Here is a 72,089-nt window from a genome sequence, read left to right as displayed (position 1 = left end):
GTAGCTCACTCTATGGATTTTTTCCTAGGCTATTCACATTCTGTTGGGAAGGCATTTTGGTCCTTCTGTTGTCTAACAGCAGCCTCTGGGATGCCGTGTGTTTTGTTGGTTCCTAGTGTGTGTTTCCGTGTGTTTCTGCTACATTAGGCTGGCACCGGCCCCTGGGGACCTGGCCCAGAAGCAAGGCAGGCACTGTATTGAATGGCTTAATCCCATGTTTCCTCTTTGTGACAATGTTCAAAACATGTACACAGACCGCTTGAATTCATCTAACCAGTTATGGGGATGCTTTCCAGTGAGTCTTCTGTTTTCAGAGACCTGTTGGGAGCTCTCATCTCCTGGCAGGATGCTCCCTGCCTCCAGAGCCCTCCTTAGTGGTGCATACTCAGTGCTTCTGTGCTCAGTTCCCAGGATGCTTATTTACGTATACTTGCCTGTTACTTTGTGAATGTGCTGAAGGTCTTCTATCATGTCTTGGCTCTGCTTCCCTCTTGTCATGCTGCCTATTTCAGCTCCCCTAAGGCAAGGATGTCTTCTCCTTCTCTTTCAGTCTCTACCCTTTTCTTATCTTCCTGACTTTTCCTTCTTTCTTGTATTTCTTCCATTGTCTCACTCCTTCAGGTTCAGATCCAGAAATAGTCACTATATCTCTCACAGTTTGTTTATAGAAAACAGAATCCTTTCTAGCTAATTTACACAATAGGGACTTACTATTTTTTATAAGGATAGTACAAAACTTACAGAATCACTCAGAGGGCTGAAAAGACAAAATATATGGCAAGTTTCAGCAATAGCCTCCAAGGCCACCATATTGTATCTGCCTACCAAGGAAGTTGCTGATTCTCTATGGTAGCTGATTCTACCATAATCCAGAATGTGACATAACTTGGAAGTGATACAATCAACAAATAGCTGTAATTCAGAAGCCAAACTGTAGTTAGCCTAGGGCCACAACTGAACCTGCTATAATCTGCATCAGCAAAGTGGGACCTGCTTCCTGATGGTAGACACCCATGAAGCAATTGACTAGACCCCGAGTCCTCTGCTAAATGTTGACATAAAAATGCAAATGCCTCCATGGCTCTGCTTCCCACAGAATAGCAAAAGCAGGCAGTATGGCCTCCACTTCAATTCTGCTGTCAGATACCATGAAAATGCATAGAATTGGCAAAATCTATATCATACCCAGAACCCAAGGGCCCCTGGGAAATCTGCCATATCCATTGTGGTCATCTTTTATTTCTTCAGTTTTATCCTTTATGATCAATGGGCCAGCACTATCTCCAAGTTCTATTGGTTCTTTTCAAAATATAGACTGTTCTTTATTTCATTTTTTATTTCTTTAGTTTAGTCTCTTAACTCTTCACATCTTATTATTGTAGCAGCCTCACTGCCGGTCACACTTCTAATACTTTACGTTAAACCCCATTTGTTTCATTCAATATATTGTTCTTTCGTTATTCATTGTGTTCATTAATCACTGATTGAGAGCCTATTACTCATTAATAACTATGTGTTCCAAGTCACACTAGCATGGTTGCCTTCAAGTGGTGGTGATGGTGATGGGGTCCTAGAGAATAAGACAAAGTTCCTTAGTAAGGTTATGTTTTAGTGGAGAGAAGTAGGTCATAAAAAAGCAAGCAAATAAATTATTGCTCTACTGTCACACCAATCTGTGACCAGGGACCTCAGTGTTCTCCTTAAGAATTGAATTTGTTCCCAAAGCTGGCATTGAAAATCCTGTTTCTTGGTCCTTCTTATTTATCTGCCACAGCATTTGTGTGGGAACTCATCACTGTCCAAGTACAACTCAGGTCACTTCAGTCTCCTGCCTGATGTACTACATCTACCTGTAGGAGATCGGTCTACTTCTATTATTTGTCTTTAAAGTCAACTTCCCATATACCAGTAACTGCCAGTGTAATCTTTTAAAAATATTGTTCATTTTATTATTTTCAAAAATCTTTTATTTTTTTCAATTTCAGCTTATATTCAATATTATTTTGTATTAGTTTCAGGTGTACACAGCATAGTGGTTAGACAATTATTTTCATATCACCTTTCTGCCTAATGTTCTCTAATGGCTGCTCATTAACAATAGAACAAAACCCAAATTCTTACTATGCCTCTAGGAACCTCCTCCATTACCTCTCTGATCTCTATCCTCCTTTCACTTCCTTTTTGGAACAAACTAAGGTAATTCCCTCCTTATACTTGTTGTCCTTTCTTCCTGAGATGATTTCCCCCGAGATCTTTACCTGTCTGGCTCCCTTCCATCATCACTTCAGTCCAAATGCCTAACGGCCAATACTATACCAGTTCCTTATATATTACCTCCTTTATGATTTTCTCTGTGGCAATAATAACTACCTGAAATTATTTGTCAACGTGTTTATTTTTTATTGTTTACACTGGAATGGAACTTATTATATCTAGAATTATGTCTAGAATAATTTCCAGCATTCCATAAACATTTGTTGAATTAATGCATCAATGAAGTCTATATCAATCCTTTATCTATCTCAAATCCTGTCTCCTCTTTGGGAAAACTTCTCTGATTACACGTAGCTGCTCTCCTCCTCTTTGAGTTTGTGAACTTCCTCACTGTTGAAGAACATGCCTGTCTTCGGATTTGCTTCAGATACTCTTTAGTATTATTTTCTAATTGTGTTAAGTACCTATGTTTTGTATCCCCAGTGCTCTGAGGATGGTCACCAAGAAATGTGATTTTGTACCCCCCTCAGTAAGGACATTTTTTCTGTGACTCATATATCCACTCAGTCCTCTGAAGAGATGGACACTGTTTTGAGGATTTGATTAACAGTATGTTCTCAATCCTTCTGAGTTATTTTGCTTCTCCAAATGTGAATATTAAAGATGAAGTCGAGTGATTAGAGACCAGATATATTAAGTCCTGAAGTGAGGGCCTGGCAAGGCAACCTCATTAGATTGGCTTGTTGCTTTAGAAAGTTACTGAAGAATCTATAGCTCAATGGACCTCTCTTGGCTACTGTGACATACTGCAGGTCCCAGGAACTCTCCTGCCTTAATTTTTTGTTCTCAGCCTGCTACTACTCTCTAAGCTTCCCATATAGACCTGGCCATTCGCTATACACAACACTGATTACATACCCTACACTTTAACCCCTTTGCCAGTAATCAGGAGATAAAGTTAACACTGATTGTAGACTGGCCCAGGTCCTGTAGCAGAGGAGGCAAATTGGCAGTTAGTCAACAGTAATGTCATGCAGATACATTTTGCTTGGCATAAATTGTATTTTATAACTTTGATCCAACATTTGAAATTAGATTTCACTTGAAAATCAAATATCCAGTTTGTGTTGAAAAAATACTAGAAGTTCTAGCAAATATGGGTTCACATTTCCACATGTCAAAACATGGCTGAAGGTAAGGATTAACAGCACTCTTAAATTTGTCAGACACACTCTAATTCTGAGAGGTCCAACCAATCTCTTAACATGTTTATTTGATACTTACAACTTGGTCCTTTTAGGCTTTTGAATTGAGACTCCTGCACCTCAATAATCACAGAGCTATGCCTTAGGAAGCCATTGGGAGTTTTTTTGTTTGTTTGTTTTTTGTTTTGGCTTTTACCAAAAGTGATACAATCTGAATTGAATTTTAAAAATACCACTATGGATGTTTTGTGCATAATAGAATCTGCTGTGGCAAGAATGGAAGACAAAAAAATAATCAGTATTTAATACCTGTTAACATGCATTCAGATAGTCCAGATGACTGCCTGAAAGCCCATCTCACACTTGGCGACTGTGACATACTTGATCTATGGTCCTTGACTGCTCCGCACTGGGCCCTGTGTGGTGTCAGAGGCAAAAAGAAAATGGGTTTCCCTACTTTCATACTTTCTCCTCTTGTGCTTATGAGAAAGTTTTAAATGTTCTCACCTCTGCTCCTGTTTCCTCCTCTCTCCCCTCCTAATCCCTTACCTTCTCTTTAACCTCTGCTCCACTATCTGGCTTAGATTCATGGCGGGGTACAATGCCACCTCCTCTGCATTAGAGTTTACTGTTCTCCAGGCTTCTGGCTTGAGTCATAAAATACTTTTACCTCTTGCTTAGCTGAAATGAAACTGGCCTTTTGCAACCTGAGGTAGTCTGGTCATTGACATTGTGGCTGACAGTGATGCTTAGACATGCAGGTGTGTTTCTCTTTTTCACCTTGGTCTGGAGCAGCGGCTGCCAACCTTTCGGACCTCACGGACCACCAGTGGTCCGCAGTTCACCGGTTGGCGACCACTGGTCTGGAGCACATTCACCAGTTGCTATGCTCCCTGGAAACCACCATGGAGCCTGGAGCCCAGCTACTTCTTGCCACATTATTTGAAGACCTTCTTCTTGTTTTATTTCAGTCTCACCATGTGATAAAGTGCTCCCTTGATTCCTGATTCCTGCCGGTATTCCCTACATTTCCCAATCTTACGATTCTTCTCCAGCACCTATTCAGGAGCTGTGTCTCAGTAAGTGCTCTTCCACATTTAACTGCTTCCGTTTTATATGGGCAGTGCCACAGAATTGTTCACCAGCAGTGAGAAGTGGGTTATTCCCTGATACCACTATTTATCTTAGGGCTACAAACTCAGGTGGACTGTGTATTTAACAGTGAACTAAATTTCTGTCTAAGAAATACTATTTAATGATGATTAAAGCAATAGTAATTAAAGTGAAAAGATGGCTCTACACATGCATATGGAACATGACTGCTCTTAATTAATCAATTCATTACTATTAAATATTTATTGAACACCCACTGTGCAGGAATTCTGAGAGAACACACCAAAGACATGGTCCTTACCCTTTGGGAACGTGTGATCTAAAGCAATTTAGACTTCAACTCGTGACAGTATGCTCTGGCTGTGATTCTCTGTAGATAAAACAAAGACTGAAATGCAAAGCATGTTTGAGCTCTAATTTCATCTACTGTTCACTACATTACTCATCTTTCAAGTCCTCTGCCTTATTCTCTCCTAGCCAACCAGGGAGGGCTCCTCCTCCCCTTTAGACTCAGCAACAAGCTCTCCTCCTCTGTGGAGCCTACCTTCACCTCTCAGCAGTGCTGATGCCTCCTTTTATACTTTCAACAGCACCATGTGTGTCTGTTAAACTCTTCATAGCATCCTATATAATAAAAGCCTAATATGCTAAGTGTTCAGTCGTCTGGTTGTCCGTTCAACCAATCAAAACATAATATGCTACTGATATGCTAAGGCCGCTCAACTGCTCGCTATGACATGCACTGACCACCAGAGGGCAGACGCTCTGACTGGTAGGTTAGCTTGCTGCTGGGGTCTGGCCGATCGGGACTGAGCAAGATGGGCCGGACATGCCCTGGAGCCCTCCTGCAATCCCTCCCCAGCTGACCAACCTCCCACATCTCTCCCTGGCCCCGATTGTGCACCGGTGGGATCCCTTAGGTTGGCTTGTGATCTCTCACAACCTGGGACCCCTTGGGGGATGTTGGAGAGCTGGTTTCGGCCCGATCCCACAGGCCAGGCCGAGGGACCCCACTGGTGCACGAATTCGTGCACTGGGCCTCTAGTCACCTTATAATTCATGATATGCATATATTTCCCCTTCACCACCATACTCTTGAGTTCTAGAGGACTTTAAAACATATTGTTTTCATCTTTATATGTGTAACTAGAGGCCCGGTGCACGAATCCCTGCCAGTGGGGTCCCTGGGCGTGGCCTGTGGGGATCAGGCTAAAACTGGCAGTCCAACATCCCCCGAGGGATGTAGTAGTGTGTGAAGCAGCAGGCAGTTGGGGAGGAGCCCGAACCCGGCCAGGCATGCTGCGCAGCTCCCGCTCATCCAGGCCCCACTGTGCCTCCCGCCACTGCCACTGCTCGGTAGGCTTGGTGCTGCTCTTTTGCATTCTCGGTGCACCCATGACCAAGAAGTGGCCTGCGGGCTTGGGCCCAGTCAGCCTGATGCTGTCCAGATCCCGGTCTGGTCCTGATGGGGGAGGGACTAGCAGGGGGAGTGTCTGCGGGAGAGGCTCCGTTGCTGCAGCTGCGCTTGCCAGCTGTGAGCCTGGCGTCTGGCGCCCATTGGTCAGCTGAGCAGTGCTCCTGCTGTGGGAGCACACTGACCACCAGGGGCAGCTCCTCCATTGAGCGTCTGCCTCCTGGTGGTCAGTGTGCATCATAGCAACTGGTGGAATGGTCAAACGGTTGCTTAGGCTTTTACATACATAGATGTCACTTCTTTCAGACTAGATTTCATTCTTGACAATCTGATAATCATCTGCTTATTCATTCAATAAATTGCAAACAGTCTGTACTAGACTCTGGGTTATACATCTGTGGATGTGACAGATCCTTTACCAGCTAACACTTAAGATGTAACAAATAGGGAAAATAATAAGCATATATTGCAAGAGTCTATGGTGACTCTAAGAGAAGGCATATACCCCATTTTGTTCAGACAAATGCTTGGGGTCCCCTGGCTCAGATTACAGAAAAAAAAGTAACACTTTTTTAAATTTTTTTTGAGAGAGGCAGTTCTTATCAGTGTCTGTCTTCACAGCAGGGAGAGCTGAAGAGACTTAAGCATTTCAAGTGACTGTTCTGAGGAGTTTTATTTCTGTGTCTAATTACAGCATACCTGATAATAGAGGAAACATTAACCTTTAAATTGAGAAAGCCAAGGCTCAGAAAGGTTAATTGGTTTGCTTGAAGCCACACAGCAACATGGGGTCTGGCCATCAACACTCTCCAGGTTTTATCAATCCTGTGCATGGATGCTGATAAACAAAATGGACCTGTGATCTCCGGAGGGCTCCGGGAATGAACTTCCCTCTTGGCTGGGTCAAGCCTGAGGTTTCGCTTATTGTTCCCTCTTGCCCTGGAAGGTGGTTGTTACTGCAGCCCCTTCCAAACTCTCCCTGTAATAATTTCCATCCTGAATCCCAGAAAAATTGAGCACATGGGGTGGGACTGTATCCCTCTTGCAAACTCCTGGCTTGTTGCTATTTACTTAGTGATTAATCCTTCAGCACTCCCTTGTTAAATAGAAGGGTAATATTTTCCTTCTGTCTGAACTGGACAGGCTCCCAGTTCCAGTCAGGTACCTTCGGGCCATGGAGCTGAAGATATATAATATGCCTTTTGTGTTGGCCTTTGGAAACTCAGTTTTGGTGGAGGAGAGTGAAGGATGCTTCTGGCAGTGGATTTCCTTCTGTTTCTCAGCTCTGGGGTCATGTGGAGGATTAGTGTAAATTTTAATCTTTTAAGACAGAGAGAACCAAGAGAGGATAGAGTATCAATAGCCTCATATACATGTGTGTCTATTCCCCATAAGTACCTTAAATCACCAAAAAAATCAAACCTCCCTGCTTATTATTTTTGGGCTGCTGAATTTGCAAATAATGATTTTTAATGTGGTAGTTCTAGAATAATTATCAATACCTATAGTATGGTTGCATTTGTTAAAAAATAATTCTAACCTAGGCACCTAAATATTCCTTTCTAACTTCGAGTTAATTGATTGCCAACAAGAAGGTAGAAGAAGAATAAGAAAAAAATAATTGATGCCACAACAATTTGGGAAATGTTTTTTAAGCAGGACCCTTTGTGACCTAGGAGGAAGGAAACTTAAATCAGACTCAGGTGAGGAAAAAGATTTGCTAATCAGGAACCTTAGATTTTTAGTGGATATTATTGTTTTCCACTCCCATGGGAGTGGGAAACTGAAGTTGACTTCGGAGTAATTATAAGCATGCATTGGTTTGACAGTGGCAGTTTGTGTGTCTGTCACTGTGGCCTCCCTAACCATGGTGGTCCCTGTGACAGGCGTGAGTGCTGTGAAGAATCAAATCTTCCTAACGCTTTTCCTTTTTTATCTTGATTATGGATTCAGCTGGTATTGTTCTTGGAGGATTTCCATAAAGTCAAAATGCAAACAAAACCCCAAATTTGCCACCCAAAAAGAAATCAGGCTATGGAGCTCTGTTTGCAAAGCTTTTCATCTGGCTGGGCTTCTCACCTCCACCAGGTCATGTGCACCTCCGGGATGAGGAAGGCTAATAAAGAATGTGAGGTGAGCCCTGACCGGTTTGGCTCAGTGGATAGAGTGTCGGCCTGTGGACTGAAGAGTTCCAGGTTTGATTCCCATCAAGGCCATGTACCTTGGTTGCGGGCACATCCCCAGTAGGGGTTGTGCAGGAGGCAGCTGATCGATGTTTCTCTCTCTCATCAATGTTTCTCTCTCATCGATGTTTCTAACTCTCTATCCCTCTCCCTTCCTCTCTGTAAAAAAAAATCAATAAAATATATTTTATAAAAAGGAATGTGAGGTGAGGGCACAACTTCGAGGTAGTAGCCTTTTGATGAGTCCCAAGTACCATCTTTTCAATGAAGCACTGACAACTGCACCATATGACTCTCTTTCTTGGACTCCTATAACTTTATAAGCCATATCTATACCCTTTTCTTTTTTATGTCTTGTATATGTAAACATTATATCTTTAGTAAGTAAGCATAATGAGAGAAAATACTTTGTCTGAAATTCTTGTATCTTCTACAGTACTTAATACAACATCATGCACATCATCTTTACCTAGAAATTATTTATTATGGTTGATGATTTGGTTGAGTTCTATGTCATGAAAGGAGTAGTGTTCAGAACTCAAAATAAAGTCAGAACCTATTTTGTCCCAAATATTTTTAGAAGTTTGTGCAATGTGTGGGGATCCAGAAAAAAGTAGATGACATGATTCCTTTTCTTGGGGAAATCTGTACAGGGGAATATATTCTGTGTATTTTACCTGTCCTTAGAGAAGTAGCTGTAGACTTAGGCAGGGAATGAATACATTTTTGAAATAAAGTTACCTTTTATTACTGTTGGATCAATATTTCTCTTGGTAGCCCTTGGGTTTATAGAATACAGTGAAATCAAGTCTGTTCATTTCAGCAGAGGTGAGAATAACAAGGACATCCCAAAGAAGAAAAAAATAAAGCACTTCATTCTGTTTGGTTTTGATATATTTAAATATTTGATATTTAATTGAATGAGTATCCCAGCCAGGTACTGGGTTAGATGCTGAAAATACAAAGACAATTAAGTTACAATCCCTGCCTCCATAGTTATCAAGGTATTTTAGTCGGTAGTGAATTTCCTGCTTAGTTATGCTTTGTAGAAGTAAAAAGTAAACTCAATTCACAGAGGCTGTCATAAAGCATGATGGGTACCATGGTATGACTTTGATAAATGTACTTGGGTTTCAGTTATCTCATTTAGAAAATGGGACTTTTAGTACCTACCTCAGCCAGCTGGATTATGGTTTGAAGGGAGTGAAATAGACAGATGCCAAGGCTTTCTAAGAGGTTATCACTTTTCTCACTCATAAGGCATTGTTTTCAATGGTCTCTGATTTCTACTGAGCACCACCACCATTTCAGGAGCCACTCTAGAGAGGAATGGCTGTTGGCCTCAGAGACACTGACATTTTGAATTGAATGGATCCCAGGACCTACTTTTGGCTTTAGTCTAAATTGTGGGCTTGGAACAAGTGAGAGGGGGCAGTACTCCTCTTTTAAGGCCCATAGCCTGTCTGCTTCTGAGAAGTTCCTTGGCAGAGTTCCCTGGTGGGAAGGGTAAAATCAGAGGCAGCCCCAGAGAAGACAGAATGTACATCTGTGTGTAATGTGATGTAATTCTCCAATTTACATACCTATCTGGGATGCGTAAATGTTTCCGAACCCCCTGGGGGAAAGGCTCATAGGTTTTAAACAAAAATCTTAGGGGGCCTCCTCTAGAAAACAAAGCTATGTAAATGCATGTCCAGAATGCACCTCTTGCTCCCGCTGTCTATTACCTACTTTCTGTATACTACACATTTGACTAAAAGGGGAAGTATCAACGCATGGAAAGTCATTTATTTAGCAGGTATGCCTGGTGAGTTGGTACACCTATTGCTTCAGGGACAGGGGAATATCTAATGCTGAAAAGATGGGTGATCCAGAAGTGAGGTCACCAGCTATGTTTCTCCTGCTTGGACTGAGACCACGTGGTTATTAAGAATCCCAGTGGAGACTATAAAAATCCTTCTATCTCCTGTTCAGGCCCTAGACAGTCTCACACTCTCTCTGCCAGTGCAGAACAACGTATGGTTGCTCAATCCAACCTGTTCATCGCATTCTCTTCGCCCTAGGGTTATGGATGTATTCTCTGAACTGATCTTCTCTCCCTCTGAGTCTTAACTAGAAGGTGCCATCTCCATGTGTAAGGCAACCTTGTAAATCTGGGCTGCTCTGTAATCTCCCTACCTCACAGATCTAGCTCTGCCCAATTCTTTCCTTTTCTCTTCTTCATTTTTTAAATCTTATCTTCTTATTTATGTCTCTTAAAATGTGCCTTTGTCCTTCATAATATGAAAAAAATGAAATTTCCCTTTAGAACTAATGTTTACTGATATCTTACTGACCCTCTTGGAAGTGCTTTATAAGTTCAAACTCATTTAATCCTCACAATAACCCTTGAGCTATGTGTATGCCAGTATCTCCATTTTAGAGATGGAGAAAATGAGGGATAGAGAAGTCATCTCTGTGTGCCTAAGGTTGGAAGCTGGTGGGGACAACTGTGCTGAGATTTGAATCTGGGCAATACTGGCAGAGATACTCATCTTTTGTAATCACTATATGGTATAGCTTTCCTCTATGCCTGCTGCCTCTTCCTAGTGTTGCTTCTTTTCATACTCTTAATAAACTGTCTGCATGTTCAGCCCCAACTTTCATACCATCTCTTTATAGTACTTTATCATCCTGTATTCACTACCATCATTACTTCTTAAAGTGATCTGTGAAGTTTAAGTCATCTGTTCTTATGATCAGTCTTGATCCTTCAATATATATCTGTAACATCCTAGTTTTCTTTCTAGTTATTTTTTCCCATCTCATCACTATAGGGATCCCCTTAGGATGGCATAAAGAGATTGATCCCCAGAACAGTATAGTAAGAACTGGCAAGGCAAATATAGTTTCAATGGACTTGCTGATGGGTAAGGAGGAGAAAAAGAAGTTAAAGGTGACTTTCTTTGGTTGAAAGAGAGGCTTTGGACCTGAGTCACAAAGAAAAGTGTCATAAAGTTAGGAAAACTAGTAAAGTGGGGGAAAAAAGCTAGTTTTGGATATGTTAATTTTTTTTATTTATAAGCTTGAAGTGCTGACAGTGTACCCAGATGAAAATGTCCATTGAACAATTGAAAATATGAAGTGAAAACTTATGAGAAAGAGTTAAGTGGCCCGGCCACGGTGGCTCAGTGGTTGAGCATCAACATATGAACCAAGAGGTCATGGTTCCATTCCCGGTCAGGGACAGGGCATATGCCCAGGTTGCAGGCTCGATCCCCAGTAGGTGGGTTTGCAGGAGGCAGCTGATCAATGATTCTCTCATCATTGGTGTTTCTATCTCTCTCTCCCTCTCCCATCCTCTCTGAAATCAATAAATATATATATTTTAAAAAGAGTTAAGTAGAGATAGAGATTATGGTATTATTTGTATGGAGATGTTTGCTGATGCCTTGAAAATAGGTAAAATTTGTGGATGAAAAGGGACTACATGCTAACCTGAGTAACTCAGGGAAGGCCTGCATGGTGGCCTTGCAAACTCACAGACCTAAAGTAACCACAAAGGATGTCTGAAATTAAAATCTTTAAATTAAAAAGCAGTTTAAAGTGGGTAGTCATATCCTAGGCTAGTGGTAGGCAAACTCATTAGTCAACAGAGCCAAATATCAACAATACAACAACTGAAATTTGTATTGAGAGCCAAATTTTTTAAACTTAAACTTCTTCTAACGCCACTTCTTCAAAATAGACTGTCCCAGGCCGTGGTATTTTGTGGAAGAGACACACTCAAGGGGCCAAAGAGCCGCAGGTGGCTCGCGAGCCGCAGTTTGCCAACCAGGGTCCTAGGCCAATATCTTCCTTGACAAAGATCAACATGGGTCTTTATTGAGCCTATTGTCTTTTGCAACTAAGATAATATACCTGTGGGATGTTAGGGTAAGTTGTAACTTCCCTTTTCCAGACCCCTCAGGGTACAACAAATGGCTCCAGGGTGCAGATGACAAATTCCCTCATTGTTATTGTTATGGTGTTATTTGTTGACTGTTAACTATCCTATGCTCAACTAAGAAAAAAGAAGCATGTGTCTCTCATTTTACTTTTTATCCAATCCTAGAGGTACCCCCCCCTTGCTTTCTCCCACCTTCCTAATCTATCACCAGTGGATTTCATGTAAACCCACCATGTCTCCTCCTTTGATGGTAATTTATAAAAATAGGTGAAAAACTACCATTCTCTGGAGCATTATCTCAATACATTGAGATTCTGATTCCCTGGCAATTGTCGACAGTTTGGCTCAAATAAACTCACAAAAATGCTTTATAGGTTTGAATGCTCAGTTTGGCTCAAATAAACTCACAAAAATGCTTTATAGGTTTGAATGCTTTCTTACATTAACAAATTATAAAAGAAGAAATATTGAGAGCAACAACAAAAAAACTCATACTGGTCCATTACATAAAAAATAAGGTATAAAAGAGTCAACTTACAACTTACAGCCTTCAGAATCTGGCAGTAGACCTTTGAATTTAATTCAGTTCAACAACCAAGTACTTCTTTTGTCATCAAGAGAGAACAAGAAATAGAGACACACTCATTAGTCAAGGTCCTTGGTTGCAAATAACAGAGACAAAGCTTGGGTAAATTAGGCAGAAAAGGAATTTTATTGCAAGGATAGTGGATAATTCGACAAATAATTGGGAAGGCTCAAGAACAAACCTCAGAGATTGGGCAGAAGCTGAAGAAGGCAGATCTGCCAGAATTGCATCCAAGAAGATGCCACAGAAAGAATCTGATCTCCAGTACCAGGTCTGGGCAATAGAAGTTGCCACTGACAGTGTTGACAGGAGATGTACACTGTCACCACTTATGGAAGGCTCTCCAATTTGCTTCCTGTGTCTTTACTTTATTTGCTCCCAATTAAAATCTCAGGGAAAATATCCAATTGATTGAGTTTCAGTGAAGTGCCTGTAGTCAAGTGCCAGGAGCTAGGGAGGACGTGTCTATCTTTCTCCGAGGGAGTGAGTTCTAATACTGGGTCACCAGCAAGGACAAGTATCTACTGCTACAGTTGTTCTCTTCTTATATAGGCATTTAGCAAAATGTGCTAAATTAAATATACCAAGTTAAAGAAAATACTATTTTTTCCATAATATATCTTTTTTTACACTTTGACCATCTGATTACAGTTACACTCTGTTCAGTAGTTGTGAAGCCATTTTCCCTTCACTTCATCCTGCTGGAAATTAGTCTGTCCCTTAAGTCATAACACATAGATTATGCTCTCTATGAAACTTTCCCTAAATATTCCAATGATCTCCTCCTCTTGTGAGGTTTTTGGTGTGGTTTTTTTTTTTTTTTTGCCAACTTGATTATACTCATCCTAAAGACAATAAGAACTGTGCCTCATGTCTCTTATATACTTTGTTTGGGCTAATAGTGCATGCATAACACAACTGTTCAGTAGACATTAGTTAGGTGATTGAGGGAGGCAGTATTGTCAAATACATTAGCAAATAAAAATCAATTAATTGGACAATTTTTAATTCTCCCCCAGTAAGATTATAAAAGAGTTGATATTTTTGGATATGTTTTTTGAAAGAGCCTGACTTTCACTTTTAGTCCGGAAGGAAGGACTTTAAGGAGACTCCTTTGGAAAGGTTAAGGCACTGAACACACCTGCTTCCCCATCTGCAGGCTTCTTGTCTGATAGGGAAGAGGAGAAGATTGTATTATTAAGCCAGTTTGGAGTTTCATTGGATTGGACATTTTAATTAGTAAATAGAGACTTGTGTTCCTAGAAGGGACTAGTAAACAGTTTATGTAACATAAGTGTGATTAGTGTGATTAATAAAGTCCCTGTTCTGGGCCACATTTAAAGGGTCTGGGTGGCAGTTGTGGGGAAAGGGAAGTGAAGAATATAAGGGAAATTAGTTTTACTTGATAAGTCCTATTTCCTTAATGTAATGGTTACTTTTCTCATTAATAATTTAATATTCATGGTTACAGAAGTCTGTATTTGGAATTTGGGTAGAATAAAGCCCTTTTGGGATTATGTACCACATGATTCTTTTCTATTACCAACTGTATCTATTGCAGCTCTCACTGTCACCATCATCTTGTTCAGAGGTGACACCGTAGCTCAGCCCTTTGTCTACAAGCATACTGCATCACTTTTTTGAGGTTTGCCATATTGGACAGAGAGACTGAACTGAACCTGGGGTCCCTTGTTTCATTGAGCTATGATTCTAGCTCTAGAGGTCCTCTCCACCAAAGTCAACTTCCAGGATTCTGGCACAACCTTTTTGTTTCCTCTATTAATGCTGATTTCCAATTCTTACTTTGCTACCCAAAAAACTCTTCTACTTCCAAATTTCACTATTCAATTCTGAAAAGTACAGTCTATTTTAGTTATTCCCTATGTAAACTACTTCCCATGGCATGTTCAGATAGACAGTCATCTAATCAATGTTTGATCAAGAACTTAGGGCGTGCTCAAAGTGGAAGAATGGTTAGAGGTCATTAGGCCACCTGCTTTGATCATACTGTTGAGACACATGAAAGAAATGTGAGGTGTGTCACAGTCATTAAAGAGTTAAATGCTTAAGTATATGGATTTAATATAATAAAGCATGTCAATGTTATTTATCTAAAAACAACTCATATTTTCTTATAGTTCATTGTGTGCTTTCTTGACTGGAAAAAAAAGGAATGCATGGCAGCCCAACTTTCTGGAATACACATGAGTTATACCTTATCTTATCTATGCTTTCAGTATAATGATGACTTCTAATGGTGAGCTGTTCAACACCATGGTGTCATTTGTTTTGTGAAGCCTTCCCAGACCCCCATAGGACCTGTTGCACTTGCCTTGTCTTCATTTCTAACTATCCCTGCTTATATAATACACTCAACTTTCTGCGTACTGACTGCTGAGTGATAACTTTTACCTTGTTAACCTAGTTTCTTTAATCTCAGTGAACATTTCATATTTTTCTATCATCTTCATTGAACTGAAAGCCTCATAGTAGTAAGATCTATAATTTATAATATTTGTGATCCCTACAACTATATAATTGATTCCTGAATAAAATTAAGGATTCACTGAGTTCTTTGGAAATATATTTCTCCCTCTTCAATTACCTTAATAATCTACCCAGCATCAATCCTTGAGCTAATTATAGAAGCAAATATCTAAGGAGTGACAGGAATAGAAAGTAGTCCTGTGCTCCTTGATATGCATGGCCTTCCCCAGTGGAGAAGCCAAGGGTCTCATTATGTTTTTTGAAATTCATCCTTCAAGAGACTGGTCTGCTTGAAATAATTGAATTTACATGCATAACTTAAATCCTTCGCTTTTCTGATTCTTTACTTCAGATATCTCTCTCCCTGTGGCTTCTTTTTGTCATAACAAATACAGTCAAGTCTTATTTGAACATAGATGGATTGGCCAGGCAGATACTTGCTGGGTGACCTGGAACCAATTAACTGGATACATTAATAACATAATACTTGTCCTTTCAACCTTAAGTTTTAGAAGAAAGTGGTATAGTTCCAGTAAAACCAGCTAAAACTTCCATTTGCAGGTTTACATTCATGGTCAGAGAGACCTAAATTTTATATACTGATTCTGTTCTTTAGACATTACCAATTCTTTTATGCCTCAGATTTCTTATTTGTCAAATTATTATAACAGCATTTACCTTATTGGATTACTATAAAAAATAAATAAGGGAGTCATGTATCAAACACTTATACACCAAAATGGCAAGTGTACAGGGAGTATACTCAATACAGAATGACTACAAATAGTGATAAAACATTATAGTAAAATAAAATTATTTTTTTATCAGTTTATAGCACTACCAAATTAACTCTGAATTCTGTTATATATTCCACTTATATATTTTAATGTGTGTTCCATTTAATCTATTTTATTTGATCCCCTCCAGAAGTCATTCTAGACCAAGAGAATTAAGGCTTAAAATGGTCATCTCACAGTGCAATACACAGATAAGTTCTCATTGAATTGGAGAGTTGAAAGGTATATAATTTTATTACCAATGTCATCCAATAAGTTTAATAAAAATAACTGGAAAAAAATAAAATGGTAATCTAGGGTTCAGTTTTTTGTGACAGAGGAATAGCTTGTGTTGGATTAATTCTTGAGCAGATGATGATTAGAAACTTGGGAAAAGTATTTTAAAAGCATAGTAATAATTGACTCTGACAAGAATTATCAATAATGCTAAAATAAGGTATGAAAATTTGATGAGTTAAAGAATCCTATATAATAAAACCCTAATATGCAAATTGACCAAACGGTGGAATGACCAGTGGAATGACTGATCACTGTGACATGCACTGACCACCAGGGGATAGATGCTCAATGTAGGAGCTGCCCCCCTGGTGGTCAGTGTGCTCTCACAGGGGGAGCGCTGCTCAGCCAGAAGCTGGGATCATGGCTGGTGAGCGCAATGGTGGTGGCAGGAACCTCTCCTGCCTCCGCTGCAGGCAGACGGTAAGGAGCAAGGGGTCTCTGATTGCGAGAGCCCTGGACTGTGAGAGGGATGTCTGACTGCCAGCTTAGGCCCGATCCCCAGGGAATCCCCCCAGGGGGATCGGGCCTAAGCAGGCAGATGGACATCCCCCAACGGGTCCCAAACTACAAGGGCACAGGCCGGGCTGAGGAGCCCTCTCCCCCAAGTGCATGCATTTTGTGCACCGGGCCTCTAGTACTTATATAATCTCTTATCTCCCCACAAGATACTTTTTAATTACAAAGGGAAATCTATTTACTTCACATTGGAGAAACCTGGGGCATGGAGCCATGTCAACTAAGTAATCATTGTAGTGAGTTCCATTAGTCAGCTCTGTTCTAGATTGAAAGAGACTAAGGAGAAGCAACAACTGAACAAAACATTTGAACCAGAATTTGACTTTATTATAAAGGATATTATTGGAAAAATTAGCAATATTTGAATAATATTATATTATTATTAATTTCATGATATTGGTAATAATGTTGGTTATTTGTACTTAAGAAATGTACTCTGAATAAAGCATTTATTAGTAAAGGAGTATCATGTTGGAAAAATACTCTCAAAATGTTTAGAAAAATTCTCTATACATATATGTGCATTTACACATATGGAATATTTATAAATAAATACGTGGTTAGGATCACATTTAATTACAAAAGCCCAAAACATCTAAAACCTATGAGACATGCCTAAGAAGAATTAAAGAAGGCCTAAATTAATGGCAAAAATATGCCATGATCATGGATTGAAAGAGTCAATATTGTTAACATTTCCTCTAGTTGATCTACAAATTCAACAAATTCTCAATAGGTTAAATAAAGTTACAATACTTTTGGAAATTGAGTTGATTAAAATTTATATGGGAATAAAAAGGTGTAGAATACCCCTAGGTTATCTTGAGAAGGAAGAAAAAGTTAAAGTATTTAAGCTACCTTATTTTACATCTTACTACAAAGCTATTATAATTAAGAAATCAAATGTTATTGTAAAAACAGGCATATATTATAAAGAAAAAATAAAATTGAGAATGTAGATATAGACTCACATATATACAATTGATTTTTGGCAAAGATACCCAGGCATTTAGTAGGGAATATAGAGAGTCTTTATAACAGACTAGAGGCCCGGTGCACGAAATTCGTGCATGGTGGGGAGGGTCCCTCAGCTCGAACTGCACCCTCTCCAATCTGGGAGCCCTCAGGGGATGTCCTACTGACAGCTTAGGCCCACTCCCCATGGTTCTCTGCTTTCTGCGGACCTGCCTACTTGATGCCACCACAGCCCCTGGTGTCTGCTCTCTGCAGAGGCCTGCTTGCCCCTTGCTATGGGGGACTGGGGTGCTGCTTGCCCCTTGCCACCGTGGCAAGGGCTTAAAGGACTGGGGGACTCCAGTGGGGCTGAGGGGACTGAGCGCTGCCATCTTGTGGCTATGGGTGCTGCCATCTTTGTCACGGAGTGATGGTTATTTTGCATATTCTATCTTTATTAGATAGGATGGTGTCAGAACAATTGGGTAAACTTGTAGGAAAAAGATGAGCACTGATTTATATCTCACATCATATGGAAAAATTAATTTAAAATGGATTATACTAAAATATCAGTATTATGTTCATGACCTTGGGATAGACAAAATTTTTTTAGAAATGACACCAAAAGCACTAAACATAAAAGGAAAATGTGATACATTTAACTTAATCAAAATACAAAATTTCTCACTGTGAATTTTGCTTCATTTCTCAGAGCATACAAAAGGGAGGAGGCAACTCCTCTAAGACTATGATTGTGTAAACAGAAAGACACTGGTTTGGCTTCCATTGCTTGGTTTTCTATCATTATTGGAAATGGGAATTGAGATTTAGGTTAATTTCAGTTATTATGGAATAAAGTTATACTTTTACATACAACTTTTGAATTACTTTGATTACAAACATATTATTTGAGCTGCCAGAATCTGAGAAGTAAACATTTTGAGGAAAATGTGTTCAAGGAATACTATTTTTAAGCTCAGAATGTATAGTCTGTTTTAGGAGAAAAATCTATTCTGGATGTATGTGATCGGATTGCCTAAATCCTTGTTCCTTTCTTAATTAATATGAATGAGTCCCAGTTCTACCATTTACCCGGCAGTGAGTATGTGTTCAGAAGGCCTGGAAAATCTATTTTGATAGCTAACATTTCCATTTCTTAGGTGTTTAACAGAACTTAGCCGATCCATCATTTTTTTTTAGCATAATTTTCATAGCTGCGTTTTTAAGTATTTGTGTCTTTGTAGCAAAGCGATAATCTAAATTTAAGCCTTTACCATAGAGCTCAGCTGAAGTCTTGGTCATAAAAATTATTGTTTAAAATTTTCCCTCTATTTTATGGCTGAGTAATTTTCCATTGGGAAACTTTTTTATCTACTCACTAGCGTTCCAGTTGCAGGAAAAATCCTGCAATAGGATTTCCTGCTGCACTCTACCCCTGCCTCCGTTCCTCCCTTGTTGCCCGCTCCACCTTCTCACCAGCCCGCCTGCTTTTCCCTTCGCCCCCGGCCCTGACTTCGCTCCTCCCTTCTCCCCCCTCCCCCCCCCCCCGCTTGCTTGCTTCTTCGAAGCTTTACTCCCTTCTGCAGCTCTTGGCTTCTTTCGACGCTGTCTTGATATGCAAATTAGCCGCCATCTTTGTTGGGTAATTTGCATACTCGTCCTGATTGGTTGGTAGGCGTGGCTTGGCTGGTGGGCGTGGCTTAGGTGTAGCAAAGGTGCGGTCAATTTGCATATTTGTCTATTATTAGATTAGATTTATTGTTGGGCCCTTGGGCTGTTTCCAAATCTTGGCTTTTGTAAATAAAGCTTCAATGAACATAGAGATGCATATATTCTTTTAAATTAGTGTTTCTGGTTTCTTTAGATATATTGCCAGACATGGAATCTTTGGTAATAAGGCAGTTCCATTGTTAATTTTTTTTTTTTTGAGGTAACTCCATACCGCTTCCCACTGTGACTGCACCAATCTGCATTCCCACAAGTTGTGCACAAGGGTTCCCTCTTCTCCACATCCTTGACAATACTTGTTTGTTGATTTATTGATAGCCATTCTGACAGGTATGAGGTAATATTGTGGTTTTAATTTGCATTTCTCTGATGATTAATGATGTTGAGCATCTTTTCATGTCTACTGGCCATCTGTATGTCCTCTTTGGAGAAGTTTCTATTCAGGTTTTTTGCCCATTTTTTAATTGGATTGTTTGTTTTTTTTGTTTTTTGTGGTGTTGAGTTTTATAAGTTCTTTATAAATTTTGGATATTAACCCCTTATTAGACATATCATTGGTGAATATACTCCCCCATTCATTGGGTTGTCTTTTCATTTTGCTTATGGCAGTGATGGCGAACCTATGACACACGTGTCAGCACTGACATGCGTAGCCATTTCTGATGACACGCGGCCGCTGAGGCAGCCGCATGCCGAGAATGAAACATTTGCTGCTCCTGAGGATGAAACATTTGCGAAATAATGTTTTTTCCTCAAAGTGACACACTACCCGAGTTATGCTCAGTTTTTTGGCGAAGTTTGACACACCAAGCTCAAAAGGTTGCCCATCACTGGCTTAAGGCCATAAAAAAGAAGAAAATCTTACCTTTTGCAACAGCATGGATGGAATTGGAGATTATTATGCTAAAGGAAATAAGCCAGTCAAAGAAAGACAAATACCATATGATTTCACTTATATGTGGAATGTAATGAACAAAATAAACTAACAGGCAAAATAGTAACAGACTCATAGACACAGAGAACAGACTGACATGTCTCTGAGGGGAGTGGAGTTAGGGGGTTCTCGGTGAGAAAGATGAATGGCTTAAGAAAAAAACTCATAGATACAACAGTATGGTGAATACTAGAGGGAAAGGGGCTGGGAGGAGATAGAAAAGGGTAAAGGGGGGATAAATGTAATGGGAAGAGACTTGACTTGGTGTGGTGAACACACAATACAATATATAGACGATGTGTTATAGAATTGTACTCCTGAAAGCTATATAATTTTATTAACCAATGTTGCCCCAATAAATTTGATTAATGAAAGAGGAAAAAATCCCCTTTGTAATGTCCTTGTGACCTTAGACAAATTAAACTTTTTGAAATGTTCTTTACTCATTCATAAAGTATTTTTATTCTCTAGGCTAATATATTATCAGGGTTGATGCTCCCCCACCCATTCTTTCAGACCCTGGTCCTTGGACCTGGTTCTTTAGATTTGGGTTCTGGCCTCACTTACCTCCTTCTGCCAGTTGATAAGGATTGACCAATTCTTAACGTTCATTACCATTATTCTGTTCAGAATTGGGTAGTGCTTATCTCATATTCATTGTCCTCCATTATTTGCTCATTTTGTGAGAAGTCATTTGTTCCTCTCAGGAATCTGAAATGTTTTCTTTCGGGTACATAAAGCTTCCTCTGAGTCTCTACTTTCAGTTATACCCTTTCAGCTTATTTTTCAGATCTAAACTGTTCTGTGATGGGTATAATTACTTAGTAAAGACTGAATATCATTCTGGTTTTGAAACAATTAATTGAGGCAGTTATGTGAATCGTTTATTTTACATTTTATATGATGCAGGTTCAGCTCATGTGGCCTCAAGCCTTGGACTGTAGAGCAGTGAATCTGGTTTTAGATGGGTTCAATTATTTTGCCTTTTTTAGCGGCAAAACCAAATTTATGTTCCATTTCTGAAAGAATCTACAGCTTTCCTACATTCCTTCCTCCCCCTAATCTCCTCTCCCCTGCCAGGTATCAACACAGTTTCAATAGCCTGACTCTTATGGAGACACAGCCTTGTGAAGGCCAGTTCATATGCTTCCATGTGCTTTCTCATCAGTTCTCCCATTAGTATTCACAGCCCTTTGTGGGGTTGTCACATGGATAGTATCATTCTTCCTATTTCACATGAGGAAACTGAGGCTTCAAGGGATGAACTAATTTATCAAATGGAAACAAACTAGTAAGGAGAACATATGCACTTGAATCTGGATTTTTTAAAATCCTCACTCAAAGATATGTTTTCATTGATTTTGGAGAGAGAGGAAAAGTGGGGAGGGGAAAAGGAGAGAGAGAGAGAGAAAGAGAGAGAGAGAGAGAGAGAGAGAGAGAGAGAGAGAGAGAGAGAGAGAGAGATGAGAGATGAGAGATGAGAGAGAGAGTCATGCATCAGTTGATCAGTTGCTTCCCACACATACCCAGACCAAGTATGGAGCCTGCAACCTAGGTGTGTGCCCTGACCAGGAATTGAACCTGAAACCATTTGGCGGTGTACCGGACAATTCTCTAACCAACCTGACCAGGGCTAGAACCTGGATTTTTTACTCTTGGTCTAAGACCAATTTTTTTTTATAATCAATGTATTTTAACTAAATAGCAAAACAACAAATATAAGTAACTTTAAAAAAACCTCAATTAATAACATCTTTTTTTGAATGCAAAGGCAAATAATAATTACAACAATAAAGTCAAGACTCCTAGAGCCCTTTTAGTAAATTGCCTGGTTATACTTGTTAACTTCTTTCAGATAAATACATCTTATTTTTACCCTTTTATGTAAGTTCCTTTCTCACTTAGTCTTGCAAATAACATATTCTGTTCATACAAATAGAGTTAGAAACACTTGTGATTTTCTCCCTCCTCTCTCATAGTTCATTTTTTTTATGATTATGGCAACATTGACAGCTGTGTTCATTGCGATCTATGGCTGGCTATACCTTTAAGTACCTAGCTCTGAAATCCTTTTGTCCCTCTAGATTTGAAAAATTACACCCCCATCTCCCAATTCAAGACACTCTGCGACAGAGCTCTGCTGTCTGCAAGAATATTAGTTTTGAGAATAGGATGGCTGTTTGCACCGTACTCTCTGCTCTCTTGCCAGCAATAATCAAAGCGAGCTTGTATTTCTTTAATGACAAAGCCTCCCGGTGTGTTAATTTGGTTCTCTGTGACACTACATCTTGTCAGAGGAGTGAGAGAAATGGGAAAACATGCATTAATAACACTGTCAGCCAAGTGGTACATTTTTCTGTGAAACTCATATTTGGAAGGTGAGGGTCTTTGGCTGTCTCATTCTTGGGTTCTGAGAAAGCTGTGGACTCTTACTTTCTGTTGTGGCCAAGGGGAGACCTTTTCCACATGACTGCTCACTCTGGCCCCAAATTAATTGTTTCTCTGCAATGAATAATCAGTCTGCCATTAAGCACCACATCTCCCCAGTCCTCTAAATACGTATTCCCTATTCACAGAGGGAAGATGAGAGGGTTTCCCATCAGATAGACCTGTCTCTGACTGGCTCTGTGGCGGTGGGACAGTCACTCCAAACTCAGAACTCTCACTTGTCAAATAATGACCCTGATAGTTCAGTAGACTATTGGGAGGATTATGACAAATACCCAAATCGTTTTGCGATTATAATATTCACCCCTGCTCTTCTCAGTCCTGCAGCTGATTTGTGAAGCATCACAATAACAACTTAGCTTAGGGGTGACCGACCATGAACTGTAGTTCTAGGTTGTTTCAGAATGTGGCTAAAATGAAACCTGAGCCTGAGCGTGTCATGTCATGATAGTTCCTGAAATGTCGGCCCACTCATAGCGGGTATTTCACACCTGGGGGCTCTTTCAGGTTCCAATGATGATCGTTTTATTGACACTAAAGTCATGTGTGTTGCCAATTGATTTTTAAGACACGACCATTTCCCATGGTTTTACAGGCAACCTCCTTTTGCCTCTTATTCTAAGGCAATTCCTGTGTCTTCAAGCTTGTATTTTAGTATTGGGCTTCTTTATTAGATGGTAATGCTTAGCCCGATGGTGGTTGGTTCTAGAAATCATGATTCCTTTGAGTGAGCAACTGCCTCCCAATGAGCCTGCTGAAGAGGAACTAGCACTTTCCTTTCCTCTTTCCTCTTTTGTTCTCATCAAGGAGGCTCTGCGCTCACAGCAACCACTGGAGCCTGTCAGCACGCCCATCGTGCATCATGGCTGCAGCCCAGCCCAGCTGAGGGGAGCTCTTGCGGGAAGTTCTCAGGGCCTGGGTGTTTGGTTTGCCTCTTCCTGTTTGCCTTGTAGCTTTAAATAATGCGGTTGCTTCACAACCACTTGTTTTTTGCGTAGAGAACAGGGCATATTTTTCTAGCAGATAAAATGACTTCCCACCATTCACTCTTTGTTATTTCCCCTTTCTGAAGGGCGGGCTGATGAATGCAGGGCTATGTGTAATGCAGGCTTTCCTGTTTTCTGCTCTTTCTCCAGTGGGCTTGTCAGTCAGTCCTGGGCTTGGTTCTGGGGAGGATGTGGCATTCATGAGAAGGAGGCTGAAGAGAAGTTGTGTGCATTATCCTTCTCACAGAGCACACATTCTATTTCTGTACTGGTATCAGGCTCCAGTTAGTACTACCCAAGATGCTATGTTTCCAAGTTATGCATTGAGAAGCCAGACATTAATAAATGAAGAATAATAGAAATCCAGTGTTATAGCACAGCTTCATGGAATGTCATATCATACACCTCTGTAGGAACTCATTGATGAATTGTGATGCAGTGTGGTGGATGAGACACTAATCAAGTGTGAAACTGACTATGGGAGGGAAAAGTGTGTTTAGAATCTAGACTGTTTTGAACATTCAACTCTCCTGGTCCCACATTCTACACCTGAAATTTCTCTCTATATCACTGCTCTCATGTTCTTTGTTGAAGGCTCAAGATTCAGCCAGCTTTCTATCTTAACTTAGCTTTATACTGTCAAATCTTCACCCCCTTTCCACCTCTAGAGACATGATAATATCTAGTGGTTTCGGGGGGATAAACGGGAGGAGTTTGATGTTGGCCATCTGTCCCATACCAGTGGCGTTGGGTGGAAGTAATTGTTCGAGTAGCACATATAGTCATGCATTTTTTTCCAGTGGTGTATTTATAATGAAAAATTTTCAAAAATCTTAAAATTTTTTATCAAAGAGAGTTTCTACTTAGTTTTAATTTATTAGTCCTGAATGAACTAGAAATTAAGTATGGACAGGTAATCGATTCAGGCCATGGTTTGTTTGTTCTGTTCTGAGTCACCTTGAATAAAAGAAACTTTGTTTATATGATGAGAATTTAGAAGGTCCCCTGACTCAATATGTCAAACTTAGCCTACCTAGTTTTTCATCATAGTCATCATATAATTAATTTTGAAACCTATATGCAAATATTTTATTACAAATCAGCATCTACAGGGTGCTCCAAAAATGTATATATACTTTAACAGCTGATAACTCAATTTTGAAAATGAAACATACTTTAATGAACACTACCTTTATAATTATTTGAAGTGTGTGTATACATTTTTGGACACTATATTTCTGGACATAGATGGCAATGGAACTTGATACATATTGGGAAGTGACTAGGAGAAGGGCACTGACTGTAATGATGGTGTGTATTGGATGTACAGATTTTGCTTTACTACATCTGTTTCCAAAGGACCTGTCCCCTTGACATAATCTTAACAAGATAAATGCAGAGCCATAGTCAAATCAGGCCCTGGGTTTCAAGACCCCAGCTGGAGGATCATGAGTCAGCTACTGACGGTGCATCTTGAGTCAACCACTGACTGTGCACCTTGCAGCAGTGAAAAGTGAAAACTAAATCCCAGATCTCTTCAGAGGCAACAACTGCTTCTTTTATCACCCCTTGTGTAAAGAAGCTGCAATAACCAAGTAGGATCATCTCCTCTCGATTCCCTCTCTTCAGCTGGGAGGAAAATAGTTTGGGCCATTGGATCTGCCAGAGTAGATCCTGGGATTTGAGAACTAGAAGTCCACAATGTTAGAGAGGAGTCACTCTTTAGAGCCGCAGGTACTGTCAGGAGAAAGGGAAAGGTGTACAGGAAAAAAGAGTGAGAGAGATAGCATCTCTGAGACTGAATGCTCAATAGCTTCCTAAGTCCCACTTCTTGCCTGCAGAGACAAAACTCTGCATTAGGGAGAATGATCCCTACCATTTTCCACTGAGAATTTCACAGAAGCCACAGGAGGTGGTACAAGGAAGCCATACAGGAGTTTATCCACAACTGGAGGAACATGGACTTCAGAAAAGACACTTATTGTGACTTCATTCCTCCTCCTCATGTGACAACAGCATGGGATGTAGACTTTCACATATGGGGATGGGGTAGAACTGTGACAATATTTCAGGAAAACTCATCACCAGAGAATAAAACAACAAAATTTGCTTACTAACCCAAATCTATATTTTGGGCATAGTCTGCATTGTTATGTGGTACTGGGCATGGGGAGAGTTGATGAGTAAATTGAAGATGCTCTTCTTCCTTCGTTACTTGGAGCCTAACTGGGGATTTGAAACCTATATATATGAAAAATCTCATGGAATAAGAACAAGCAAACAATTTAAAAGAAATATTGTTAATACTTTGAATAATGGCAACAGAAGAATGTGAGAAGGTAAACATGGTTTTATTTCAAAAAAATTTGTTTGGCATTTCCCAAAACAGCAAAGAAAGCAGGAAATAGGAAAGCAGTAAAAGAATATAAGAATGAATGAGAAGAAGGGAACATTTAACTTACCTTTATTTCTCTCTTGAATTGAAATTTTGACCATTGAAAGGAAACTCTCTAACTTCACAGAGCCCAGTTTGCCCTTTCTTCTCTTCTGCAGTCATAAAAAAGTCACTGATTCTATCTTTTCTAGGAAGCCTGAGTTTATCATTCCAACTCACAGAGGTGTTTTCCTTTTCTGAAGTCCTTTCTCATTTGCCATTTTTTCCTATTCTGACTTGATCCTCACTTTTTTTTTTTTAATTTTCACCCAAGGATATTTTTTCCATTGATCCTTAGAAAGAGAGTGGAAAGGAGCCAGGGGGAGGGAGGAGGGAGAGAGAAACATGCTTGAGAGAGACACATTATTGGTTGCCTCCTACCTGCACACGCCCTGACCAGGGCTGAGATGGAATATGCAACCAAGGTACGTGTCCTTGACCTGGTATCAAACCCATGACCATTCCTTCCGGGGACCATCTCTCAAACCAATAAGCAAAACCAGCCAAGTCCCCACTTTTTTTTTTTCTTTAAGTACTATTGTTTTGGTGTTATTTTTTTAAAAATGTGTTTTTATTGATTTCAGAGTGAAAAAGGGAGAGGGAGCGATAGATACATCAATGAGCGAAACATAGAACGCTGCCTGTTGCAAGCCCCCTACTGGTATCCATCTTCAACCATGGCAAGTGCCCTGACCTGGAGTCTAACCAGTGACCTTCTGGTACATGGAACAAAGCTCAACCAACTGAACTACACCAGCCAGGCTTGATCCCCACTTTTTAATTGTATATATCAAACCTCAGACAGTGGAGAAATATGAAGTGGAGAAAGAAACTCAAAGCTGTTTGAGCCAACTGTAAGCCCATGGGGTTTGATATTTTTATGAAAATAAGACCAAGAGGGAACATAATTGTCTCATTCAAAATCAATGGGTTGTCATGTAAAAAAAAGAGGTCAGTTTATCCTCTATTTTCTAGGAACTAGGGCTAATAAGTAGAAACTATTGGGGAAATATTTCAGTTTGACAAGAGAAGAAAAACAAATTAATAGCTAGAAGATCCCAAAGTAGAATCAACCATAGAGTAGTAGTCTCCTTTTCAATGGCAATACTCAGGATAAGCACAGGTATTATCCATTAAGGATACTCTTTACAGGGGATTCTTAAACTTGTCTCCAGGATGAACTAGATTAAATTATTTAATGATTCTTTTGAAATTTAAGATTCTATTATGTTAAACGAATAGCTAAATTATATCCTATGTAATAAAGAGGGAATATGCAAATTGACCCTCATGCTGTCACAAAGATGGTGGCACCCATAGCCATAAGATGGAGGCACCCCGTCCCCTCAGCCCCTCCGGAGTCCCGCAGTCCTTTCAGCCCTGCTGGGGGGTTGGCAGGTGCGTGGTGCGGCTGGACCTGCCCTCAGTCCCCCAGCCGCCCAGGGCTGGCCCGAGGCACAGGCAAGCCTAAGATAGTGGCTGCCCAGCCGATACCCGAGACATAGGCAAGCCTTGGATGGCGGCTGCCCAGCCGATGCCTGAGGTGCAGTCAAGCCTTGGATGGTGGCTGCCCAGCTGCCCAGGGCCAGCCCGAGATGCAGGCAAGCCTCGGATGGTGGCTGCCCAGCCGATGCCCGAGATGCAGTCATGCCTTGGATGGTGTCTGCCCAGCTGCCCAGGGCCGGCCAAGACTCAGGCAACCAGGGCTGACCGAGGCTTGCACAGCTGGCAGTGGCAGCAGCAGAGGTGGGATGGGGGCATCGCCTTCCCCTGATTACTGGGTTGCCTCTCGCCCTTGAGGGCTCCTGGACTGTGAGAGGGGAAAGGCCAGGCTGAGGGACCCCCTTCCAGTGCATGAATTTTCATGCTCCCGGCCTCTAGTATATGTATAAAGGTAATCACCTATGTTAAAATTAGGTATAAAATATGTATAAAGGTAACAGCACCTATGTTAAAATTTAAGTACTGAGCTTGGCCAGTGTGGCTCAGTGGTTGAGCATCAACCTATGAACCAGAAGGTCATGGTTTGATTCCTGGTCAGAGCACAGGTCCAGGTTGAGGGCTCGATCCTCAATAGGGGTTGTGCAGGAGGCAGCCAATTAATGATTCTCTCGCATCATTGATGTCTCTCTATCTCTCTCTCCCTCTCACTTCCTCTCTGTAATCAATAAAACTATATTTAAAAAATAAAAAAGTATTGGGAAGAAAAAAAATCACTTGTATGAATCATTCAGACTTAAATCCATTTACATATTTATAAATCTTTCCAGTATTTTATTTACAGATAAATTTCTTTAAAAATGGATTCATAGTTCAGTATTATTATCCAGTCTGCTGTTCTACCACCTCAGAAAATTATGAGCATCGTCCTATTTCAAAAGATTTAGGTCTAAGTCATTTTAATAGTTGTATCATATATTAATCGATTTCTTATTGTCAAACATTAAGGTTATCTCCAATTTTTCACTAATGTAGATAATGGAACAATGGAAGTCCTTATGCACACATATTTTTAATTTTATTTCTTTATAATGTCTTTTTATACGTAAAGCTATTAGACTAGCTTCATGCACATTCTTAATACTCGCCCTCCTGAAAAGTAGGACAAGATCCACCTCTCAGCAGCTCTATATGACAGGGCCTGTTTATTCATACCCTGAGCAAAACTAAACACTTTCTTTCTGATCTTTGCCAAATTGACAGGTAAAATTTTTTTTTGTTTTAATTTGTTTTCTTTATTACTACTGAGATTGATAATTTTTATGCATTTATAAGTCAATTATAATTACTATTTTGTGAATTGCCTATTTATATCCTTTGCTATTTTTTCTCTTATAGCATTCTTATTTATGACAACTGTTTGTATGTTAATTATATTAGTCTTTTTCATTTATGTTGTTAGTATTTTCATTTTTATTTTATTTAGATATATATATTTTTAACTTAAAAGAAGTTTTACATTTTTATTTGGTTGAATTATTTCTCAGAATTTTCTTTTATAATTTCTGATTTAGCACCATGATTAGAAAGTTCTTTTACCTGAAATTGTGAATATTAACTTTTAAAAGCAGTATCTGTATAATTTACTTCATTGTATGCCCTGATATTCCCCATGTAGTTCTAGTGGTATGTTCATTGATTGAGGAGAGGCATACTGATAAAAATACACATATAGTTCAGGCAGATGAGTAGACCCCATTCTTTGTTCTTTCTGACCATAGTTCTCTTTATTATATATACTAGAGGCCCGTTGCATAGATTTGTGCACCAGTGGGGTCCCTCCACCTGCCCAGTGGGGATTGGGCCAAAACTGGCAGCCTGACATCCCCCAAGGGGTCCCGGAGTGCGAGAGGGCACTCTGCAAAGTTGCGGTCAATCAGCAGCTCCTGCATTGAGCATCTGCCCCCTGGTGGTCAGTGCATGTCATAGCTCCAAGCCGGTCGGCTGGTGGCTTAGGCTTTTATATACATACTAGAGGCCCAGTGCATGAAGATTCATGCACTGGAGTGGGGGGTCTCTCAGCCCAGCCTGCCCCCTCTCACAGTCTGGGAGCCCTCAGGGGCAGGAGGCGACCCAGCGATCAGGCGACTCCCGAATCATACCTCTGCTGCTGCCACTGCCCCTGCCGGCAGTGCAAACCTTGGCCAGCCCTGGTTGTCTGAGTCTTGGCCGGCCCAAGACTCAGACAACCAGGCCATCCAAGGCTTGACTGCACCTCGGGCCGGCTCTGGGCGGCTGGGCAGCTGCCATCCGAGGCTTGCCTGTGCCTCGGGTGTCGCTGGGCAGCCACCATCTGAGGCTTGCTTGTGCCTTGGGCTGGCCCTGGATCTCTGGGTAGCCGCCATCCTAGGCTTGCCTGCGCCTCGGGCCGGCCCTGGGAGGCTGGGGGCTTGAGGGGATGGGGGGACTCCAGAGGCCGGCAGGGCTGAGGGGTCTGGGAGCCACCATCTTGTGGCTGTGGGTGCCATCATCTTTGAGGGCGTGACAGTCAATTAGCATATTCCCTCCTTATTGGCTGTGGGTGCTACCATCTCTGAGGGTGGGGCAGTCAATTAGCATATTCCCTCCTTATTGGCTGTGGTCGCCGCCATCTCTGAGGGTGGGGCAGTCAATTAGCATATTCCCTCCTTATTGGCTGTGGGCGCCGCCATCTTTGTGACAGTCTGAACATCAATTAGCATATTCCCTCTTTATTAGATAGGATTCTTTGTTTATCTTCTAAGATATGACTATAGTTAGGCTTATTAAATAAATTCTCCTAAGAAATGTTGCACTGTTTGAGGAAAAGGGTTAGTGCAGAGTTGTTTTATTATTATAAGATGGATTGTTCCATATTTGTGTGTGTGTGTGTGTGTGTGTGTGTGTATACCTATATAAGCTCATGCACACAAATATATACACTCAACCACCCTTAAAGTTATAATTTTTTCCTCAATGTTAACTCTAATGTTTTTGTATTTTTAAGAACATTGAGCCCTAACTGATTTGTCTCAGTGGATAGAGCATCAGCCTGCGGTCTGAAAGGATGTACCTTGGTTGCTGGCACATCCCCAATAGGGGGTGTGCAGGAGGCAGCTGATCGATGTTTCTCTCTCATTGATGTTTCTAACTCTCTGTTCTTCTCTGTAAAAAAAAATCAATATAATATATTTAAAAAAGAAAATTGAAAATTCATTTGTGTTAATCACCTTCATTGATTCCCCTATTAAATGTAGGCTTTATGTGGATAGTCATTTGTATTATTTAATAAATATTTATAATTTTCAATAACATAGTAATTTATTAAGTACCTTTACTCTGTAAGTCACTATGTAGGAAGTCATAGAGGTAAACTATATATAACTGTCTGAATGCAAGGGTGAAATTTATTGAAGAGGAAAGAGACTAGGTTTTTGAAGCCACTACAGTGGTCAGGGTAAGAGGCGATGAAGGCCTGGGCCATCCCATTTGCCACGCCCAAGGGAAAGGGGAGAGGAGGCAAGCAGGACCTGTGCTGCAGAGCGAAGCATGGCAGGACCATTAGGCGATCCATTCTAAGGCAGAGGGAGTCAGGCCCATATGGTAGGGAAAGAAAAATCGTTCCATCAACAGGTAATAAGGGTCATGAAAAGAAAGGCGTAGTGCAAAGATGAGTTTGATTTTTTATGTACCTGGTATTCAACTGAATGAGAATAATGCACATTTGCGTAAAGGGTGGTATGTGTTTGTCTTCCCAATGGTGAGTCTGGCTTTTAGCATTTAGTGTCACACAAGAAGAAGCAAATTCCCTACAGTCCTTGAACAAGTATACAACATTAAAAGGACATCTTCACAAAAGTATTACCTGTGAGAGTAAAAGAGGAATTTTCTGAGAGGAATAAAAGAAAAATCACTTTCAGATTAAGGGCATAGCATGTGTGAAGAAAAGGATGAATGGAATAGCGTAACTATTCAAAGAGCTACGAGTAATTCAGTGTTTATAAAATCAAAAGTAGGACCAAGGGAGTTTTGAGAGATGCAACTTGGCAGTCATATGCTTCAGATGTCTGCACCACATGGTGGACCTTGAGTCATCAAATGGCAGAAAGCAGTAATAAACAGCTTCTCAACCCTTCAGTGAAGTATAACTATTTCTTGTGTCACACTACAAAAATTGGAGTTTATTAGTTTCAACAGCTAATATTAGAAAACAAGTACCCACTTCATAAAGTTCTTTTAAGTTTAAAACTGATAACACATGCTAAATATTTAGTATATTGCATAGCACTAGCACACAATAATTGTGTAGCAGTTAACGACAATTACGTATTATAATAAATTATATATAGAGAGAATTGTATATAAACCTGTCAATTATCTCTTCTTGGATAACTGAGAGATGGACAATCCCATGCTCACTACTCACCTTCTCCCCATAGTCGGAGTCGGAAATCCTTCCTTTGCTATCACACTTCACTTGGAATCTTGCTCAAAACACTCACCAGTCTGTATTGCACCTATTTATTGTCTCATATGGGATCCACTCCAAGTAGACTGTAATGCTCTATGGATGGACATTGCATTTTATCTATCTTTATATCCTTAGGGTTCTGTGTAAAATCTGGTATGAAGAGCAGGCAATAAATATATGTTAGGTTAGTAAATGCCATATAAGCATACGGTGGTCGACTTGGACGAAAGCATAAAGATCAGTAGTCAATTCAACTCCTTATACTTTAAGATAAAGAAACTGAGTAGAGATGTTAAATAATTTTCCCAGTGTCATCTAGCCAGTTAGTGAAAGAGCTTAGAATTGAACCCATATTTTTTGAAATGCAGTTCCCACTATATTACACACTTCCTCCATTGAATTTGATAACAAAGGATATTTCAACAAAATAATAAGTGAGATTTTGCTCACTCTGAAGTTTTCTGTGAGGCACAGTAATAACTTAAAGTTCACAAATTTTCAGGAAGAGGAAGGGGCAGCTTACAGAAAACCACAGACAGGAATTGAGCAGGGAACTTATCTTGAAGCTCGGCAGCCTAGTGTGTGCACCTGCAGTGGGGCATCAAAGAGACTCATAAAACCACAATAGGACTCTTTTTTCTTTTTACTGAGAGTTAGTTTCTGCTGGGGGTTATGAGGAATGAAATAGCTTCCAGGAGAGACTGCTTGGGCTAATGAAACTGTAGAACCCAAACTGAATTTGCCACAGAGGGAGGGGCTGTGACAGTTTTGTCAGTGCACAGCTGTGGCAGGAGGCTTCGAAGGGAAGAAACAAAATTAAGAAACAACAACATTCTCTCTTTACCACCAAGCCCCACTGATTTCAAATCTGCTCAGTGAGAGTGCAATTTGAGAAACATCTGGCACACTGGGGAGATATGAGAACCAGAACAGAGAGAAGTGAACCTGGGAACACACCTGGTGGGGCCCACATGTGATTAGGTCATGATGCGTTATGTGTCCAAGTAGACGGCCTCAAAGACAGACATACACTCTCAAGGTCTCTTAATCTCAAAGCCAGAATCCTAGAGGTGGAAGTAAGAAACCTATCTTTCCTCCTCTACACATACATACACACATGTGCATGCATGTGTAAGTACACACGTACATATGCCCTGGCCAACAATGCAAGGAAAAGAGAAAAAGGATAAGAAAATAAGAGGGTCCTATTATGCTAAAGATAGGAAAGATCTTTTAATTGAGTGAATTATATGGTAAATAAAGGTGAATAGTGGGATTTTGAGAGAAAAGAAAATGGTGACATACATACTACTAATGCATTGTGAATTTTTTTTTTTAAGTTGTCCAAGTAGAAAAACTTATAGTATGTTGTTGTAGTAGAAGTAATAGAAGGCAGGACAAACCAGTGAATAAAAGCTCATGATTTAGATTCAGAACCCACACTCTTTATCTCTGCTTCTGCTTTAAATTTAACTTAATTCCCCGAGAATGGAAACTCCCTTTGAAAGTCAGATTCCACTGAGGTATGTGCCAAACCTATAGAAATAGACCTTTCATGTTTTCTAGACTGCCATGTTCCTTTCTTTTTCCAAAGGCTAATAATTTGTTTATGTTTTTTTACTATCTCTAGTTACTACTATGTAAGACGAGAGGCCAGGTGCATGAATTTGTGCACCAGTGGGGTCCCTCGGCCTACCCTATGAGATTGGGCCAAAACCTGCTCTCTGACATCCCCTGAGGGGTCCTGGATTGCAAGAGGGTGCAGGCCAGGCTGAGGGACCCCACCAGTGCATGATTGGGGCCAGGGAGGGATGCTGGAGCTTGGCCAGCCAGGGAGGGACCACTGGAGGGCTCCAGGGCATGTTTGGCCCATCTTGATTGGCTGGACCCCAGCAGTAAACTAACCTACTTGTTGGAGCATCTGCCCCTGGTGGTTAGTGCACATCATAGTGAGTGGTTGAGCAGCCTTAGCATATCATTAGCATATTACCCTTTGATTCATTGAATGGATGACCAGATGACTGCACACTTAGCATATTACGCTTTTATTATTCAGGATAAAGACAACTGAAGTAGATCATGGTTCCTAACTCCTTTAAAATTAGAGAACTCTTATCTAAAATTTAGTACCGCCTGCAGACTTTTGAATCTAGGAAGGCTAAAATCTGAGGCCTTCAAGGAAATAATTATTTTAGAAAGTCTTCTTGGCCCCGGCATGTGTGTGTGTGCGTCTGTGTGTGAGTGTGTATCTGTGAGAGAGAGAGAGACAGAGACAGAGAGAGAGAGAGACACACACACACACACACACAGAGAGAGAGAGCGAAAGAGAGAGAGAGAGAGAGAGAGAGTCCGAGACCACAGAAATGTTTGGATTCCTTTATGATGCTTACTATGTATGTTTGAATCTACTGCTATCTCAAAACTGAATTCATTGTTTTATTCTGCTTTGTTCTTTGCTTAAGTTGTTGGCTCTGCTGACCTCCCGTTCTGAGTTCTTGGTTTTGCTTAAATTTATGACATAAGTTGTTCTTTGAAACACATTGTTTTCTCTCTGGTACAGATTATTCTTAGGTATTTTCACAAGGAGGGAAGAAATAAGTAGAAATCCAATACTAAAGATCTAAAATCCAAACACTCAACCTTGTCTAGTCATGTGGCATGACCACAGGAAGGTTTATGGGAGATAATGTCTAAAGCAAACAGGGGACAAATCCATGGCTTATTATTATACAGCTGTAGCCCGGGCTTCATCAGCTGGGTTGGGCCATGTCTGAGGGCTCAGTAGCAAGATGAAAAATAACCATTCTGGTCTCCTTCCCTGAACCTTGATAATTTAATGTTCCAACAAAGAGAAGCAGCAGCAGACAAAATGCAGTGAAGAGCTCCCAAGACATGTCAGTGTTTCTTCCTAAAGTATCAGCAGTTGGCTTAGCTATCCACTGCCTGCACTTTTCACTCAGTCCTCGTCCTGGTCTGGTTAGATAATGTTAAGTGCCAGAAGCCATCACTTCTAGGAGGCATCGCAGACCAGTTTTATGTCAATCCCCAACATATTTCTAAAAAGCAGATTTCAGGAAAAAAAAAAAAAAAAGACTAAATGGCAGATTCCACAAAGAACACCATGCCTAGTAAGGCAAAAGTTTTTTCTGCTTTGTTTGTTTTGTTTTGTTTTTACCCTTCATGATGTCATAAGCTCTGGGGCCTGGCTGGCACCTAGGTGGAAAGATGTTGTTGGACTTAAAACTATGCTAACATTTCTCCTTTCCAGAGCTGTGTCTGGTATGGGTCTTGAACTCCTGCTGATGAGTGGATTGCACTAGTGCTATGAACTAAGACCAGATTTATATAACAGCAGGAGTTTGAAGATGCTATAAACTGAAGACTTTGTACCATATTACTCATGTTCTCCTTTATGTTGCTGGCCATGTATTGGGAACGTATTTGAGTTTGACCAGAGAGCAAGGGGAATTTCAGATGAGGAGGAAGTGTCAAAAAAGTCAATATATAAATTAATGTTTTTGCAATCTGTAAAAAAAAAAAAATTCCTTTGGAAAAAGAAACAAGTAACTAAACCTCAGAATGTGCAAGTGGGTGATTCATATATTCCATAGAGTGAAAACGTTAAATTCTGAAAGCCTTTAGGCTGTGATTTTCTTGTCTCTCCCCTGTAACTTAAAATAGATGGAGGGAAAAGACAGCCAAGAGGAGGGGGCTTAAATGAATCAAGAGGGGGACTGTCAGAGCTGCTATAAAGTCTTCAGGAAGGCGGTAGCAGTAAGGAAGAGGAAAAAGGCTACAGTCGTAAAGATGATGGCATTTGTGAAGCAGTGGAAAGAAATGTCAGGAGGGGTGCTTCCTAAAGTGAATAATATAGGACTTAGACATTTCATATTCTAGATTACTTTATTGGTTCAACCAATCCACCTGGTACTAAATTTTGCATGTGCAAATAATTGTGTGCTTCAATACAAAGCCCTTAAAAGCTCAGGTAACCCATTTATTCTATTTTTCTCTATCCATCAAGAAGTATTATTATTATTATTATTATTTTTTTTTAGAATGGGCTAAGTATGTTTTATAACATTAGCTTCAGAGTTTATCAACATTTTATAATCCTCTAAGACAGTGGTTTCCTAGCCTAGCTGATATTTTGGATTGCTTAGGATTTTTAAATTTTTTTAATATAAGTACCCAGGGACTATCCAAAATCTACTGCATCTAGAATTCAGAATATTAGAGGTGATATATCTGGGAATACAGTATATGACATGAAGATCTGATACATTTGGGAAACATAATTCTGAAGCAATGTAAATAAATTAATTTATTAATCAATTTTCTAATAATCTAAAAACAAAATTATATTCAATAATTACCACTTAAATATTGAAAAATTAAAAAGTAAGCATGAAATGTATATATTTTAATTTATTGTTTGCCTGATGGTAAGGTGTATGCTATCATAAGACCAGTTTTGGTTAAAATAGGTTTCAAAATAATATCCTTTGCAAAAAGGCAATTGGGTTTGAATAAAAGAGATAAAAATAGAATCTGTAAATTAAAATGAAAAGGAAAGAGCAGAACCACTAGACTAGAAATGAGAAGAAATGTGCTCCATGTCATTTTTAAACTGGGAAATTACTTCAGCTTCCTCTTCTGTAAAATAAGTCAATTGAATTGAAAAAATCTCTAAGTCTCTTCAAATTCTGATTTTTGATAATTCCACAAATCTAGAGTTGATTGCATTTTAGAGACAGCATATAGTGAAACAATTTGATATCTGAGTATACTTTAAGTACCTTTTTGTCTTAACTTTTATCAGTAAGCATGGAGGGACCTGGAGAGGATTATGCTAAGCAAAATAAGCCATTCAGAGAAAGATAAGTATCACATGATCTCACTCATATGTAAAATCTAATGAACAAAATAAACTGATGAACAAAATAAATCCAGAGACATAGAAGTATGGAAACAGTCTGTTGAATTTTAGAGGGAAGGCAGGGCTAGGTGGGAAGAGATTAACCAAAGAATTTATATGCAAATATGCATAACCTATGTACACAGACAGTAGCGTGGTAAAGGCCTGGGGCAAGGGGCAAGCTAGAAGGGGACAATGGGGAGAAAAAGAGGACATATGTAATACTTTCAACAATAAAGATAAAAAATAAAAGGACAAGACATTTTGCCTCAGAGCTTATAAATCCTTAAAAGAAAGAATTATCCCCTTTCTTTGTTATAAAAGGTGATGATTTTTTACATTCCATTAAGCTGGGAACTAAAAGCCCATCAGGAAGGCTAATATATTTTTTAGTTAAAAGTCCTTTAAAGATTCTGTTTTCAGTTTTATGGATTTTCACATTTTTTTTCACATTTAATTTACATATGCATTTTTTACTATTAGACTACAGTAATAAATACAATGGACCACACAGTTTTTAATATATTCTTTTTATTTTGATTTCAGAGAGAAAGGGAGAGGGAGGAGAGATAGAAACATCAATGATGAGAAAGAATCATTAATTGGCTGCCTCATGTAGCCTCCCCACCCCCATCCAGCCTAAAACCCAGGCATGTGCCCTTGACAGAATTGAACCCAGGACCCTTCAGTCCACAGGCCAATGCTCTATCCACTGAGTCAAACCAGCTAGGATGAAAAAATTCTTTTTTATTAAATGGTTTTAAAAGTACAGAATAGCCATAAAAATTGTGTTACCTACTTTGCACCCATATATGAAAAAATTTCAAGTAGAACTCAAATAAAATGTAAAAAATTAAGACCAAAGAGGTGCAATATGAAAGGTGAATTGTTTTATAATCTTCAGGTATGCAAACCTCTCTCACTTGATTCAAACCTAGAAGCAATAAAAGAAAAATTCTAATAGAAAAAGTAATAAGGAATTACACAGTAAAGCACCAGGAGCAAAGTCAAAATACAAAGGGCAAATGAGACAATATCTCAAAATTACATTAAAGAAAATCTCCCTAAAATATAAAATGTTCTAAAAAAATAGAGATGAAAAAACCCCAAACCCAGCAGCAAAAAAATAAGAGAATGGGTATAAACATGAAGTCCACAGGAAAAACAGAAGTGTTCTTAAATACATAAAAATACATTTTTATTTCAATTAATAAGAGAAATGCAGAAGACTACTTGGAAATACTAATTCTATTAAATTAGCAAAACCAGCATTATTGGTGGGAATTTCACAATATAAAAAAATTATATGTGTACTTTTCTTTTTATTCATAAATCCCACTTCTTTAGGAATCTGTCCTGAAGATACTCATCAACAAGCATGAAAGTACATATGCACAAATTTATTCTCTGTTGAGCAGTAGGGAGTGTTTAAATGAACTCAATACTGCTGCACAATAGAGTTCCATGAGATCTTAGAACATGAGGAGTATTATCTCTGTGCTGATTTGCAGTGATCTTTAATGTATTATTAAAGGAACATAGCGAGGCTCAGAAGAGTATCCATACAGTAATTCCATCATGTAAGCCAGTGGTTCTCAGTTGGGATGATTTTGCCATCCAGGGGATATTGGACAATGTCTGGAGATATTTTTGGTTGTCATAACTGGGAAGGTGCTACTGGTCTTTAGTGGGTACATCAGGGATGTTGAGAACAAACCAGTACAACAAATAATTAATAATGTAGTAGTCAGATCTTGGTTTTGTTGCCAAAAGAATCAAGGAATGTTTTTGGAAAGTGGATGATACTAGATCTAAGATAGGACAACTCTAAATTTAGTCTGGAATTTCTTCCTGTGCTAGAAAGCAGAGGTGCACCCAGAATCGGGTAAGAGCATGCCAAGAGGAGCTTCCATTGACCTATATGGTAAAATATGACCATAAAGAGTTGCATGAAAAGAATGTTTACAATTGACTGTATAACATTTAATATGTATTTTCATTTAGTATTGCCGAGTCAGAGATAGAGTTGAGAGAAAAATTGGGAAGGGAAAAAAGCATATTTTATGACCATTAGCAGGGATAGTTATACTAAATCCTTGTTCAAGAAAGGAAGAGGAAGAAAGAGGAGGAGGAGGGGGAGAAGGAGAAAATCATTTAAAAGAAGATAATTAAACATCTAGTCATTTAAGAGAAACAGGAATTCAACCTTAGTTGATATATTACTCAGCTCAGGTTGCTATAACAAAATACCATAGACTAGTGGGCTTAAACAACAGAAATTTATTTTCTCCCAGTTATGGAGGCTGGAAGGCAAAGATGAGAGTTCTAACAAGGACAGTTTCTGGTGAGTGATTTCCCCTTAGGTTGCAGACAGCTACCTTCTTGCTGTGCATTCAAACAGTGTATCCTTTAAAAAAATCTTTATAAAAAAAAGGAGGGGGGGACATATGTAATACTTTCACCAATAAAGAATTATTTTTTAAAATTATCTTTATTATTGAAAGTATTACAGATGCCCCCCATTTATTCCCCCATTGACCCCCTCCAGCTAGTTCCCTCCCTCCCCCACCAAACCTTCACCACCCTATTGTTTGTATCCATGGGTTATGCATATATGCATACAAGTTCATTGGTTAATCACTTCCCACACCCCCTACCCCCTTCTCTTTGAGATTCCTCATCTGTTCCATGGCCAGTATGGTTCAGTGGATAGAGTGTCAGCCTGCACAGCAAGGGGTCATGGGTTTGATTCCTGGTCAAGTGGGGCACATCCATGTTTCTCTCTCTCCCCCTCCCCCTTTGTCCTCTTCCTTCCTCTATCTCTAAAAATCAATGGAAAAAATATTCTTGGGTAAGGATTTAGTAACACCAACAGCAAACCCAAGAGCAAGCAGTGTCTCTTCTGATGAAAACACTAATCCCATCATGAGGGCCCACTCTCATGACTGCATTTAACTTTAAAACCTCTCAAAGGCCAATCTCCAAAGAGCATGACATTGGTGAGCTAGGTCTTGACATATAAGTTTTGGGGACATATATTCAATATAAAACAGTTGATAATGGAAGGTTTTCTTTGCAGAAGGATACCATTTAATGCAGTTGAAGAAATAATAGAATGAGAAAAATCAGCTTTCAGCAAACTCCAAAGAAATAATTGATTCAGCAAGTATCATCAAGGTTGCTGAAATGATTAGGTGGAAGTTTATGGGAAAAAGGAAATTTGCAAAGGTCAAAGTTTCACCCCAATAATTATTAGGTGCAAAAAAAGTGTATCATTAAGATAAAGACATTGGTGATTTGTGATTAAGCAAATGATAAAACTTAGTATTGCTAATAATTGGCAATCCTATACATGCATCTTGATATGATACAATATGTAGTTCACATCTAAAGTGTTATTATAAAAAGGTTTAATCTGAATTTAATCAAACTTTTTAAAGAAATGTAGATGATATAATAACAAGTTAACAACATAATGAGAAAACAATCAAGTACATAACTCTGGAATGTGGAGCTGATTGTAAGAAAATGACCTACTATCTTGGTAAGGAAAAATGATTTTATGCATCTTGGTTTAAAAAGAAGTAATAATCACATTGGGGAACTATTTGGAAATATTGAATATGGAAAAAAACATTAAATCATTGAGATATTTTTTTATTTCTTTAAATATGGTGTTGCAGTGATGTAAAATGATGTACTTAATTTTAGGGAAGTGCTTAGTAAGTATTTAAGAGAATAAGCATCACAATATCGGCAATTTCTTTCAAATGGCTTAATCTTTACCGATGCATGCATAGGTAAAGCAAATATGGTCAAATGTTAACTTTTATTTAGTTTTTAAGTTATATCATCACTTTAAAATTTCTATATGTTTAAAAATTTTGGAAAAAAATACTAGAAAGAGTATAACACAGAGATGGTGTAGTAGGGCAGACTGGGGACTTTTGATCAAGATAGAGTGGTACACACCTGTATAATCTTCCTATCACCTAACCACAAACACATAGGAAGTGTGTGTGTGTGTGTGTGTGTGTGTGTGTGTGTGTGTGTAATGCATAAAGATAAAATCCCTTAATAACTGTCATGGGTATGGTCTTGAAAGAATATGTGGCTTAGGAAGAAAGAGCTGCATCTAAAACAAACAAGTAATAACAAACAGGAATAACAAAATATGTATACAGTAACAAAAGGGGAATAAAAATATGCAGAAGAACACTACCATAAAATCCTCTCTAAGACTAAGGTCCATAAGTTTAGTACCTATGTTTTCTCCTATGTAATTTATTGTTTCAGGTTTTATATTTAGGTCTTTGATCCATTTTGATTTAATTTTGCAACAACATGGATGGATCTTGAGAATATCATGCTAAGTGAAGTAAGTCAGGAGGAAATAGTCAAGTACCATATGATTTCATTCATATGTGAAATATAAAATGGAAAGCAAGAAGTAAACAAGACAAATAATAAAAACTCATAGACACAGACGGCAGTATGGTTTCCAGTGGGAAGAGGGCATGGGGGGAGTCAAAGAAAAAGGTAAAGAGGGTCAAAATATGGCAATGGAATATTTGACTTTGGGTGGTAAACACACAATACAATATACAGGTGATGTGTTATAAAATTGTACACTTGAAACCTATATAATTTTATTAACCAATATCACCCCCATAAAATTAATAAAAATTTTGAAAAAGAGTTATAGTCTCAGCTTATGAGAGACTCAACATGCACAATGTAGTAAAGGAGACATTAAACCTATTGTAACCCAGAAAGGAGGGATTATAAAGGATAAATTTTAAAACATTTATAATCTTAGTTTTTGTATAAAAAGTACCAAGGTATTGAATTTTATTAGAGGCATTTTCTGAGTTTATTTAGCTGATTACATGGATTTTCTCTTATATTTTAAAGTGATGGATTACATTCATGAATTTTCTTATACTCTTGAAAAAACATTTTGTCATTACCCATCTTTTATATTTTATTTAGCATTTTTGTTTCTTTATCCTTAAATACCTTACATTTCCCATGTTTTTGTACTTGTTTTCTGTAGCTTAAATATCAAATTGGTATAAGCATCATAAAATAATGTGGCAGCTTTTCATTTTTTCTTTCTTCTAAAGAAATCTGTAAGAAATAGAGGCTATTTGTGTATTGAAGGTTTGGTAAGAACACCTTATAAAACCATCTGAGCCTACCCAATGTCTCTTTATAGAAGAGAAATATAAACTTATGAGTGACAAGCAGACTCAGGTATACATGGGAAGTAAGTTTACTAAATTTTTATTATGCATAACACATATATGGAGGGTTTGTATATCATGAATTTAACTATCAATGAATCATCAAAAAGCAAACATACCAGTATAACTGTCACTTGGGTCAGGAAATTTAACTTTATATTTGAAATCAGTATCCTTCTGCCTTGACAACAATTTTAATAATTTCTTTACTATGTGTTTCCTGGTGACGTATTCTCTTAGAATTTTTTTGTTTGGAGTAATATTAGGTCATGTTTAAAGATATTGTTGTTGGTGATAGAATTACAGTTTTGCAGCCATTTCCTTCCTGTACTTTAAGACTGTAAATCAATTGTCATTTTGCTTCCATTGTTTTGGGTTCAAAGTTGGCTGTAAGTTTTATTATTGGTACTTTTAAGATGATACTCTGGATGCTTTCAAAATCTCTTTGTGTGTGTGTTTCAGCCAGATGTCTATTCCTTTATGTTTATTAGTCTTGGGGTTTATAAGGCCTCTTGACTTTATTGTATGGTGTCTTAATGAGTTTTGATAATTTCTCAGAGAAAGCTCTGCATGTATTGCTTATGCCCTATTCTTTTTCTCCTTTCCTTCTGGAACTCTACCCATTTATTGAGCCCTTTCACTATATGAATTTTCTCTTCATTTTCTCGCCCTTTGTCTTTTTGAACTTTATTCTTCATATATTATTTGATTCACCTTTCAGATTATGAATTTTTTTGTGAGCTTGGACTATGTGTTTTCAAACACATCTACTGAGTTCTTGGTTGTTACTGTATTTTTAGTTCTAGGATAGTAATTTTAGTAGTTTTTTTTCCGCTAAAGGTCTTAATCTTGCTTTTATCCTCTTGAATATATTAAGCAGATTCTTGCCTTTTCTTATCCTTTTTTAAAGCTTCAATGAGGTATAATAGATATCCAAAAAAAGAAAACCCCTGTGTATGTTTTAAGTATATAATTTATGAGCTTGGACATATGCACATTCCCATAATACTATCACCAACATCAAGGTAATCTATATATTCTTCTTAAGTTTCTTAGAAAGTTAATAGAGATTGTGCCTTAGCAAAATAAAGGATTGAACCAAGTGATGAAGATATTGGATGTAGGAAGTGAGAGATTCAGCACAGAAGATAAAGGAAAGTCCTAGGAAGACAACTATACCACATACCCTAGGGTAACAGGATAAATAGAAGAAGTGAATTATAGACTGACAGATGGGTCTGTAGCACAGAAACATCTATCTGGTAGATTTCCTGTTGCCTTTGGGAACTTGGAATTTGTTTGCTGTTCAATCAGTTATGACTTTTTCAAGATCTCACTATTTAGGAATAGTCATGTTAGTTCCATAGAAAATGAAGCAGACGAAACAATTGGGGCAGTGGCTTCATGGTTTGTTAAAGGGCTTTTCAGTTTGATGGTCATCTGGTATTTTGGTAGCTGTACCCTCAATTTCCTAATCCATTAGCTTTCTGATCATAACAGAGATAGAATCAATCTTGGGTTCTTGATTTGAAGTGAGGTTTTGAGTTTTTCCTGGATGCTCAGCCTGTGGTCTGTTACTACATTCATCCTCACAATGGTGTAAGCATGTTAGTCAACTTCTTTTGGCCTAAACCATTTAGTTGCTACTGTTTACTGTTGAACCCTGACTGATTCAGAAAGAAAATTCTAGAATACAGATGTGTGGAAACCTGTGGAGAGAGTCAGGTTGGCAGCACATTGTGAATAGGGGAACAGATATGTGCACACTGAGCCTTGCTCTCTTAAGGATGAGAAAATGGCCTTAGAATTGGGAATAGCTATAGCTCTGAGGATGGATATATACACTTGACTTTATCTACTTTATTTTCAAATCAGATGCCAAAATATTGTATTTATTATGCAGTGCCACTAAAGCAGTGCTAAAATAATATACTATAAATTGATATTGCCAAATTAAGCACTCATCACAATATTTCCAAGACACAGGAAATCAATGGTCAAAAAGTTAAAACAAATTGAAATAGAATATCTAACCACAGCAGAATTTCTTCACAACAGGGAAAAATGAACATACGTAAAGCTGAAACCAAAGTAAATTTTCAAGTGACTCATCTGTTAGGTAAAGAAGGAAAAGTATGTACTGATTTTGAGCTCATTAAATCAGCCAATGAACTGTTTCCAGAGAAAACAAAGTTGTTTAAGACATTTGCTTTTAATGAGAATAGTTGTTCAAGGAGTTGAAAACATTTGGAATAACATCTATAGTCAATTAAGAAAACAAGATACAACATTTAAGTGGTTTTCCTTGGCTCTTGGAAAGTTGAGAGATGTTACTGATACTGCTCAGTTGTTTAGTTGAGAAGTCAATGCTGAGTTTGAAGTGACTGGGGAATTAGTCTCTGGAAATTCTGTGTGAAAGATTTGCATGAAATAATAACTTAAAGAATTTGAGAAAACAAATTTAGTAAGATCTGAAGTGGAATCTGCTAAGAGGTGTTACAGCTGATGGTGGCAATAATATGTATTGAGCAGGAAAAGGCATAGTTCTTTTGAAAATATAAGATATTTAAAGCTTATGGTTATTCATCATTATATTAATCAGAAGGTATTTTTCAGGAGCTATTCAAATCTATTACATGTTCTTGAACTGGTACTGTCCATGATGGATTTCGTTGTCTTTGTGTGAATTTAACCATCGTGAATTTTGTGAATTTTTGTTGGAAGTAGAAGCTAAATATCCTGAACTGTCCTATGTTACTAAAGTTCTATGGCTTGTGAGTGGTTTTATTGCAATTCTTTAAACTCAGACTTTAGATTGATTTTTTTTTTTCTGAATGAAAAGAACCATCAACTATTATTATAAAATACTACATGGCTTTGGAAATCAGCTCTGCTGAAGAATTTATAACATGTTTTAAAAATTAATCCTAAAATTACAAGGCAAAACAGCACTTATATGTGAAATGTATACTAGGGTAGAGTCATTTCCATAACTACTGTTGCTTGAATCATAAATAATGCCAAGCTGCTTTATAAGTTACTTATTCTTTTGAAAGTTAAAATAAGCAGTGATATATGTGATCACACCCAAATTTGCATTAGATATATTTTCTGAGCTCAAACTACATTTTTAGCTTTTTTCATACCTCAATGCAAGTGCAAATAAAAGTCACATTTATAAATACATTTAACTAGAGGCCCGGTGCACGAAATTCATGCACGGTGTGTGTGTGTGTGTGTGTGTGTGTGTGTGTGTGTGTGTGTCCCTCAGCCCAGCCTGCACCCTCTCCAATCTGGGACATCCCTCTCACAATCCAGGACTGCTGGCTCCCAACCACTCGCCTGCCTGCCTCCCTGATTGCCCCTAACCGCTTCTGCCTGCCAGCCTAATCACCCCCTAACCACTCCCCTGCAAGCTTGATTGACACCTAACTGCTTCCCTGCTAGCCCGGTCACTCCCAAGTGCCCTCCCCTGCAGGCCTGGTCCCCCCCAACTGCCCTTCCCCAGCAGGCCTGATCGCCCACAACTGCCCTTACCTGGCTGGCCATCTTGTGGTGGCCATCTTGTGGCCATCTTGTGTCCACATGGGGCAGCCATCTTTGACCACATGGGGGTGGCCATCTTGTGTGTTGGAGTGATGGTCAATTTGCATATTACTCTTTTATTAGATAGGATAGTACAATTTTGAAGTTTATACATAACCTCCCATTAAAGTGATCAATTTATTGTGTAATGATAGTCTAAAAGGCAAGTATCATAAGAAGAATATAATAGAATTTTATAAATTTTTTTCTAAATACCTCAAGTCATACATTCATGGATTGATACCAGTATTTGGCAGTAGCTGTCTGGAATAAGACATTTGCAAAGTTGAAATACATAAAATCTCATTACAGATCATATTAAGAGATGAACTTTTGTAACTGATTTGATTAGATGTAATACTAACTTAAAACCCCATTTAAATGCAGTGGTATCCCTCTCAAAATACAATTATATTCTTATTAGTAAACCTGCATTATAAAAATATACTAAATTGTTACATTTTGAATTTTGTAAAAAATTGTGTCTCTTATTGTATTCTGTCTACATAATATCCTCATTTTTGCCTCTAGGTTCACAAAGCCTAAGATGTTTGATATCTTGCCTTTTACAGAAATTTTTGCTACCTTTTGCTCTAGATGATTTTTTAATACCTGGTGTAGAGTGCATGTGCCTTTCCTTATTCATGTGGACTGAAGTCTGTCTTGAGAGAAGTAGTCTCTCCGAATACAAATTGAGGATGTTTCTAGGAGCAGAAATTCTGTGCAGGCAAATAAAATGAACACTACACCTCATCTCATTTTAGCTGTGCTCAATGTAGTTATTTCACTTTCAAACCAGCCCTGTCTGGAAACCCTAGTTCTCTCCCTTCCATCCCCGCCCCCGCCTCCCCCCAACAATGAGAAGTGGCAGCATAAGAGAAGCAGATAGGAAAGAGTCCCTTGACATTTGAACCAGAGGAAGTCATGCTGTGCCCACTTCTCTAAGTAAATTCTCAGGTAAGTACAGTAGATCTGACGCTTCCCTGCCATGTTCTTTCAGGTAACAAGGATAGAAAACAACTGACTTCCAAGTACCTGAAGATTGGAAGCCAGAGCTGGGTCTTCCCAAGTCCCAGGAGGCTTGAAGTGTCAGAGAATTAATGCTCCCTGGGAATAACCCTCAACTGATGATCCCATCAGTGGGGTGACTCTGGGACATATAGACCCTAAATCTGTTTTTAAATATCTTTTAAATATTTCTAGTAAAGTGTTCTGCAATTTATTTACACAGTTGTATTTAAATGATGGGATGATGATCTGGTCACTGAGTATGCCATGGATTAGCTTAGTTAACTAACTGATAAAGATTCACATGAACTCATTGCTAATTGAGAATAGTGACAAGCACTCAGGACACTATTTACAAATGAGCCTGTTAAAACTCATGTAGTTGAGATATTCAATCACTCTTTTTCATGGCTTTTGGGTCAGGCTTATATAAAATCTTTTCAACTCTAACATTAAGAGAAAAATAGTCCCTAGTTTTTCTTATGATTTTTTTCTTTACATTTAAATCTTTGATTTAACTGACTTGCATTATGTATGGGAAAATGAAGTAGAGAACTGATATTGTTTTCCATAGATGGGTTCTGCAGCTTTTCAAGTGGGCCACAGATAAAATAGTACATACATACAGAAGCCCACACACGATTTTTAGAAGAGAGTTGGCCACTGTTCAGAGGAGCTTCACTTGGCCTTCAGAGTCTTTTTTGTAAAATATATTTTTATTGATTTCAGAGAGGGGTGGAGAGGAAGAGAGAGATAGAAATGTCAATGATGAGAGAGAATCATTGATTGGCTGCCTCCTTCATGCCTCCTACTGGGGATTGAGCCCATAACCCAGGCACGTGCCCCGACTGGGAATCGAACTGTGACCTCCTGGTTCATAGGTTGATGCTCAACCACTGAGTCACACCGGCTGGGCTGCCTTCAGAGTTTTGATGTCAAGTAGCTGTGGGTAATTTACTCCTTCATCAGCAGAATCTGCTGGATCTGGAATACTTAGAGAGTTCCATGCTGCAGTCCTTTCAACTTGCTGATTTATAATCTTTGAAAAATGTGCGCGCGTGCGCGCGCACACACACACACACACACACACACATACACACACACAAGTAGAAATTCCCATTTAAGGAAACATATAGAAGCATCCAGTTCCCCTATATAAGCACCATGTCAACAGGTGTGAACTATCACCTGGGAAAGAAAAGTGAGGTCAGTGTCCAGGGGTTTCTGACAAACATCTCAGATTCCCATTCTGGAAATACATTTCTCCTTTTTGTCTCAACAGAATATAACGACTGCAGACTTCCCCCAGTTATTTGAAACCCCTCTTGTATCAAAGACAAAATTCCAATGGGCATTTAAATCAATTTATTAACTCTATTCATTTTTTGTTGTTGTTTGTTTTCTTTTCCTGTATGTGTACCAGACTGTTTTTACTCTGGTTGCTATTTTTTTGTGTGTTTTCTCTCTCTGATGGTCTAGTTTTCTCTCCTATACCTTTTTTTTTTTTTTTTTTTTTTTTTAAGATACCTTCTTCATATGGTTACATGAATATTTCTCCCACACAAACTAGATGGGTGCCCTTGGCCAACACTTACTCATGAAGAGTAGAGGGAACTTGAGGAAATCAATGTAAGGTAATTGTACAGTGCTTGACTTCTACAGTTTACAATCTTAGAAGTGAAACTGTCTGTATTACAGCACTGCAGAGGAGATATGACAGCATCCCAGGGGCACTGCATCTACCTGGATGACAGAGGGAACCAACTGGGTTGTCAGGAGCTCAGACCCCTTAGGTTAAGGTCCCATTGAGGAGCCAGGACACAAATGTAAACCCAAATGTAGGAAAAGAGGACCCTGAGAAACTCTAATTGGGAAGGTTGGGTTGGGGACTTCCCTAACCAGAGCTACCCGTCCCAGGATGGGAGATCAAGACAGACACTACATTGACCAATACTCTCTGTTTCTGCCCCAAAGGTACAGTTTCCAAACAAACAAACAAAAACACAAAGGAAACTCGGATGAAGAATGAGTTGTTGGTTATAGTAGATTTGTCCCAACAGAAAAGGGGAAAGTCAGCTAGTTCCCCTTAAACACACTGGCTCAGTATCAGTATCCTAGCAACTGTATCTGAGGCATCCTCCTTCCCTGCCCCCCAGAGAGCCTGTGTCTTCCTTCCATCAGGATGCCCCTCCAGCAATGCCAAGGGTTTCATGTCCCACAAATCTGCCTTCTGCTCTGTACATGGGCTGTGTCTTCTTCACTCAGCCAGAAGTCCTCCTCCATTCATGTAGTATGGTCTCTATTTTCCTACCCCACCCCAATTTTTTCTTGAAAATATATTTCTTTAAACATATCCAACAAAATATCTTCAAAGAGGTATGTATCCTGTCACTGTGGCACTTGGAGCTAAGGCTTTGGGTATCTCAGTGGCTTATTCTTAAACAAGAGAAGGGTGGTAGCTTCAGCTCCTATTGGATTCCTGCATTATCCCCTAAAAGAAGGCCCTCCTTGCCTGGCAGGAGGTCACGGTTCAATTCCTGGTTAGGGCATATGCCCAGGTTGTGGGCTCAATACCCAGTAGGGGGTGTGCATGAGGCAGTTGATCAATGATACTCTCTCATCATTGATGTTTCTATCTCTCCCTTCTTCTCCCTGAAATCAATAAAAATATATTTAAAAAAAGAAGGAATTCCATTGTGAGGATGGACTTTCAGGAAGCTTGATTTTTGCCAGTGCTGTTATTTTTGTTTCTATCTTCATGAAAGATGCCACAATGGCAGAAGTCTAGCATTAAAATTATTTGTGGGCCATTCCATATGCAAAACACCTAATTTCTTTGGGTCTAGAAGACTGTAAACTCATAGGATTTTTGAGATGGCTCAGTAGTAATCCCAGGCCAAACTATATTAGAAATTAATTTCCAGAAGATATTCTTGAGGTATATGCTAGCTGCTTCCCACTCATACACCTTTTGTGACTTACTGTAATTCTGGAAACCAGAGGTCCAAAATCAAGGTGTTAACAGGGATGTCCTTCTTCTGAAGGTTCTAGATGGGAGTCCTTCTTGTTTTTCCAGTTTCTGGCAACTTCAGATGCTCCTTGCCCAGTATCTGCATCACTTCAATCTCTGCTTCTGTCTTTACGTGGCATTTTCCTCTTCTCCCTCATCTAACCTTTAAAAAGTAGGTGCCCATATCTATTGGGATGGGTCTATCTGAAGTCTCTAGGGAATCAGGAAGCTGAAGTACCTCTGGAGCAGAGCAGCACCAGTGGGGACCCTGTCACATGGATGGAAGGCTTAGAATTGCTTACTACAGCAATGAGTGACCTAAAATCTTGAGTCATAGAACTCAGAAAATTTATTGCATATTATTTGGAAAGAAGTTAGTTTGGGCTAAAAATGTGGATAAAACTGATTTATTATCAGCTCCAGGCTTTATATTTCTCATTTCACTTAGTCAAGATGTTTGTAGTGAAGCTGGCAAGATCACATCTGCAATAAGTCATCTTCCTCCAGGATTGCAGGGCTGTTCTACATGCATGAATTTAGTCTCCCTTCTTACATTCAGAATTGTAGTTTCTACTCCTTTCAACCCATGTTTTGTCTTTTCTCTTTCTTCAACATTTACACAGTCGTTGATCAGTAAATATTTGAAGATATGGGAATGAATAAACCACAAAAAGCTAACTCTGGCTCCTCTTGTGAGCTCCTCTCTAACTTCCCATGGCTTCTCAGAAACACCCACCATAGACCATTGTCGTGTTCAGGACACAAAGCACTGGGGTTGGCAGATGGTGGAGATATTTCTAGGGTAGGAGAAGCGATTGCCATTTCCTTAAAAGGCCGGGGCTGCCTGGGCTGATGTGCTCCTCGGCAGGGCTGGCCTGGCTGTCCTGCTCTAATTGCATTTCATGCAATACAATCTCTGCTAAGCAGTCACGGATCAAAGGCCTCTTGACAACAAATGAAATCAGAAGAAGGTAGCGATTTGTCATCCTCCCTCTAACCTGACCCCCATGAAGGCAGCTCATTAATACAAGAAACCACAAAGGAGCCAAAGTCCATGGCCAGGCCTGAGACAGACAGTCAAGGGGCATTAGTAAGCAACCCTCTGGGTTCTCTTTATTTCAAAATGCCCCCACTGGCCCAGTACTGCCTAAAATTCTGCCAATGAAGGATTAGTCAGTCCTATATCCCCAGATAAGTAGTTCCTTAAAAAGAAGCTGCTGGTGGGAAATTAGTAACCACTGTCATTTACATTTTACTCTGAATTATATTGTCAGTATTTTCTGAGATGACAATTGAACATCACAGAGGTAAACAAGGAGAATGAAAGTATGGAGCTATGTCCTTCTCAGTCAGGGCAAGAATGAGTGGTATGCCACACAAGTTTTGGGGACATAGGAAGGCAGTGGGGAAGGGACCCTGGGAGTAACACTAAAGGCAAGAGGCAAAACAGATATGCATTTTGGAAGGGTAAGGGGAGAAAATACAGTGAAAGAAAGACAACGGGATGTAGAGGACACAGGAAGAGACGCGATGGGAGCAGCACAGTGAGTGCCTTCTATGTATCCCTTTTCATGTACATTTTATTTCATTTAACCTTCACAGCAGCACTGTCAGACTTAATTATCTTCCTACTATATGGATAAGAAACTTAGACTGATAGGAGATTAGGGACTTGGGATAAGCGGGGCAGGGTAAAAGGTCAAAAAGAGCTGCTTCCATAATAGGCACAAGAGGTCCTGTGTATAGGATATGCCATGGGGAAAATTTAAAAACATCTTTCCTAAAAAACAGATGATTTTATTTTTAGATTAATATGTAAATATTCATCTGGACTTATATACAAATATTAATAGGTAGGGGTAACAGCTTATTATTTGGTCGCTTTGATATAAAATAATTTGTGATACAAGAGCTGGGAATAATAAGGAACGTGAGAATTGATAGAGGAGGGGAGATAGTATGGTCTGTCAAAGCAAGTGTGTGGTTGAGACTGGCTCAGAAAGGGGGTGGCACAGTATGGGGAAGGGGACCACTGCAAAGTGACTTTGTCTACATAGTGCCATCTTCTAGATCAGGGCTTTTCAAGTTGTGAGTTGTGACTTAGAATAAGTAAAAAGAAACACTATAAAATAGACTATAAAACTAAATTACACAAAGTAAGGATAAGTATCATTTCATGAAACTTCAGTTTCACTTAAGGGTACTTGTTTTGGACACATATACTGGATCATAATGTCAAACACATTTCATGGTCAAATTTTAGTGCATATGATTTTGGGTGGAGTTTATTATAAGTCAGACTGAGCCCCACTTTTGGTGAATGAGGAGTTGTGGGATGCATACCAGGAATTTGCATGTTTGGGGAGCCCCATAGGAACCACACTTGAAGTGCTGGTTCTTGGCCCATCTTTGGAGGGAGGCATCTGCTTAAGGAGCCACTGCAACTCAGACCTACAGGGTGAAAATAACTAGATATATGCTTACCTGGTGGTTAGTTTTAAGAAATTTGAGTGGTAACTACTAACACATTACATTTCACTAAATACTCTCATGAACCTGAGCTTAGCAAAGCTTTTTCACAGGTGTGATGATGGGCAATCTGAGGGTCACCAGAAGATTCTCTCTTAACCAAAGTTATCTTTTCTTTTTTTTAAAAATATATTTTATTAATTTTTTACAGAGAGGAAGGGAGAGAGACAGAGAGCTAGAAACATCGATGAGAGAGAAACATCAACCAGCCGCCTCCCGCACACCCTCCACTGGGGATGTGCCCACAACCAATGCACATGCCCCTGACCGGAATCGAACCTGGGACCCCCCAGTCCGCAGGCCGACGCTCTATCCACTGAGCCAAACTGGTTTCGGCTGAAGTTATCTTTTCTTACTTTACATATTGCTGGCTCAAAGTACTGACCACACTTCAGATCATTAAAGTCAAGGATCAGCCTTAGGTTTGGCTCAGAGGATAGAGCATTGACCTGCGGACTGAAGGGTCCCGGGTTGGATTCAGATGAAGGGCACTCCAGGGTTGCATTCTCCATTCCCAGTAGGGGGCATGCAGGAGACAGCCAATCAAGGAGATTCTCTTTCATCATTGATGTTTCTATCTTGCTCTCCCTTTCCCTTCCTCTTTGAAATCAATAAAAATACATGAAAAAAAAAGTATAGGATCAAAGTTGGGGACCAGAGGACCAAAGTCCAGTGTAAGGTCTGGACCAAGCTAAGAGGTAGGGAGCTAAATAAATGCAGACATGGAGTGGGAATAATGAACAGAGGCAGAAAAGAATAGAGAGAAATGACTATGCTATCTGAAGAACCCATTTCCTCTTCATCCATCTTCACAATTTACCTGTGATAAGTTCATGTATCAATTTTGAATGCTATTAATAGTAAGGAATGTGGACTCTGGACTCATCCATCCTGGGTTGCAATGCAAATGCTGTTCCTAAGAAACTCTAGTTTAAATTAACCTTTCTCGCTCTGCAAAGAAATGCAATTGGAGATAGTATTAGTACCTTCCTTATGAGGTAGTGAGAAGATGAGGTGAAATCATATGTGTAATATGCATATGGGGGTGTCAGAGTAGCATCCAGGCATATGGTTTGAGCAGACCTTCATGATCTCCTTATTACTTAGGGTTAGCATCCCAGCTTCTAAGTCTGTCATACTACTCTTCAGAGTCTAGTGACCACTCCTTTCCGGTGTCATCTCTAGCCACATAGAGACACCATGTGTCTTAAAATATACCATCTACTTTCTGAAAAAGTCAACCTTACCTTTTGTGGCAGGTGAACTCCTAATTCAAGGACTGGCTCAAAATGCCTTTTTAAATTTTTATTTTCTGCAAGACTTGTTAATGTATTTATTTTCTTCAATTCTAATCAAACATCAATATACATTGATACACAAAATGATTTTTTAATGAGCGTTTCTTTCCCTCCATGGGTATTTGTTAATCACTCCCTCCACCCCCCAACAAAGTATTTCCTTTATTTATTATCAAAAGATCTCCACATTGCTATGTTTTGCTTACCTTTCAGGCTGATTTCCCCTGTCAAAGGTATAATCAGTCACCATTCAGACCTGTACAGTCAGGGCACTTGTTTTGTTATCAATGACTAGTTTCTCCTTTAGCTCTGACATATCAGTTTAGTTATATCAGGTAACTTTTTGTATCCCTTCATGTAAAATCAATTTAATTCAGTGACTTTGTAATCCAGTTGGTTAGTAATACCTTAGTAGCTGTATAATTTATTATTTCAAACTCACTTCTGCCTTTATCCTTCTACCCACCCTCTCTCTGCACCCCCCTCCATCTCTCCTCTCATCACAGGGCTTTTTAAAAATCCAGATGTGGCTTTTGACAGCAGGAAAAGAAAGGATTGTGGTTTATGCAAGCAGTATTCAACTTAATTCTGGATCCCCAGCAAGGAGGACACAGAAGGTGGTTGGATCTCCCTTTGTCCACACCAGCTTGATGATTCCTTTACCTCCTCTGCTTTGGCTAGCCTCTGTGCCCCTTCCCCTGGGTTATATAAACCAGACTAATCTTATTCAAACCTGCCCGAGATCTGTGGGGAGTTGGTGTGTGGATATCCCACCCCTTCCAGCCTCTCCAGCATCATCGTCTCCATCCTAGCAAATAGACCACAGTTTCTTCATGCTCCACTGGCATGAACTTCACACTCTCAGAAACTTCCAGAGAAGAGGAAGTGCTGCTTACTCAGCTCATGGACACCCCCTGACTTCAAGGGATCTGCCCAGCACTCATTAATCCCATTGGGGACAGAAATAGGTCTGTCACACTTTCCAAAACTTACCATCCTGGTTGCAAAATTTACTAAACCAATTTCTATTTCTTAGAACTTTGAAGCAAATTAAGATTTGGTATGCCTATTTCCTAAAAAAAAAAAAAAAACTTCCCCTGGGAGTTGGTCATGTGGAATTGGGCATCTTTTTTTCTAACTACAAGGTCCCATCATGGTGATCCATGTATCTTCTGCTTAGTCCTCAGATGTGGCCAACAGGGAGCGGGGAGTAAGGAGAAAGAGGAATTCCATATATTATGTGGAATTCCAAGTGTATATAAGACAAAAACATAGCATATTCATCTTTGAATATTGCTCTAGTTTGGCCAGAATACCTGGCAAACAATGGAAAGACCATGATCATTTCTGGAAAGAAGAAATACCCTGAAAACCTTATAAGTGAGTTGAGGAGAGAAACTGTCCAGACTTTAAGAGCATCTCAGTCAGCTCTAGGAACTTTGCCATCAGTGGTTGAAGCCAGAGGTTCATGCAAAAGAGCTGATCCCAGAGTTGGTTTTGGAATAATAACGTCAGCCTAGAAGCTGGAAGTACTGTAGCCACTGATTAATTAGGGAATTTAGGAAAAATACTTCCAGCGTTTCTTGTTCCCAGTTTCCTTTGTCAAATTAACAGTGACAGAGGATAATTTTACATGTCCCTTCAACTTTAAATATTTTATGAGTATCCTGCCCCCCCCCTTTTTTAAAACTAGTTCTCTGAATTTAAATGAGTTACTAATATCCCACAACCTCAGGAACTCAGATCAATAATGAAGAAGCTGAACTGTGTGTTTAAAGCTCTAGTCCTCCATTTATTTATTCAATGACAATATTTGGTGTGTCTAGTAGAAAAAAATCTGGGTAGAGATGGTGAATTTTAAGGAATGTAATTCCAAGTTCAGCACTTATTCACCACTTGGATGGGTACAACCTTTTATCCTTTTGTTTCAAACGGGGCTTTCTGATGAAGGAAATGCGTGTGCCACCCCTCAGTTGTTCAAGTGACCTAGAGGCCAGTGGGATTGTTTTAGAGGCCAAGCTCTTACAAGATGAAGAGTCTAGGTCTAGACTCTAAATTCCGTGCCACCATCCAGTCAAAACTACTTCACTTTCTGTTGGCAGACTGTCATTCTTGGAGTCATACCAGAGTCAACATATTTGGCAAGTTAGAGAGGGGCTCTCAGAGGCATAGACATTAGCTCAAGGCCTTCTAGGTACAGCTCCCCGGGTTAATGAGTCCATGTATCCTCCAGGCACTGCGGTCTCTGGGAGCTGTGTTTTTGGCACTTCTCCTTTGGGTGCATGAGGAAGTGTGCCCACTTTTCCAGGCACTGAGAGACACTCTCCTCATGCCATCTTTTCACAGGCATCTGTTATTAGCTCTTTTGAAGCTGGGTTCATTGGGACCTGTCTTGATCAGATACTTACTGATCTCTGTTATATGCCAGTGATGGCATACCATGGAGACGGTGGTAGAAATTAAGATTTTAAATTTATTTATTTATTTATTTATTTATTTATTTATTTATTTATTTGCTTTTGTTAATCTTCACTCGAGAGTATTTTTCCATTGATTTCTAGAGAGAGTGGAAGGGAGGGGGAGAGACACAGAGAGGAAAACATGAATGTGAGAGAAGACACATCGATTGGTTGATTTTTGCATGAACCCCAACCAGAGCCAAGGATCAGTTGAGTCTGTAACAGCGGTATGTGACCTTGATGGGAATTGAAACCAGGAACTTTCAGTCTGAGGGCCAGTGCTCTATCTACTGAGCCAAACTGGCTAGGGCTAAAAGGCATAATTTATTTATTTAAGAAACCCACAACCAGACACAGGGAAACTTGTGAACAAACAACTGTATTACAATAGGAGAGATGCTGTAGTATAAATCTGAACAGAGAGTTTTGGTGATGCAAAGGGCAGGCCTGATTAAAAGGTGACAGCTGAGTGCTAGGTTTTGTATAAGTAGGAGCTTTCCAGGAAGAAGAGGTTGAGTGCACATTCTGGATTAGGGGTGGTGGCAGGAGCTAAGCACCTGGGCCAGGTGATCCCAGCATGTGGTGGTTGATGTCAGGACCTAAACCCAGGTCTACAGTTCCCAACCCATTACTCTTAATAATAATAATAATGCCCCATTAATATCCATAATCCGCTGCATGAATGAATTGTAGTCTTACATGCAGGATTTTATTTTTAAAATATTTTTCTTTTTTATTGAATTTATTGGGTGACACTGATGTTTGTGTCCATGAGTTTTTTCTCTCTCTTTTTTCCCCCTCAATTCTCCAACACGCACCCCTCCCCAGTCCCACCTTTCCTGACAGCTGTCAGCCTGCTCTCTATGAGTCTGTCTCTACATAGTCATAATTTTAATAAAAAACTGTGATAATTGCTAGTCTGGAGAGGTATCAATAGACATATTTTATTATTTTATTTATACAAAATAAGACTTGGAAAAACATGCCAGATTAAAATTCTAGGTAATAATAAAATATTACTGATAAAGGAGGCTTTAAAGACAATCTTCACGAACTACTTATATTAGATAAGAGCCCTAAAAATAGGTCAAGTTACATTTAAGAAACAGGAATCACATTAAATTCTCAAGGTCACCCTGTGGACCTGGTGCATGGAATTCAGGTCACCTTATCCTAAGGTTTGAGAGATTTTTACCAAACAACCTGCCTCTTTAGGCACAGGGCTAAACTGCTTCTATGCTGAGACTGACACTTCAAGGACATACGACAGCAGGTGAACAAATTAATTGCTGCAAAGTATCTTAGCACAGGTCCTGATTTGGAAAGAAGAGGGCCGAGCACAGGGGAAGTGGGGAGCAGAGAGAGCCCACTTGTGCAGCACTTCTGCACAGCGATGCCTGTTGCTATCCCAGCTTTCAAAATCTGCTCTCTGCATCTTCCACCCTGGCCTACAGCGCAGCCAGACAGTAAACTACTTAATTTAAATTATGTTCTCATCTTACTGAGTGTGGGGCACAATTCTCTTGTATTTTCTGATAAGGCTGATAATGAAGCGATCAGTCTATAGGATTCCCGAATGGCAGTGAACCTTCATTTGCATAATGATATTATAGCGTCTGTCAAACCCTCTAGTGATGATCCATCCATATGCGAGAAATATAGGTCAGCGAAGATGCAGCAGCAATGAGAGAGGCAGGGCTATTCACTTATTAGAGTAAGAAAGTTCTTCCCTATCCTTTAGCTCAGCACGTGAGAAATAAATGGAATGGAATGGATCAGGGGATTCTATTGGCTTTTGAACAATCAAAGGAGATGCATCAATTCTGTCTCATGGTTTAAATTCAGTTCAGAGTCTGCTTAACCCATTCATTTCTGTTGGCAGAGTATGTCTCCTGCAATTCTTCCCCTGACTCTGAAAAGGGAGTGTACTCTAATAGTATGAGAGATCAGGAGTCATAACAGCCCCATTTGGGGGTGAGGAGGCAATCAGAAAATTAGCCACTGTGGTTCTCCCTTATGTTTTCTGGTCTCACAGATCTGTGAGATTTCCAGCCCACACATGTCAAGCATGGGCTTTTTATTATTCTATTATTGTCTTTATTTTTATTTTGGCACCTCATTTATTTATCATACTTTCCCTGGGCTCCTCTTCCCACTGTGTCTCTAAATCTTGCATGCAAGATAATAAATCTTGCTTCCCTTATAAGAATTGTACATTTGCCAGTGGCAATATCTTGCTTTGTATTTTTCCATGGAAAGCTCTTAGCACAGCACCTACTAAGGCTGTACACAAACATGGAAGGCCTTCTAAGACTCACCTGAATTGAACTGAAGTCCCAGTATCACCACAGAATTAATTTTAAGGAGGCAAAGGGACCTTAAGAAATCACTTGAGGCAGGCAGCAATGGAGCCAAAACATTTGGAGAAAATGGAAACATGTCCTTACAGTTGTACCATGATATGCACATGACCTCAAGTAAAAATGAACTCTTCCAGCAGTTACTTAAACCCATCTGACCATAATTTATTGTTGTTATTTAAAAATATGTGCTCTATCAGTATGCCAGGAAACTATAATTATCCTCTAATGGCTTAATGCTTATTAACAAATGGAGATTGGTTTTATATCTATATATCTATATATCTATATATATCTATATCTATCTATCTATATCTATCTATCTATATATATACATATATATATGTAAAGTGAGAGAAAGGATAGTATATATAAGAAAAGATCTATTTATTGTCTCATGTTTCTATGTGGCTATTATATTAGATTGATATTAAATTACTCTCTGAAGGAAAATACACATGCAGCATACACATTTGGAATGTATACACACACACACACACACACACACACACACACACACATATACATACTAATACATCACTCACCCTAATTAGACTGGAGTCACCATGATTGGGAGGACAACATTTTGGGATAACTGGAAGGGAAAACTTCTTATTGCTTAAGAGTGACTCCAATGTCATGATTTTGTAGACAGATGATTTTGGATATGTTAATTAGCACAGGGTTGCTTTCAAAGGTAAAATCTTAACCAGAAAAAAAAATAAAAAAAACAGCAAAAACAACAGAATTTGAGCTAATTCTTGGCTCAAATCAATGGGGCTGTTCAACTTTAGTTAGCTCAACTTGTGGCCAGGGAAGGAACTTGAGGTTTGAGCTGTTCCCAGGAACTCTGGAAGCTGTGTTACCCGAAATGAAAGTGTTGGACTAGGATGGAATACAAAAGTTTATTTCTCTTCTGGTTGAGACCTCCGTCATCTTTGTTCTTGATCTCTGCTCTCTGGGCTGCCTTCCATCCTGTCCAGGCTCTGCAGCTCTTCCCCGTTTGGATCTTGGCCACAGACTGGAGTCAATAAAGAAAATGCCTGAATCGAAGAACATCCAAAGCCAAAATGCAGTGACATTGCCACCAAAGGAGAAACAAGTGATATTTTCCCTTAACTACGAGTGAAAATTTTGGGTTGCGTGCCCATCATACTGAACTATGAGATCATGCCTTGGAGTTAGGCATTTTGGCACGTCCCACAGTTATTGTTTCCAGGGTGGTAGGCAGAGCATTTCTGCTGACCTTCCTTCACCCGCTGACCCAGGGTCTGGCGTCACTCTCTGCTGATTAGGAAGCATTTTGTGAGGTACTTGGTCAAAACCATTTTAAATGTGATGTTTTTGTTTGCAATAAGAAACATGCCATTTCTTCACTTTTCTACCCCCAGATCTTTAAAAACAATATATGTCAGATTCTCATGCACACAACAAACTGGAATGACTGTTCTCTTAATCTGATTGCCTTGTTTGAGAGAGCAAATGGGGGAAGGGGGATGGGATTTCAACGCTAGTGAATGCTAGTGAAACCATCTGTTCACTGATTGCCTGAAAGACTTAAGCTCTTACCCCAGAATCTTAGATAAAAATGAATTTTGGAACTTCCTTGTTGTTATCTATTGTGTGTCTGAATTTCTGTAGCAACTGAAATGCCACCGTTTATCTTGGAACCATGTTCTACTGGCATCACTTGGTGTCTTTATTTTAACTGATTATTTTCATTTTCTCAGTTTGTATCCAACTGCTTCTGACATTGTTTCTTATCTATCTGATAAGAACTTTGTGGGAAATTACTTGGCTTATGGGACTTTTTCTTATATAATATGTTTAGTTTATTTAGGGCTAGTGGAATGTGGGAGAAGAGGATGGAAGGTTGGCCTGCTTTTACAAGTAATTGCCTTGTATTTTGCAAGATTGATGGCTTTCTTTCTTCAAAGACATTGCTGGCCCACTTTCCACAAAGGCAGTTGAAGTCTTACTCAAGCCTTAAAGACATCTCTGTGACCTCATGATTCATGCCACCTTCTTCTTGATCTTTTTGCTGTTATGTTGATGTGGGTGTGACACACTAACATCAGACAAGAATGCTGTTACTGTTGTCAGTTTATCCCAAGCTAACTTCATAATTTACTAGTATTTCCTCACGATGCAGCATTGCCCCACATTGGATATTTTCATTCTCCATCTTCACTTTGATTTGACATTAGATAAAATGTTTAAAATATTTTCAAAGGCAACTTCTGGATCAAAAAATGCACATTTTACACTTGATACTAAAACATATTCTTGCTTTTTTTGGTGGTGATTGAGGGAGAGAATGGGAGAAACCTATTAAATTTGAACTAGCATAAGTTTGAGGACAACCTACAATAATATTTATTATAGCATTCAGTTGAGTAATTTGCTTACATTTAACCAATTTCCAAACTAATTTGCATTTATAGACACTGTTGTGATTTTTTGTGGTGTTTTTACCCTGTCTTTTTATGAAAACAACCTGTAACCAGGAGAGTGTGCTGGGTAAGTTCTTATAAGCACCATCCTTTGCAAAACAAAGAACAATTCATCTGTAACACTACCCTTATCCATGCCTACAACACTCACGGAGCATTTTAGGAATGGATTTGTGGTGAGAAGGAGCAACCTGGGCTTCCAGGGAGAAAATGCATTTCCTGGGAATTGGAATGTGCGAAGGAAGACACTGCAAAGAAAACTGAAGACCCTGCAAAAACCTGTCCATGCCCCAAACAACTGTGGCCCAGAAGTTTGGTGTGTTGACCAAACCTCCAACTTTACCTTCATCTGGTTTTTCCTCTTTCCTCAACTTTGGAAATTCCTGCTGGTTTCTCAGGGGAGCTTTCTTTCCAAGAAACACCTGAGCTGAAATAGCTGCAGAAAAGTCTTTCTTGTAAGTGAATGTGGGAAACACTGTAATTTGTGGGAGCTCGTTTAGTGCTTATACCATTGTTGTTGAGACTATTCTGTCTTGAAACCTAACACAGTTCCCTTTACCCTCAATTTATTCCAATACATTATCTGTTAATTGCTCTCTGAATAGCACAGAGGGCTAGTTTTCAGGTGGTTTGTAAAATTCACTGAGTTTGTTTGACATATATTTTGTTAAGTTTTTAAAAAAATATATTTCTATTGATTTCAGGGAGGAAAGAAGAGGGAGAGATAGAAACATTAATGATGAGAGAGAATCATTGATTGGCTGCCTCTTACATGGCCCCAACTGGGGATCAAGCCCGCAACCTGGGCATGTGCCTTGACCAGGAATTGAACCCTAACCTCCTGGTTCATAGGTGAATGATCAACCACTGAGCCACACCGGTCAGACTGTTTTTTAAATTTATCTTTATGCTGAAAGTATTACTGATGTCCTCCTGCCCCCTCCCCCATTAACCCCTTTTACCTTGCTCCCCCTCCTGAGGCCTTTGCTGCATTATTGTCTGTGTCCCTAGGTTTTGCATATATGCATATAAATTCTTTGGTAAATCTCCCCTTTCCCTTCCCCATATCCCCTGCTTCCCTCTTCCCTCTGAGATTCATCAGTCTATTCCCTGCTTCCCTGTCTCTGGATCTGTTTTTGTTAATTAGTTTGACATATTTTTAATTGATCATCCCTCTCTCTTCCATCCCTTTTTTAAGGGATCTATTTACTTCAGTTGTTTATTAATTATCCCTAATAAAGCAAAGTTGTCAAGGCAATTTCAGAACCCCAAACAGGTCATGGTGGCCATATATTTGGAACAGGGTAGACAGTTTCTGGGAAGCAGAAATGTAAAGAACGCTAGGGGTTATTCTAAGAGGAAGCCATTACTTAATCTTAGAGTTTGATGCCAGAGAAAAATAAAATATAAGGGGCAGGGTGTCAGGGAAATTAATTTTTTAGCTAAGAGAAAATGCAGAAGTATATTAGGAAGATTTGCTAGCATACAGCTTTTATCATGGGATAGTGGCAGCAGTTAAATTTTAATCCCTAGGTTAAGGCTCCCAAATTTGCTCTTTTAGGGAGAAAATATAGGAATAGATGTGAGAAGAGACCAGGTGTTAGCCTATAAAACAAGGCTGCACTACTGAGTCACTGGGCAGAGGAGAAGGAGGTGGGTTAGCAGCACCCCACCAATGTGGTCTGAAAGACGGCTTCACTGCTCTCTAGTGCAGAATCCCTATGTGCCTCAGGTTTCTAATGTATTATCTTGTTCATGGAATCTACATATAACTCCATTATCTAGGTAGTTTATATCCTCAATAAGATAAAATAGGTGAGAATATTTCAGTAGAGATCCAGAGTAATGATTGCAAGGACACAATTCGAAGGTATCGCTTGCACCTGCTATTTATGTCTTTAGTTTCTCTGAATCAAATGCCTGAACAAAGGTATGGTGCACCCTTATTCACTGTCTGACCCCTTCTATCAGCCTTGTCTCTATTCCATCTTCGTTCTGCACTGAGATCAGAGGCAATTAATACAGAAGAGCCTTCCCATCAGGATGGGTAAGGGAACAGTGGCTGAACAACATCAGGATCAAACTATGGTCATGTGCAGAGATGTTGTCAGTTGTGATTTATGGCATCTAGCGTTTCTCTGTCATTTATTAAATGCTTTCAAACTATTTTTGGATTAACATAAAAAGAAATTGAATTTAGATACCTTGTTCATTTTTTATTTAGGAGTCAGGAATTTGGGATGAGTCAAGGCAGATTGACTTTTTTAAGCCATTGGAAGCCCAGCCAATTATAAGCAAAACTGCACATTGAGATTCTGCATTTAATTATTTCAAGTTATGTTTTTTAGAATATTTTATTTTCATGGGCCCATTCTTAAGTGGTTATAAGTGACATTAATTCTAGGGAACTACTTGCTAACTCATCAAACAGTTTTAATTATGAACCCATATAGGGTCTAATATCTTCATTGTTCAGATGAGGCAACTGAGGCCAAAGAGTTGAAATGACTTCTCAGACACAGTTTTGGCCCCTCCAAGAGCAGATTCAGAGACTCTGACTTCCTGGCTTGTACTTTGTCTCACAGTTGGTGTGTCTGCCTTGGGATTTAGACACAGGCAGAGATCCCACAGCCCACGCCCTTCACCACCATCTTCTACAGCTTCTCTGAAACCAGCCTGTCTCTCTTGACTCCCCAGGCTCCTGTCACCTCATTACAGACTATCTTCCTTTTAGTTGTGAAGTAGACTTTCAGCTCATCTTGATAAAACCATCAACAAACAGAACACAAATGTGAATTGCCAGTAGATAGACAAATTGAATCTATGATCAGAAATAGACACAGCTTCTTTAAGATACAGGACAAAAACCCTAGATCTGCTCTGCTCTCCTGTTTGAAATTAAATTTTGGATGGTCTAATGAGCCCTTACGCCAGTGCATGGAGAAGATTCCAAAGTGCATGACACATGTCATTAAAACAAATGACTCTGGCTCAGACACTGAACACATTCAGTGGCTTCAATAAATCGTAACATTTCTCATCTTTCACCTGAATGGGGCACATGTCACCCCAGTATTCATGGAAGAAAGGTGATTGACATATCAGAATAAGACTTATTTTAAGTTGAATAGGTCTCTTCTCCTTTCACAAAGAATACAGATTAATTTTTCATTAGGTACATATGGAGCTATCTTGCAATGATACTTTAGAAAGCCCCGTAGACATAGAATAATTTGCCTTCCACTCCATCATCAAATGAAAATGAAATGCTAGTTTGGGGACCAAGAAAGATAGACCAGGACAGTTGAATTATTCACTTTTGAAGGTTTCCAGTTCAAATGTTTTGCAAGCTCATTTGCAGCTGGGTTGCAGCAGGCTCCATCCACGTCTGTCTAATGAAACTCATGCTGAAAATCTCAGTTGGAAGTTCAGGGAATCAGGGTCATTCATCAAACCTCGTCATAATTATTTAATAAGCAACATTAAATGTTCAGTCAAGTCTTTAACTCATCAGTTCAGTTATCACAGTTTAGTGCATGCAAACATCATTTACAAGGTTTCCTGCTGAACAATAGAGGATACAAATAAACCCCATAAATTAGGCCAGCCCTCAAAATAACCTCATGTTAGCCTGCCCCCTGCCTCACCTTTTCTATGCTTGCAAAGAGCTCCTCAAATGGCTTCCCTCACCAGAAATGTGTGTGTATGGGTCGGGGGGGAAGGGGGATGCAGTTGGTTAGCTGGGGTCCTTTTCAGTGCGTGTGTGTGTGTGTGTGTGTGTGTGTGTAGGGGAGTGTGTAGAGAATAGTGTAGAGGACTGTATATATAGAGGTGTGTGTGTGTGTGTGTGTGTGTGTGTGTGTGTGTGTGTGTGTGTGTGTAGGGGAGTGTGTAGAGGATAGTGTAGAGGACTGTATATATAGAGGTGTGTGTGTGTGTGTGTGTGTGTGTGTGTGTGTGTGTGTGTGTGTGTAGGGGAGAAGTGTTGCCTTGGGAGACTTATAAAGAGGAAATTAGGTGCTCAAAGCTTTGCTTGGTTTTCTGCACTCCAGTGATTCCAATGGTTTCAGTAAAGTGACTCCAGCATTGCTGTTTCCTTCCCTGTTCTGAACTCCCTTTTTGATCCAACACACATCTGGTCACCTTGCAGCTATGTTTCAGATCTCAGACTCATTGACCTCCCTGAACAAGTCACAACCAATAACCCTCCTTCAGTTTTCTGCTGTTACAGCACGATGTTTTCTCCTTTCTTGTACTTATCACAATAGTAAACTTAGATTTGTTTTACTACAAATATTATCTGCCCTACTGGTCTATTAAAACTGCCATGAGGTCAGAGAGTAAGCCTGCTTTTCTCACTGCTATATTCCCAGAGCCTTAGTCAGTGCTTAGTACATGGTAGGATATTACTAAGTGTTTGTGGAAATCATGACTTGCTCTTGCTTCCCCGCTGGCTCAACCGGGGTTATTCAGAGCTCCAAAACACTGCAATGATTAAGGAGATATTTATCATTCAGCTCATCCAGGGAACACACATCTATTATGTTCCCATTCTAGGTCAGACTATGAGATCTATTTAGTGAGAGACAGATAATTGTGGGGAAACTGAGATGACTAAGATATGTCAGTTTCATGCAGGTGTAACTCCTTGGGGCCTTCCTGCCCTGGGACTTCACTTACACTAGAATGTGCTTGCAGGACCTTGTCTGGCATTCAGCATGCACAACTTGGAAGTCCCCTTTTATCCTCTGAAGGACAATTCTGAATGCAATTCATGAGGCTCCCCTAAGGCTCCTGCAGAACTTGCAGAACTGAGAGGGAGAGGGTGGACCTGTGATAGCCAATCATATTCATTCCTCTCCTTCCATGGTCAATATCTTTCTCCCTCTTTCCCCAGACACTACCCTCATGCAATCCTTTGTCTTTGTCTCTGGTTTGAGGGTCACATAGGCCCCTTCCACAATCAGGGTGTTGACTCTGTGACTAGCAGGAGTGACTCTGTGAACCTCTTCCTGGTGGCACTAACATGACTAAATAAATTCCTGAGAGCCTTTTAGACTTTCCAGTTAAACCTTTGAAAGGTGCTAAAATAATTACTGGATAGCCTTTTAACAAGACTTACATTTTTAGGGAAGTCTGAAAAGATAAAAATCAAAGGATTGTTTTAATAACCGTTGACAAGCAATGTAATTTTCTAAAATCATTTAGAGCCTGAACTGAATTACCCTCTTTCCAAGAGTTTGTTATCTTTAGTATAACTTTTCAAAATATCTAAAAATTTGTATATTCATATTATTTTTCTTGATAATAATTTCCCAAGAAATGTATATTAATGTGCGATTTCAGAAGGGAATATTCAAAATCTGGTGACAAGTTTGATGAAGAGGTGATGAAGTTAAAGTGGAGAACATGTGGAGAGGGGAGGAAATGAGGGGGGCAAAGGAGAAGGGGGAAGAAGACAGAAGAGGTGTGATGCCATTCTGGGTTCTGGGTATCTTTAAGAAAAATCTCTTTATTGAAGTTTTCATTGACTTCATTAAATTACTTTCATTTCAAAATACTAGGTAAAAACATCTTCCACAGTAAGTCTTCAACATTCCACAGCAAAGCTGAGAACTGGAAGGAGATATTATTAAGTTCATGGACTTCTGTTCACTCATCCATAAAATGAAGGGGTTGATTGCTACCAATTCTGACTCTCCAATTGAAGAACCCAATGCTAAAGAATAAGTCTGTGAGCTCAAATATCACTGCTCTCTCTGCTGCTGGTGTTTTCAATAACAGATCTTTCTTGCATAGCCTTTGACTACTAGATCAAACTTGATTAGCCAAGTATTATGCTAAGCAAAACAAGTCAGTCAGAGAAAGACAAGTATCACAGGATCTCACTCATATGTGGAACCTAATAAACAAAATAAACTGATGAACAAAATAGATCCAGAGGCATAGAAGCATAGAACAGACTGGAATCTCAGAGGGAAGATGGGGATGGTGGGTGGGTGGGAAATGACCAACCAAAGAACTTGTATGCATATATACATAACCCCATGGCCACAGACAATAGGGTGGTGAAGGCTCAGGATGAGGGGTTGGGATGGAGTAGAAGGGGTCAGTGAGGGGAAAAGTGGGACATATGTAGTACTTTCAACAAAAAATTAAAAAGAAGAAAAATGACCAATAAAAAACCCCCACAAATATTTGATTACCTATTTTATAGTTGTGAGGTTGTTGTGAAGATCACATGAAACACATAATGAACAATGACACACAGGGAACATTTGTGAATTTTAGCTTTAAACATCCATTGTAAGATATATGCATGGCTATTGTCTGGATTATTCTTTTATAATAAAGATGGGCAATAAAGTAGAATCACCTAATTATCAGACTTATTGGCTCAATAAACAAAGATGCTGCTGCAAGTTATTTGAAAAAATGAAGAATGTTTTAGTTGACAATAAACTCAGTAAGACTTAAGAGTATGATATATAGTGGCCATTTCATTCCATATTTTCTCTGCATGGCACGGAATTAATCATATTAACAAAATTATCAAGGGCCCACAATGTGTCAGGCATTGCTATAGATATGTTATACTGCTATAGATATATTGCATGTAATCCCCACAACCACCTTACAAGATCACCCTTACTGTTATCCTATTCTTAAAGATAGTGATCTGAGAAACAGAGGTTATGTAATTTGCCCAAAGCAACTCAGCCACAAAGTGTGAGAGATTGGATTTAACCTGCCCATCTTCATTATAAAAGACATCACAGTCAGTCACCACCCTACCCCATCCTCTTAAAATATAAAACCTCAAAGGAAGTCCATTGAGGAATATTACTTATTAGACAGATGCCTATAGGGAATGATTTGATAGGGACTGGAAAACTCTTCAGGCCCCAAATACCTCCTCCTCCTTGAAACCTGTTTTGTTTTATACTGGAGCGTGAAGGCTTTAGGGATTCTAAGAGTCTCTGCTGCTTCTGGAAATACCTTTGGGAGGGAGAGCATATTAAGCTCTAATGAGCTGGGGGATTGATTTCATCTCTCTAAGGGCAAATTCCTGTGGGAACAGGACACAGGAGGTTGGTGGTGATGCTCAGATGGGGAAAGAACCTTGAAGTGAGGGATGTTTGCAATGGGATACAATTGGTTGATCATTTTCCCAAGATCTGGATGTCCCGGTATTGGGGTCCCCTTCGGAGGTGTCCATTTCTTTCCCTGCCCCACCTCTTTACTGTCTGCAGGCTGTGCCTCATGGCCATTACCTGCAGCACTTATGCATCCAGATCCATCAGGAAGCATCACTTTCCTTTCTCTCGTTTGCCCTTGTTCTGTCCTTTTGGTTTGCCTTCTTTCTGCTCCATTTAGAAATGTTGACAAGGCACTGTTTGCTGCTGACTAGTTTGGTTTTTAAGTTTAGTTATTAAGGGGCTCTTTGTTGTTACTGTTGTTTTCAGCAGCACTGGATCTTAAAGTATAAAGCCCCAAAGAAAGTACAGCTGAACTGCAAATAATTGAAAAAGAAAACAACTCGAAAAAGAAAAATGTTGAGAAATAATATTTCCTGAGTAATGACACCTGAGCTAGCCAAGCAGGAGGCATTTCAGTAACATGGATAGCAGAGGAGATAACTGTTAAAATCTCCACTGCTGGAATTCTATTAGTGGAGATGGGGAATTAGGAGTTTATGATCTGCTATTCTTAGTGGAGCAAACTGAGGGATTGTAATGGCACTGGCTTGCTACATATCTGAAGCATTCACCAGGCTCAGTAGAGAGAAGTGTTTAAGTGAAGAATGGAATTGGAGAAAGAGGGTAGAGTATGGGTGTGCATGCAATGTGAGGGTATTTGGGTTCTGTGGAGAAAAGCACTAATAAAGATGTTTATAAAGATGATAATGGTGGTAGTACCTCACATATTATACATGTCCCCATTGGACTGTAAAGACAAATAGGTGAATATGGAGAATGAAAGTAGGCCTTAATCAATTTTAGAATGATGCATCTGTTTAGCCTGCTTTCCCCACAAGTTGGTTTTAATGATGAGGAATTTAAAAAAATGGGGATGAGTTTATGAGCTATATATTTTGTATTAAGGAGGAAGGCCCATTATTTAAATGTCTGACCAGGGTAGATTAATTCAGGCTAGCAGGAAGAGGCTATGTACACATATGCTTACTATGCTAATTACTCTTTCTCAACTGCAGGGAGTGACAAGCTTTCTTTAGCCTGGCATGGGATTTTAGATTTTGAATTGTTCCAAGTCTGGGATTGGGTAAGCCCTGCTATGATTTCCAAGCTAGGGACAATTGGGAGGCACCCTGTAAGTGTATAGAGTTGTTGTAAGATGGTTACTCTGGGAGCCATAGCTAAAAATAGATCTGGTTCCCCAATTTGACTTGGGAAAAAGAAAAGACATTTGGTGGTTCTGGGTTTGGGTGGCTAAGCCTTAATGCTGCTTCCAGGTATCCACAGAACCAAGTCAGAGAACTACAAAACTACACTAACTCCTAATATCTATGTATCTTGGGTCTGCTATAGGATGTATTTGCATAGGAACTTATGCAAACTAAACACAGTGCTACCTTAGAATATCTGGATGCAATGGAGAACCTTGAGACAGCAGATTCTGTTAGGACAGATTGTGATAGGGCTTAGCAGTGGAAAGAATAAATGTTGAGCCAGTTGCAGAGCACATTTATGTGACAGATACCATGGTAGGTGCTTTACATACTTTTTGTCATTTAATTCTTACAGTTACTATATGAGAGAGGCATTATGACTCCCAGTTTCAGTTTCAAGGAAACTGGTGTTCTGAGATGTTGAACAAGAACACAATTGCTAAGCAGTCATACCAGGACTCAAACCCAGGCCTGTCTGATCCAAATGGCCATATTATTGACCAGAAAGTTTAGTTTTTTATCAAACAAAAAATAACCTCAACGTTTATTTTAGTTACTCACCCAAAACCAACAATTTGGGAAATATTTTGCACTATGAAATGGCATGCTGCATTGTGTGAGTTAATGCTGGACATTTATGTAATTTTAGCCTATTATAATCAATTCATCCATTGTAATCTTTCCTGGAGGAAAGAGGGAGGAGTTAGGGGGGAAATTTCTCATTTCTCATTAATTTGTGTAAAAGAATTCAATTGGAAATGTATAACAAATTGAATAAAATTGAGAAAGGTCATAAGTGTTTATCAGTTGAGGTTGTCAGGACAGCAGTAAAGAAAGTAGTTAGGAGGCTGATTTTATATTAGCTGCTAAGCCAGCCAGGTCACTCTATTAAAATTCTAAGAAAACCCGGTGCTGCTCAATGTGACAATTAAATGCAATATGTAATTTCTTCCACTACCTATTACACTGTTGGCCAAGGTGGCCACTCAAAATGAAAGCTATAGGAACGATTAATGCAGCTTGTGTGTGGTGGTGGGGGCCATGTGGTTTGTTTCATTACAACATATTAATCCCTGCTATTTTCCTCTCCTTGGTGGCCAAGTCTTAACTTTCAGCTGTGACTCAGTCCTGATACATTTACCTAGCGTTGTTTATCATTAATATGGAATTAGCAACTATGCATGGCTCCTCTGTTTCCTAACATTGATATGTCATCCATTCATTCACATCTCAAGAGCATCATGCATAGGGTTATGTTATTTGGCATTTGAAAGTTACAAATGCATTTATTTTTTATCTTAAGCAAGCACATAAGCAGGCTCATTGCAAGTCCTTTATTTGAGTCGTCCACTGGATTGACTTGGAGTTAAGGATATTTTCATTCATTTTCAGCTACATGGCTCACTGGCTATAACATGTAGAAACAGTAACACCCATCCACTCCCCGATTTAGCTTGCTGCCTATTAGAAGGGATGTTTCCATGGTTAATCCCAAAAGTCTCTTTTAGGAGCAACCAATGGTCCTTGAGTCCAATAGGTAAAGACAGTATCCATGAGTGTCATTCAGTTCCAGGTAATAGGAGTATATATAGAAGCTAAACTAGTGCTTTTTAAACTGATGAAATAGCAAAAATTCAAACTTCTAAATTGGACTTGGCAATGAAAGATATCAGACTATTTAAAAGGAAATACAATTATATTCATGAACTTTTTATTGCTAACAGTAAACAGGAAGAAATTATTTCCTATACATTTTCTAAATGAAATACTTTTCAAGGTACACAAAGAGTATTAAAATCATTGTGAAAAACATCATCACCTTAGTTGAAAAGGACTCATAAATATAGTCATTAGGTGTAAAAGAAAAGCAAATTTTACTATCTTATCAAATTTTCAGAGTTAAATAATAATTTTAAATGTGAAATGCATTATACCTTATAGAGTGTGCATATAATAATAATAATTATTAGTATTCAGTATCCCCACTCATCTTAAGAGGTAAACCAGTGTATTTGAAATCCTCAGCATAACCTTTCTCTTAAGTTCCTTATTTCTTTGCCATAAATAACCAATGTTTTCATGTGAATAATTTTCTTGCTTTTGTTAATGATTTTGAAAAAAAATATATATGGCTTAACAATGTGTTATATAGGTTTGCCTGTGTTTAAATTTTATATTAATAGAAACATACTGTATGTGTTCTTAAGTCGCTTCTTTCACTCACCATTGTTTTCTAAACCATTTCTAAACCATGTTTACCTCACGTTGTGGGCAAAGATGTACTCTTTGTTTTTATTTCTATGTCATAATCCAGCATTAAAAACATACCCCCCTTTTATTTCTTCACTAGAGGCCCGGTGCACAAAATTTGTGCATGGGTAGGGTTCCTAGGCCTGGCCAGCGATCAGGGGGGATTGGGGTCTTCTGGTTGCCAGCTGGGGCCTTCCTTCTGGCTGCCGGCCAGGGCCTCCCTTCCCCAGCAGCCAGTTGGGGCCTACCTTCCCTGGCTGCTGACTGCTGGCTGGGGCCTTCCTTCATTCTGCGCCACTCCCTGGTGGTCAGCACATGTCATAGCGAGGGATCGGTCTCCCAGTCGAACTCCTGTGGGGACAATTTGCATATTAGGCTTTTATATATATATAGATTACACTCTGGGAAGACAGTGTAGTTTGATTTCA

This window comes from Eptesicus fuscus, chromosome 12, assembly GCF_027574615.1.
Source record: "Eptesicus fuscus isolate TK198812 chromosome 12, DD_ASM_mEF_20220401, whole genome shotgun sequence".
Lineage (NCBI taxonomy): Eukaryota > Metazoa > Chordata > Mammalia > Chiroptera > Vespertilionidae > Eptesicus > Eptesicus fuscus.
This window is presented reverse-complemented; position numbering follows the sequence as displayed.